Source organism: Dipodomys merriami, unplaced genomic scaffold (assembly GCF_024711535.1).
Source record: "Dipodomys merriami isolate MVZ:Mamm:240054 unplaced genomic scaffold, mDipMer1.0.p SCAF_1195, whole genome shotgun sequence".
Classification (NCBI taxonomy): Eukaryota; Metazoa; Chordata; class Mammalia; order Rodentia; family Heteromyidae; genus Dipodomys; species Dipodomys merriami.
The window spans coordinates 61,175-133,263 of NW_027202488.1; the positions used below are offsets into that span (position 1 = coordinate 61,175).

Consider the following 72,089-nt stretch of genomic DNA (forward strand, 5'->3'; position numbering starts at 1 on the left):
CATGTGAGTCACAGCCACAATTCTAGTTTATTTTGTATATAATTGGAGATAAAAGTCCTGACTGGATTAGCTGCAAACTGTAATCCTCAGGTCACAGCCTCCTGAGTAGCTAGGATTACAAGCATGAGCCACTCATGTTGAGCTGTCATTTTGGTTTTTATCAGCCCATGAAACACATCTTTAATACTAATTTTCATGTTTTGACATTTTAAACTGTGGTGAATTATAAATAACCAAATTTCCAATATATAAGTGTTTAAGTTACATTGCTCATATTCATAGTGTTGTGCAACCATCACCAGTATTTAAATTTTTTATTGCTTCAAACAGAAACTGTAGAGCACATGGGCAGCAAAGATGGCGCTGGGAGGGAGTAGAGTGGGCAGAGCCCAATTGACCTTCTGATCAGTTCCTAACCAGTCCGTGAAGGCTTAGGTGCATGATAGGGTATGACCTTGACAGTGATTGGTTCCTCTTCCTCCCTTGCCTTTTTGTCTTTAAAAAGGGCTGTTCTCTTTTAATAAATGAGTTTTCTACCTGCTGGATTTGGCTCCCTCCTGTGTCTGATTGTCTCCCGGGCTGAGGGAGGCTGGGGAACGGGCGAGCGCCGCACTTACCTTTCCTCAGACCCCGTCCGTCTTTCGTGGGACGGACAAAGACCCGACAGAAACTGTATCATCATTAATCAATAAATTGTCACTCATCTCTTCCTCCATCTAACTGTGGACAATCTCTAATCTGCTATCAGTTTCTGTTGTCTATTCTAGATATTTCTTATAAGTACAATCATACATGAGCTATGCTTTTGTGTCTGGTTTGAAATACTTAGTTTTATAATGTTTTTCAAGGTTGGTGCAGTCCATGTTACAGCATGGACAGAGTGTCATTTATTTCTTGTGGCACATTAATTTCCATACTATGAGATGCCATATTTTGTTTATTCATTCATCTATAAATGAACATTCGGAAGGTTTCTCTCCAGTATTTATAAATAAGGCTACAATGAACACTGGCATCCATGTAAGTTCTATTGTCCATTGTTTGTTTGTATCTTTACAAATAGAATTGTTGAGTCATATTGTAATTCTATGTTAGACTCTTTGAAGATTCACCAACTTTTTTTCTATGTGGTTGTAACATTATACATTCTCATTACCTTAGCTGTGCCAAAAGAGTTCAACTCCTCCTCTTTTTTTCCTAGTCCTGGGGCTTGAACTCAGGGTCTGGGCACTCTTCCTGAGCTTCTTTTTCTCTACCACTTGAGCAACACCATCAGTTCCAGCTCTCTCAGTTTATGTGGTACTGAGGAATTGAACCCAGGGCTTCATGCATGCTAGGCAAGCACTCTACAACTAAGCCACATTCCCAGACCATTTTCTGTATTTTTTTTAAGTCACAGTCATTGTAGAAGGCATGAAGCAGTATCTTCCTGTGATTTGATGGCATTTTCCTAGCAACTTTGGGGTTGCTTAGTGGTGCTTTATCTCTCTGCTTTGAAGAAATGTTTGTTGAAGTTCCACAACTATTTTAAAGTGAATTTCCTTTTGTGTTACTTGATTGAGGAGTTCTTCATATATTCTCTGAGGTTAAAATCTATAATATATAGTTATTTTCTCACATTATTTAGGTTTTTTTTAACTTTCTTGGTAATGAAACTTGGTCTGTTTAAGAATAGTATCTAATTTTTTTCTTTGAATAAAAAGGGATACAAAAGTTCTTAAAATAATAATAACAGCCATAATTAAAAATGCCATGGGTTTTTCTCTCAGAGGTTCATTGTTCTTAGTGTATAATAGATTAATTAACCTCTTTTCTTGTGTGTGTAAATGAAAGCTGCTTTTAGTTAGGACCTCTATAATTTTTCAGAGGTTAAAAATGATAAAATTTGATAAAACTAAGTATTTATTTCACTTATAGAACAACTTTCTCTCCTCAACCTGAGTAATTATTTATACTATACTATTGGAGTTAGATAATATTAATTAGAGGAAGGACTTTTTATCAAAGGAAGGGATTGCATAAGTTGTGGGAATACATGATGTATTGAGGAATACTTACAGGCTTCTGATATATTTTAGAAAAAAATTAAATTTAAGAGAATCTTCATCAGGCTGGGAAGTTGGCTCAGGGGTAGAGTGCTTGCCTGGCATGCCTGAGGCCCTAGGTTCAATTCCTCAGCATCACATAAGCAAAAAGAAAAAAGCCAGAAGTGGCATTGTGGCTCAAGTAGTAGAACGCTAGCCTTGAGCTGAAGAGCTGAGGGACAGTGCCCAGGCCGAGTTCAGGCCCCACAACCAGACCCCCCCACACACAAAAAAAGAGTATCTTCATCATAGAATCTACAGAAGTTAAATGAGTCGTGAACAAAGTTGAAGTTTGCCCAAACGCACAGAGTACAGAGATGAGACCAAAGTGGGTAAGTACTACCTGGATCTCCTTACTGTGAAATATCCTCCACATATTAATGGGATAAATGGAATTTTTCCCAAGCACACACAATTCATACCCTCAAGATAGAAGCGATTCCATTCAAGTATAGGCTTTGGAGGAATTTAACATTCAACAATAATTTTAAGAGATTCTTGATTATAGTAGACAAAAAGGATTATATTGACCTTTCAGTCTCAAAGCTTTATCCATATTAGAAAATCTTCAAAAAATGATTTTGTGACTTTGGAGAAAATAATTAACTATATATTAGGAAAATAAGTTCATAAAATGAAGAGTTGATGCGGAGTTATGAAAGACTTCATACTATTTTTCAAAGTCTCTTGGAATCAAAATCTCTTCTCAGTGTATTGAGAAAGTAGAAATGTATCTAGTGTTAGAATCATGGATACCTAAAACATTGAGTCATCCCAAAATTCATTGTATCCCTGAAAAGTACATAGAGTTCTAGTATCTTAATGGCACTCTCATGTGGAACCCAACTATTTGTCTTGGCATTTAAAACTGGGGAAGTGTTTTCCAGGGAATGAACCTTTAAAATATTCTTTTCTAAATAAAACAAAGGAAAAATCTTTCTTAAATAATTCTTTAAAAGGATTATCAGCTGCAGAGATCTGACCTTATGGGTATCCGGGATGTGCAGGTACAGCAATGCCTTTGTGGAAGGGCTCTGGGAATATGGAGCCACACTGAGCTCCTGGCTAGAATATGCTACCAACTACAGGCAGAGCCCTGTGCAGTTAGGTGACCTATTGAAGTCCTCATTTATTTCTTTGTCATTGAAGGCAACTTTTTTTTGGGGGGGGCGTCCGGTCGTGGGGCCCTTCTGGGCCTGGGCACTGTCCCTCAGCTCTTCAGCTCAAGGCTAGCGCTCTACCACTTGAGCCACAGCGCCACTTTCGGCTTTTTTCCTTTTGCTTATGTGGTGCTGAGGAATCGAACTCAGGGCCTCAGGCATGCAAGGCAAGCGCTCTACCACCGAGCCACCTTCCCAGCCCATTGAAGGCAACTTTGAGATAGTGGTGCAGGCCCTGGAATCAGCAGGTATGGCTGCTCTGCAAATGCACTGCCCCTCATTCAGGGAAGACAGCTTGAGCCCTGGGTAGCTTCTGCAGGTGTTAGGCCTAGCCAGGACAGGTTAGCTGTGCAAGCTGGAAGTTGCCCACAATGTGCGGCTACATGCTGGCATGTGCAGCAGTTGTTAGCCCAGGTGGGATTCCCTCGTCTGACTTCACTCATCCTCCCCATTAAGGCCTTTGACACACCCTTCACTTCTGTCCCAACTTCTAAGCATGAAGACTGCCTCCTTGGCTCCATCTCCTGAGAGCTCAGTCACATGACTTACCTGATAGAGCTGAGTGTGGCCCTCTCCATGCTGACAGGGAAGATCCAGATTCTCCTAGGGTGAATCTCAGATACTGAAAGGAGGAGGGATGGGTCAAGCACTCTGGTCATTGGCTTCACAGGCTGTAGGGGCACTGAGTGATAGGTAGAAGAACAGCTTATTCACAAAGCCCCAAGCTCAATGCTCTCTGGAGCTGCACATAAGAGAGCACAAAAGAGAAATAAAGAAGTTGGAGGACCAGGAGTGATCCAGAATAGTGAGGGACCTCAGGGGACTGCTTCTAGTTAGAAAGAGACAATGTGTAAGGTAGGCATCAAAACCAGGCTTGCAATCCCAACACTCAGAAGCCTGAGGAAGAAGGAAAGTGAGTTCAAGTCCAGCATGGATAACATGGGGAGACTGCCTCAAAAAACAAGGTCTGGAGGTGTAGCTCAAATATTAGAGTACCAGCCAGTGAGCAAAAGCATCAGATACTGAGTTTGAATGGTGTCTTGGTCTTCAAAATAAGAAAAGAAAGAGAGAAAGAGACAGACAAAGAGAGAGAGAGAGAGAGAGAGAGAGAGAGAGAGAGAGAGAGAGAGAGAGAGAGAGAGAGAGAGAGAGAGAGAGAGAGGAAGAAAGAAAGAAAGAAAGAAAGAAAGAAAGAAAGAAAGAAAGAAAGAAAGAAAGAAAGAAAGAAAGAAAGAAAGAAAGATAGAAAAAAAAAGAAAGAAAAAAAAGAAAGAAAAAAGAAAGAAAGAAAAATGAGGGCTAAAATGTGCCTTGATGCTACAGTGTTTGACCAGCACATGAAAAACCCTGGCTGTAATCCCTAGCATAGATAGGAGGAAGAGTGGGGGAAAGCAAGAAGAGCAGGACAGAGAGGGAAAGGGGGAGGGGGAAGGGAGAGGGAGAGGTCTCTGTGAAAAGAACATGCTAACTAATGGGTCTAGAATGTTGCTTTATAAGGCAAAGCTAACTATAGTGACTCCTGTAGCTGTCTATTGTGGTGCAAAAAAGTTCCCAACACTGTGTGACTGGCATTATCTCAGGTCAGGTATAGAAATCTGGCTCAGCTGGGTGACATGAGGTTGTTGTCAGCTGACTGTGGGACTGCAGTGTCACCCTGGCCTTTCTGAGCAGATATTAACCCAAGATCATTCATGAGAATTGGGGGAATGCCTGGCCTCCTCCATAAGCAGGATTATCATAAGGTCTTAGCTAATAGTTTCACCCATTTGCAGTTATGATATCAAGAGGGGCATGCACAGACAGTGAGGGACTCAGTCAGAGACAGGGCCCAGCTGCCCCTTTGCTGATGCTTGCTGCCAACACTATCTAAATCAGAATTATTGGATTGTGGATATGGTGCCTCAGTTGGGGATGTCTGGCTTTCCCTTCCTGGCTCTATAGTAATGGATTCTTCTATTGTTAGAGTAATGGCTCTTTTTTCTTACTAATGCCTCATTTCCTCTGTAGCAAGCTCTCAGAGTGGATGTTCTCTCCAGGATCATGTACATAACTCCTTTCATATGAAAATGGTTGTTGATAAAATCTGCCATTTAGGTGAGATGAAGACAAAGGTTTCGTTGGTTCAGGTTAATTCTGAACCACACAGCAAGCCCAGCAGCTGTAGACTGTCTGAAAGCAAGGGAGCCAGCCTGCATCCCAGTGAACCATATTTATGGACACAGACATTTGCATTTCATGTAGCATCATGTGTCACAAACTATTTTCATAGACTGCATGCAGTCAGGTAAGAACAAGACTTGCCCTGCAAGGTGTAGTCTTTGTTCTCTGTGACAGACAAGCAGATGGATTGCTCACATCCATTGTTGCTCACATGGAACTCCCCTGATTAGTGCTGATTATTCCATGTTCTACAGCCCGTTCAGGACATGATTGAGAATGCTGGACCTGGCCAATTGTGCTCTGAACCATGTGGACATGAACTTCTTGGCAGACTGTATCCATGCTGCCCAGCTGGATGTGTTGCACCTCAGTAGACACAATCTGCTTCATTTATATCCCTCTACTTTCCTCAAGCTCCGGCAACAGGTTGCCCAGATAGTGCGGGTGTGGACCCCAGTGGAGTGTGCTATTACCCATAGCTATGTGGTCATGATGATCCTGGGCCTGTGTTCCTGCCTCTATCTCTAGGAGCTCAAGTTCCTTGCTAACCTGCTGTGAGCCTGCACCCTCAAGCGCCTCTTCTCTGCACTGTGTAAACTCCCTGAACTTCATTACATGGAGTTCCTGGTGCCTAAGAAATACTACCTGGAGAGTACCAGGATGAGCTGGCCATGTCCACATATGATCAGTAGAAATATGCTTGATTGCAGAAGAGCTGCATGCCATGCTACTATGGGCCAAGCAGGAAGACATCCCCACCTCCCACCACTTTTCTGGAGTTTTCACCCAATAGTTAATGAGACCAGCCATGAGCTTGGTGCTTTCTTGTTTCAAACTTTCAAAACTGCTTTACAAAACTTTCCCAGGGGCTGGGAAGGTGGCTCAGTGGTAGAGCGCTTGCCTTGCATGCTCGAGGGCCTGGGTTTGATTCCTCAGCACCACATAAACAAAAAGAAAACCCCGGAAGGGGCGCTGTGGCTTAAGTGGTAGAGTGCTAGCCTTGAGCTGAAGAGCTGAGGGACAGTGCCCAGGCCCAGAGTTCAGGCCCCACGACTGGACCCAAAAAAAAAAAAAAAAAAAAAAAGAAAACTTTCCCAGAACATTAAAACAAGTAGAGTAGGCCCTTGAATTGTGCTAAGGAAATGTCTTGCATTTCAACCAGCCCTGTTGCCCAGAGATCAATCCCTATATCAGATCCTAAGGCTAAGATGTAAGCAACTGTAGTTTCAATGAAAAACCTTTGTTAGAGAAAGCTGTAGATACACATGACAGACAATGTAGGAAGAAAACATGCCTTGTAAATGTGACATCGGAAGCCCTGGGGTTCAATTCTTTTTCCTTTTTTGTGCCAGTCCTGGGGCTTGAACTCAGGGCCTTTGCACTGCCCCTGAACTTCTTTTACTCAAGGCTAGCACTGTACCACTTGAGCCACAGCACCACTTCTGGTGTTTTCTGCTTATGTGTTGCTGAGGAATCAAACCCATGAATTCATGCATGCTAGGGAAGCATTCTATCACTGAGCCATATTCCCAGCCTCCTGGGATTCAATTATAGGACTAGGTGAAGCTGTTACAGCAGAGGTCCAGGCATTGTGGTAGAGTGTTCAATTGGACCTAGGGCAGCATGTGCTGGAAGCAGTAACAGGGAAAATTCAGATCACTTGTCACAGAATACAAATAAAAGGTAATGGGTACATTTCTTATCAAGCATTGTTGCCTCCCACTTTGTTTCCTCTTACCATCCCTAATAAGAAATGTACTCATTACCTTGCTCATGTACTCATGTAATTGTAACTTCTCTGTAAGGTATTTTCACAAATGCGTGTGTGTGTGTGTGTGTGTGTGTGTGTGTGTGTGTATAAATACAAATAAAAGAAGATCTCATAGAAAAACAAGCAAGAGAAAAAGACTGAAAATGAAAAGTAAAATGGAAAGGGAACCCGACTTTTGGGCCTAGCAGAAACTCAGCAGATCTGGTAGGAATTGTTCTGCATGGTGTGGCAATATTTCCTGGAGAATGTTTGCAGGGAATAGAAGCAGGGCTGGTTTTTGGTTGTTACCAGTGGCTTTGTGCTTGTTTTGCTCTGCATCCAGCTCAGTGAAAGCCTGATTTGAGGGTATCTCATGAGTAAGAGATGCTCCAGTATTTCTTAGTAAAATTCATATTCCATTTTCTGCTGAGCAGCTAGATTCATTTGACCACCAGCCTCTACCACTCCCAAGCCTCGTCCTTTGGTTCTACTAATCAGAGCCAGCCCTAGCTCTGGGAACAGGCATTAGAACTCTATTCTGTTACAGTAACATTCTTACCTGCCAGTAGCAGTCAACAGAGAGACCCAGTTCTCCTTTAGAGATGCCAGAGACCTTCTGCAGCTAGCTGAATCACAACTAGCTACCAACACTTTTCTGTTCAAGAGTTCCGATGACTCTAACAGAAGTCACATACTGGGGACTCTTTTCATTGCTCTCACTAAAACGCCACAGCACTGTATAACCTGATGTCCCCACATTCTGCTGCAGGAAAGGTAACAGGCTGGAATCTGTGCAATTTGGCTTGAAAAATTTGTTACAGTGAGTGAAAGATTGATTCCTGCCTAATTCCTCCAGCTCAAGCAAGACACCAGGTACAAGAAAACAAGCGTGGCCACATGCCTGTCAGCAGGCAGGTTCCAATCAGTGCCTGGCCAAGGATATAACACTTGGTCCCCAGGGGACAATAGCCCTTCATCCAGTGTAGAACATTCAACTTGTGGGCCTGGTCAAGGAAGTCTCCTTGTGGCCTAAGAGAGCATAAGCCACTTTTTATTTTCTGCTTCTTTGTGAAAACAAGCCCTATATAAGTCCATCCAAAATATAGTCCCTCAAACAACCTCCAAACCTGAAAGGTCTATGCACCTTGCTGGCAATAAACAGTCCCCACCTGTTGATCATTGAGTCTGGCCTATTCCTTTTCTGTTTTCCTCCATTTTCTTAACAGTGAGAATGCTGAAACAGGAATGTGGGTTCAGGAGACAATCATTCCCAGGTTGCCAATGGATGTTCATGGCTACTTCTAGATTTTAGGTCTGATCCTACTCTATTCTTACTTTGAGGTTACCTGAGATATCCTTAAAACAAATTCCCCTCATTAGTGTCTAAGACAACTTAATCACTGTTATTTCAATTCTTACAGGGTCTGAGAATGAGTCCATCAAAGCGGGCTTAGAGATTAAAGAAGTTTGTTAGGTGTTACAGAAGTTGTCCTGCCAGGGACACAGTGTAGACTTGGGAGCTAACACTATGACCCTAAACATGAACACAGCCTAGGCTAATGAAGGCAAAAAACACAAGCAGGTACAAGCTGCAAAGTTCTATTAGTATGATAACATCAACTTTTTTTTCCAAACAAGGGACTTTTACAATGGCAATTTCCTGTTATTTCATTCCTCAGTTTCAAGCAAGAGATTATTGCATTCCTCAGTTCCCCATAAGAGGTTAATATTCTGACTCAGTGTCATTGCTTGGTCTTGGGGTCTTTAATCCTAAGAGATCCTTACATTCCCCTTTCTTTTTGTAACTGAGTCAAATTCTTGACTCTTTTTCCTGACTCAGGAGGCTGTACTGGGCCTGAAGGGCCATCAGCTTGACAGTCCCAATTATTTTTTCTATAAGTGATATCAAAGACTTAACCACACAGGAACCAGTAATAACAAGTAGAAGAAATAGTATAATTGCTGGTGGCTAGGGATACTAGCCACCAGGCCAAAAGGCTTTGAACCCATACTAGATCTAGTTTAGCAGATGGATGCTGGTGGAGTCCTTCACACAGTTTACCTACAACCTTTATGTTTTCTTCTCCAGCCGTGATTCATTTACACAGTATCAGCACTCTTCCCTTAGAAAAACATAGGTTCCCTCTTTGGAAGCTGTGAGAAGGTCTAGTGCCGTATGATTCTGCAAGGCCACCCCCGCTAGAGAGTTCAGTTGTCTTTGTATGCATGCCAGAGACACTGAAGAGGCATGAGTATCCTCATCTACCCTCTCCTCAAATTCTTGAGCAAGTTTTAAACTATGTCTTACAGCACCTCCAGCAAAAGCTGCTCCTCCAACAGAGGTAACCAGACTCACCCCTAACATTATAGGAATAAAATCTGTCCTCTTGGTTAAGAGGTGGCATAACAATCTCTGAAAATTTTCACTTTTGGTATAAAGATTTAATTGGGGAACTGCTGTTATCAAAATCCAAGAGGCCAAGGTTGGATTAATGTATGACCATAGGCTTCCATTGCACCAGAACATAGTAGGAGAAGGGGTGTGACATCAAGATACCTGAAGCAGTTTGTCATATTCCACAAGTTGAGTTGGTTGGTAAAATTAAATTGCTACAATCAGGGACATTACAATAGCAGAAGTAAGAAAACTGTCCCCTTGTCTCTGATTTTAAACTGCCAGTGGTAGTTAACATCATTTAGAGCACAGAAGCATAAATGAAAAATTATGATGAGATAAGTCTTAGCTTGAGAGGCTTTTCAGGGTCCATCCATTTGTCTCTTCTGGTAGCAGGGCCACATTAAGTGGTGAAGCGTGGATCCAGGACCAGATCCCATTCACCTTGACAGTGGTTGGAGCTGTTAGGATAGCAGTATAAGGTCCTTTCCACTGAGGATAGTTAGTTTTTTTTATGTCATATGACCCACACAGTGTCTCATGATCAGTAATTAGGTCCAACTACAGGGGCTGCCTGCAGGAGTGCCTGAAATTGGGAATGGAGTTCCTGTTGAACAGTCTGCAGTGCCTGTAAAGACTGGAGCAGTCATCTATGTCAACATTGCAGTTTTTAAGCGAGGATACAAGAAGGATGGTCTGCCAAACATCATTTCACAGGGCATAAACCCTTTGGAATAGACAATGCAATGGGAGCGCAAAAGGGCAAAGGGAAGGAGTCATTCAGTCATGGTAAATTTAAGAGAATCCCCTCTCACAACGAGTCTACCTGGCTGCTCTAATTAGCTAAACCAGCATCTAGATTGAAGTGGGTATATCCTTCCTCCCTACCATACAGATAAACATAAAGAATAGTTCCACATCAATTCACCCATCATGACTCTATGTATATGAAAGCTAGTTTAATTTCATACCAACTTACTCATAAGCTTCATTTTTAAGACATACTCCTACCATTTGTTACATACTTAAACTTTCTGGGGTTTGTCTTCTTCCCCTTTTCACTGTGACAAACATTTTAAGACAATCCTTATTTTTATATCTTTTTTTTTTAATCCAGATGAGATTTTTTTTCAATTCCTTTCTAAGGCTTTCTTTACTACACTCTTTCTTTCCCTGAGTTTCTTTGTGGCTTTTGGGCCCATTTTGCTTCTTTGGCTTGAGGAACCAGGTTATCAGAAATGCCTCAAGGCATCCCTTGGGTGGAGAATTTTGTTAAATTTTTAATTCTAATAGCAGGGGTGAGTTTCATTCCTCCTACTACCTCCATTGATAAAGATCTCTCCTTTATAGCTATTTTTGGAAGCGGCCTTTTACCACACCCAAACCAAGCAAGGATTTGATTGTAGAGTGGATTTCTAGTTTCCTAATCCTTGAAGTGCCTGAGGCAAGCCAGTGATATCATCCTTGCCCTCAATATCTACTGTGGGAATAGAGAGAGTTACTGGATATCACTGAAATAATATACCACAGACTCAGTTTCAGCAGATCCAAAGCAGCTTTCCACTGGGAAGCAGTCAGAGGTGATGGAGTCAGGCAGGAGTCCAGTCCACTGTCACTATGGTCAACATGGTCAGGATGACAACATAGATTTCCTTCCAGATGACTATAAGGCCGTCCTTGAACTTTATCCAGAAGGGTGGGTAGAAGCAGCAGCAGGGTCCCACACCGACTCAAAAGGGTTATCACACATTTTTCTGGGCTGCAAATTTCTACTAAGACTGGTTAAGGATATGTGGCATAGGCTTGATAGGCGGGTGTCCAGCTGGTTTTTAAGGCAACATTTGAGGCAGTGGCCCAGGACAATTGACCAGGGTGACAACTTTTATTAACTAGATAGTTCTTTTAATAAGGCTTGTAACCATTTCCAAAATGTGCAGTCTCCACACTTACACACTGTTAGAACTATGTCCCATGCCTCTTCCTTTTCAGGTAAGGAAAAAATGATTTCTGACCCCTTTTTGTGGCCATCAGTACTTTAATACAAGAACACATACACAAAGACATTAGAGAGGGATATGATACAATTCAAATAACATCTGGAGCTTGAAAATATTGTGCAAATGTGAATGTCTTAGAATCAGTAAATGAGAGTGGTTATATAAGATGTTAATAGTATGTTCATAATAAAAAAGCAGTGAAGAAGTATGTGGGAACTCTCACTACTCTTTGCAACTCTTCTTTGAGTTTAAAATAATTTCAAAACAAGAAGGCTTTCAAGACAAGATATGGCTTAAGTATATCCATCCCATATTTTTTGGTTTTGTTTTTGAGAAAAGTGTTAAATCTTTGAAGAGGAAGCATTCACCCAAAGGGAGACAAAACATTCAAATCCAACTTTGACTCCCTAACCTGTGGCATATATCTCTGAATTTTTTATTTCCCTATAACTTCTCAAAGAACAAGATAGTTCTCAATTTGACACTTCGAGATTTGACTCATGGAGGTCGTTGGCACCAAAGGTGAGCAAGTAAGAAGCAACATTAGCCAGGCACCAGTGGTTCACACCTGTAAACCTAGCTACTGAGGAGGCTGATCTGAGGATCACGATTCAAAACCAACATGGGCAGGAAACTCCCTGCAATTCTTTTTTATTTTGGCGTGGGGGTCGGGTGGTGGGGCCTGAACTCTGGGCCTGGGTGCTGTCCCTCAGCTCTTCAGCTCAAGGCTAGCACTCTACCACTTGAGCCACAGCGCCACTTCTGGCTTTTTTTTCTGCTTATGTGGTGCTGAAGAATCGAACCCAGGGCCTCAAGCATGCAAGGAGAGCTCTCTACCACTGAGCCACCTTCCCAGCCCTCCCTGTGATTCTTATCTCCAAATAATCACCAGAAAACCAAATAGAGTTCTCGACCTCAGCTGAAGAGCACAAGGACAACGCCCAATCCCAAAGTTCAAGCCCTACTACCACCAAAAAAAAAAAAAAAAAGAGAAACAACATTAAAGCTGTTTGTTTTTTGGGCTTTGTGTATAAGCTACACATCCCTCAATTGTGAAATCATACAGTTTGGCTTTCCTTACCATGCCTTTTTCTCATAATATTCTGCATAATCTCCACTTATTTATGATGCATTAGGCTGTGCAGCAATAAATAAGCCCCATGATGAAAGTACCTCATTCTGTTCACAGCTTTGTACCCAGTATTCAGGACAACACTTGATATTCACTGAAAAGAAAAGAGACCATTATAATAAGAGATAATGCCTCGATAAAAGACATAAGGTCTGGGGATATCAACTTCCCACCCCCGCCTCTACCTCGAGAGCCCTCAAACAAGCCCAGATGAGCTGGTTTCTAAGATGATGTCCAGGTCCAATAGGCACTTTGGGCAGGTGACGTCTCTCCTGGGGACAGAGCAGCCAAAGCTTTTGCAAAACTATTGCTGGAAACTTATTTTGGAACTCTTGTGACAAAAGAACACTGAGAATTGCTTTGATGTGCTGATGTTTTCATCAATTTCTTGGTATTTCAAAGACAAAATAGTCGAGAAGCCAGCAGCAACAGCTAGCTCTGCTCAAAGCTTCAGGGTAATCCGTTTGTATGACTCTTCTAGCTCCACTAGGATTAAGGTGCACTCCCATCCATAGATGGTGAATTTGCCAACACAATGCTACAAATGACCAGACTTCATTTCTTTAGACAGCCTAAGTAGTTTGTGTGTAAGTAATAGGTAGCTACCTCTTGCTGTCCCCTCCAATGTCCCTGGGAACATCAGCTTTTGATGTTACATTGGCAATATAGGAATTGTATACATGACCAAGGGTGGAGCCACAAAGAGGCACTCCAGCCCAGGAATGCTAGCTAGTAAATGGAGAGGCCTCATGGAGGGAAGACCATATTCCAAGCAATTTCCAATCTATGACTCTTTCTCTAAGCTCTTTTGGGAGGTCTTCTTTTTCACTGTTGTCTTTTTCATTCATTCCATATTAGCTGCAGCTCTGAGTGCCCAGTCAAAATCCTGGCAGATGGGATTGGGCAGAAACCTGAGTTACTGCCCAAAGAGGTATTATGTCTCATTCTCCCTAGAGACAGAATGCATCTTCCAAGAAAGCTTGCTCAGCCTTTTGGAGAGGAGCACACATGAGCTGAATCCTGACAACAGGAGGAAGAAAACTTCAGAGGAGGTTTCAGGAGCCAGGGGGCAGAAAAGTCTTTTTTGTTTGTTTGATTTATTATTAGTAAGTTTTATTGTGAAAACATTGTACAGAGGGGTTACAATTACATGAACAAGGTAATGAGTACATTTCTTATTAAGCATTGTTGCCTCCTTTTTTTCCCCTTACCATCCCTACCAGCCCAACACCCTCCCCCCCCCCCCGCTGAAAAGTCTTTACATTACAAGGGACAGTCACTTCCATAGGAAGTGTCTAAAGACTAGAAGTACCCTGTGGACAGTGTCAGCTGGCAAAGGCAGACTCAACCATCAGTTGATTTCATTCAGGCATAACATCCCAGTACTTGTAATATTCAGTTGTTGAAACTCAGGGGTTTGAGGACAACACAGGACTTACATCCAAGTTCACTGTAGAAAAAGCAACTGAAATGTGCTCTTTCCTAAGGTTGTAAACAAGTAGCCTTATTCAAACACCAAACAATAAAACCAGATTACATTATGTGTTTTCATGCGTATTTGTGTACATGCACAACAGACCTGGGCCTGTACATGGTCCCTGAACTTTATTACTTAATGCTAGCGTGTTCTGTCACTTGAACCACAGCTCAACTTCTAGTAGTTAAGTGAAGGTAAGGTTCTCGTGGGCTTCACTCTTACTAAGCTGACTTTGACCCACAATCCTCAGATCTCAGACTCCTGAGTTGCTAGGAATACAGGCTTGAGCTACTGGAATCCAGGGGTTCTTCAAATGCCAGGAATGGGATGGATAGATGACTAGTTCCAAGGTAATGATGAGATTATGCATGTCTGGGTAGAAGGTGAGAAAAGGGAGAAAGGATATAAAAAGATTGGAGCTAGAACATGGCAGGGAGATGCCTCATGTGGTGAAGGCTTCGGTAGGGTCTAGTGGGATGAAATCACAGGCTTTGAGACTGTCAGTTTTGGCTGCCTCCATCTTGAAACCATGGACAGAATGGGTAAGCTTTCTATGGCTAGAAGCCCTTTGGGTGATGACACAAACCATAGGAGGTGTATGAAGATAAGAAGTCACCCAGGGGTGGCTCACATTTGTAATCCTAGCTACTTGGAAGGATGAGATCTGAGGATTGTGTTTCAAAGCCACCCTGGGCAGGAAAGTCCATAGCCTCTTATATTTAATTAACCAGCAAAAAATTGGAAGCAGAAGTGTGGCTAAAATGGGAGGCTGACAACCTTGAACAAAAACAGCTAAGGAAGAGCATGAGGCTTTCTGTTCAAACTCCAGTACTGGCACACAAAATAGAGCATAGATAGACAGACAGACAGACAGAAAGATAGATAGATAGATAGATAGATAGATAGATAGATAGATAGATAGATAGATAGATAGATAGATAGATAGATAGATAGATAGATAGATAGATAGATAGATAGATAGATAGATAGATAGATAGATAGATGGACAGATAGACAGATAGACAGATAGACAGATAGACAGATAGACAGATAGACAGATAGACAGACAGATAGATAGATAGATAGATAGATAGATAGATAGATAGATAGATAGATAGATAGATAGATAGATAGATAGATAGATAGATAGATAGATAGATAGATAGATAGATAGATAGATAGATGGACAGATAGACAGATAGACAGATAGACAGATAGACAGATAGACAGATAGACAGATAGACAGACAGATAGATAGATAGATAGATAGATAGATAGATAGATAGATAGATAGATAGATAGATAGATAGATAGATAGATAGATAGATAGATAGATAGATAGATAGATAATGGACTAATGGACTAATGGACTTCAGGTACTGTAAGGAATATCCTATCTCAAGTTGGGAGACATGGACTGGAGATTGGGGTGGTCAGTCTTCAGTGTGCAACCATAAAGCTTCCCTATCTGATAGAAACCTGGTGGGAAGAAAAAGCCATGCCAGTGTGTCAGGGTGATGTCAGGGCCAGCTCTAAAGCAAGAAGGCTATCAGAATCTGTGTTCTGCCTATGAAGAAGAGAACTCATTGCTCTAGAAAGTGAGGGAATTGATACCTAAATTACCCATCTTGAATAGAAATGGAAGTGGAGTTGTTTTTACGATAACTTAATATTATGTCTAAGAGCTATTTCTGTACATACTACCTCCTAAATAAAAGCAGGTTTATTGACAAAAATACCAGTTACGTATGATTATACATTTCAATAAAACAATTGTAGTACTTAATACTTTAGGGAATATACTACAGTATTTGTTCTGAAAATGTTTATTCCCTATTTTTACCTGATACATAATGTACTATGTGCTACCACATGTTGTTCAGATGCATGTATAACATGGCATATTTTTTTAAATCAGAGTAATTCTAGTGTGAGTTAGTGCAAAGTAGTCAATCAGAACATGTGGTCTATAGAACTGGCAGATGGCATGATCAGCTGCTAAACCAAAGCTAGCTGACATGGATATGGGCGAAGAGGGCTACAGAAGAATAAAGAGTATGCTCAAAATGTTGAGTACATAAGGATGGGGCAATAAATCTTTGAAGTCATAACATTACAAGAAACAGAAAGGATAGCCACCAATCAGAAAGCCATCTTCAAGGTCTACAATTCTCCCTATTTAACCCAAGACCAATCTCTGTAATGAGGAAAATGGCCAAGATGGCTGACCTGGGCCGAATTGCCCTTTTCTCTGTGGTGTGTCTATAATATGTGCTCTTTGTTATTTTTCTCTTCTACTAAACCCTTCGATCATCTTTACATATGTTTTCTTCTTACCTGAATTCTCCTTATGCTGGATGCAAGGACCCAGGTTGGATAGCTGCCTTATAATTTGTGGTAACATGTAATGGATTCGATTAAGTATGTTTTATTCTGATTTAGGCTCAATGAATGGACACAATTCTATCTGTCTGTCTGATCTGTTCAAATACAACATTTATAGTGAACACAATAAAAATTCTGTCTTCAAGCCTTAAATATTTGTCATTACCTATCTGTCACCCTTGTATGTGAAGGTACACCTGAACCTCTTCTTCCTAAGTGTACTTTATACAAACATTTGGGACTACATAATTTCTTGAGCATGGTCTGGTTAGATGAAGACAGCTATTTGTGTTTAGACAGTATCTCAATATGTTGCTTAGGTGAGCCCTGAACTAGAGTTCAAGTGAGCTTCTGGCTTTAGGTTCCAGAATAGCTAGAACTATAGACATATGAGACAAGCAGAGATGGTCAGAAAAGATGATGCTAGGCGAAATGAACCCCAAGATAACTCTATTATTTTTAACACTTTGTTTTTGTTTTGCTTCCTGTGTCAAGAATACCTTTTCCTTTCAATAGGCATGTAGTATTTTAAGAATTGCTTTCCAGTTAGTTGAATACATGCAGTAATAATTTTATCACCTAGGTTATTTTTCCAGACCTTGCCTAGGACGGACATATGGTGCTGAGGCATGCTTGCCCAGAATATCTTCCTCTCTCTGTGACTTATTTTGAGGAATATTCAGATGTATTTAGCTGGGTCAAAGATGAGGCATATTTCATTACTTAATGTACTTTGTCAAGCTGTCCACAAAACATTTAATTAATTTGCTCTCCCAACAATAGATTCTAATTTCTTGCTTTCTCTGCAAATCTCACAGTATTTAAAAAAAGAAAAAAGAAAAAATTTCTGCCAGGTGCTGGTGGCCCACGACTGTAATACTTGTTACTCAGGAGGCTGAAATCTGAGAACTGTGGTTCAAATCCAGCCCTGGCAGGAAAGTCTGTGAGACTCTTATCTCCAATTAACCACCAGAAAACTGGAAGTGGAAATTTGGCTCAATGTGGTAGGGCTCTAGTCTTGAGCAAAAAAGCCCAGGGACAGTGCCTGGACCCTAAGTTCAAACTCTATGATCAACAAAAACAACAATTCTAATAGACACAGAGAACTCTTCTGATATTTGCTAAAAGCATATTTCTTTGTCCCCTTGCTTATATGTTATACCTCAGAAAGTAAGACAACTGAGAATTAAGGAATTTAAAATTAAAAGAGAACTCCACCTTCTAGGATTTCTATCTTGCCCCATTAGCAACACTGCTCCACCAGAGCCTTGCGTTACAAGAGAGATAGTATATACAAAGAAACTTGCATGAAATAAGGAAGGCAGAAGGAGGCTGTCCTCTGCTGCCATACCAGCACCCCAGGCATTGATTCCTGGTAAGCAGAGACACATCAGTGTGGAAGATAGTTGACTTTGAGTATTTTATTCTCTAGATAGAACTGGAGTATAGGGAAGTGGGCACTGAGCATGGAGCTAGTTAGCTGGCAGGCAGGAAAAGAGAATTTTATTTCAAGGTCAGAAAAGACAAATGAAGTGTAGGTTCACAGCTGGAGTCATAGATCCAAGTGCCAGCATTGCTGCTTACCAAGGAACTCAGGCTCATATCCCTGAGCCTCAGTTTATTTAAAGAGTGTTGAGTACAGTGTACTGTATCATCCTTGGCATTTGGGTGAATTGTAAAGGGAAACATGCAGGTAGGCAGAATTCAGGAGGCACATCAACTCAGTGAATGATTTTATTTCACAAATCAAGTGAGGCTTAAATTGAGGGCTTCCACATGTGTGCACCTCCTCTTCTAAGATCCCTAACAAGGGGCTAGGACAACTCTGTGTCTCTGTGGCCCTTTCGATCCCCTATGTTTTTCCTTTCAGTGTCTTTTCCAAGACAAGCTCTAGTGCATTAAGCAGCCTTTAATGTAGGCAAAAGAAACACTGAGAGCTATTCCCAATGCTTAGACAAGAATCTCCCACTGGCATTACTGATGATCTTGTCTAATGTAAAATCTCACCTATCCCCTAGGGTCATTAAGGCCAGCGATGGACACAGCTAAGTCCATCACTTTGTTGCCTGTATTTTCCATGCCACATATTAGTGAGATACCCCTTCTATTGTTCAGCTATCTTGGGGAGGGCAGAGATAGCTATGTCAGCAACAAAGAAAGGTACTTTCTGCTTTATTAAGCTGGCACAGGGAGGAGCTTCTCTGTGGAACAAGTGGCCAAGGATGCTGCTTGCTTCTATGGCAACCCAACATGCAGCCAGCATTCAGGGTTAGCTCTGTCCACCACATTTAACAGAACTGAAAAACGTGGCAGAATTTCTGTTATTTCTGAAAGACCAGGTTACACTTTAATCACTGGTTGTAATAGCTAATCTGAGAGGGTGATCTATCCCACTGCCCAGGGGCCTTGAAAAATTAGCTCAACTTCAAGGGTTACCCACAATGATTTCCATGGTGTCAAGTGAGTACAACATCAGCAGAGTGGGAAACAAATAAAAATAGATGCATTTGGGGCTATTCCAGTTTCCCATCCAGGAAACACGAATTCAAACAATCTTGAAAATACATTCTTAAAATATGGCTGCAGAATTTTAGCTCAAAAACACGAAGGAGAGATGGGAATTCCATTGCTTATTTGTCAGGACTTTTGATTGGGGCTGGCAAAAGGTGAACTGTTTTGTAAGACGTTGGTTGGGGTGAAGCCCCTGTCTCTGAGCAGGTTAGGAGAATGGCTTTACAGCCCAGAAGGATAGCAGAGGTTGGCAAAAATTTTTTCAGGGGACTGTAGTAAGGGCAGGGCTGGTCTACATCCCAGTTCAGCTGCAAATATGTCTGAAATCTGACCTGCTGCTTCCATTTTTAGTGTCTCAAAGCAATGCTTGACATTCTTCCTCGATAAATTGCCAATTTCTTCTGAAGCTCTCATATTCATTCTAATTGCCTATTATTCCCACCATAATATAAATAAGATAAATAAGCCATGTTTGCTGCAATTGCAATTTGTTGAAATTCTTATCTCTTTCTAAAAATTCCTGTATAGTTTTGATGGCTAAATGGTTATCTAGAAATATCTGCACAGTATCAACTTTGATAATTCAGGATTTTTTCTCTTCCTTTTCACTTTTGTTTCCCCTGAAGATTGAATCAAAGCCTGTGCATGCTACGTAGGTGCTATAGTATTTGAGTTATGTCCACAACCCCTTTTGTTTATACTTGGGGGTTATATAGTTCTGCTAATCTACTAGGGCTGGACTTGAACAAGAAATCTTCCTACTTTGGCCTCCAAAGAAGACAGTATTATACCTATATACCAGAACACATAGCAATTTTTTATTATTGTTTTTTATTGTGAAAATACCACACAGAGGGATTACAATTACATGGGCAAGGAAATGAGTACATTTCTTATCAAGCATTGTTGCTCCTCCTTTGTTTCCCCTTCCCATACCTTCCCATTTCCTCCTCCCTCCCCCCCTCCCCGCTAAAGTGGCAAAGTTTCTTTTTTTTTGCCCCATGACCGACAAAAAATAAAATAATGAAACACATAGAAAATTTTTCTAGCTAAAATCTCCACAGGATCTATTTGTATATGAAAGAATTTTCCACAATTATTTGAAACTCATTAAAAAAAAGAGAATGTACCAAAAAAACGAAAAAATCACATAGTACATTAAAAGTGCAACAACAGGATGGGATGGTGGCTCAGTAGTAGAGTACTTGCCTCTATTTATTGCAATCATGTGGCCCTGGGTTCAATTCTTCAGCAACATCTAAACAGAAAAAGCCAGATGTGATGCTATGATTCAAGTAGTAGAACATTAGCCTTGAGCTGAAGAGCTGAGGGACAGGCCCCAGCCCAGAGTTCAGGCCTCATGACCACCCGCCCCCTGCCAAAAATAAAAAATAAAAACAAGTAAATTTTTTGTATTTTCTTCCCACTATGATATATCCCCTGTTGTCACTGTATTTGATTTTGGTACTCTGGTATTTTATATACATTTATCTGAATAAGGAAAAGGAAGGGGAACAACAGAAAGGTGAGAAAAGATGACAGAGCAGCAATATACACAGAATAATATGTCGGAAATGATTGTACAACTTGGGGGGAAGGTGTAAGAGGGGAGGGAAATTATGAGAAAAATGAGGGAAGTGGTAACATGTTTGAGAAGAAATGCACATTCTACTTTACTTAGGTAAATGTAACCCCTCTGTACATCATCTTGAAAATAAAAAAAAATATGAGTAAACATATGAATGATTAAGTGCTTGCAGCTGCACTAGTTCAAAAGACAGTTACCTTGATGGAATGCCATATGCATTAAATAATTGATGGTGATGTAATTAGCAAAGCAGATCTGTAGAAGGTGCATTTCTCCAATGTTTCAATTAGAGAAGATGGAAAAAGTTTCAAAGTAGATCACTGGACAACATCATTAATGTACTAAATTGCATGTAAATGCACATTTAAAAATATCTAAGTTGGCAATAGTAGATCTACTATGTGATCTTGTCCATATTTATTGCAATCATTAAGAAAGCTGTAGGTCCACCAATGATGAATGGGTAAAAGAATAACACAATCCCTACGTATGTGTGTGTGTGTGTGTGTGTGTGAGTATACACATTTTTGGTTATGGGGCTTGTACTCTGGGCCTGGGCGCTGTCAGTTAGCTCTTCAGCTCAAGGCTAACACTGTACTTGAATCACAGTGCCAGTTCTGGTTTATCTTGTGGTTTATTCGAGATAAGAGTCTCATGGAGATGGAATTCCGGGAAGATGGAGGAGCAGAAGCTGGAGTCTAAACAAGCTCTTGCATAGAAAGCAGTTTTAGAGTTCCAGTGAACAGTCCTAAGCCAGAGAATCACACCAAGTGTGCCATCACAGAAAAGAGAGTCAGGCCAGAGAGAGAAAATCCAGGCTAGGAGACAGATCTGAGCTCTTGCTAGCAGCTGCGGCGGCGGCGGCAGCGGCGGCAGCGGTGGTGGCAGCGACTGCAGGGGCCATACCTGAACCACAGAGAGTCTGGGATGAAGGAGCCAGATGCAGCGGGCAAGTGGATTCTACTCAACACCAGCAAGAACCGACAAGGAGCGGACATCTTCATCCTGCAGTTCAGAGAACCAGAGATGACCCAGGAACCAAGACTCGGCGGGAGTAGAAGCCTGACATCCTCACTCCTTCCCAGGGAGCAGAGGAAGGAAGGCCACCCCTCCCACCCCCCCATTACCGGAGATCTCCATCTTGGATACCGACAAAGCTCGTTGGAGCTGCTAGCCCCAACTCAAGCCTTGGAATAAAACAAGTCATTTAGCAGGTCAAAAGAACTTAACGACGGCATGACCTGCCAGACTCAGCTCCACCCAGGGAAAAGTCACCCAGCTCAGGCGCCAGCCCTAGCAGTGGCTTTCTTCACTGGGTAATCAGAGCCAGAAGCTGCCCCTCCCTTCAGCAGCCTCGACAATCAATTGAAATTCAGTAAACAGAAACCCTGAGAATGGCTCCAGAGTGGGTGCTGTGAATTTCTCACAAACTAGCCAGCGTGAAAAGCTACTGTTTGTTGAAAGGCCTCAACTCTACCCAGAACCTAGCTTCATCACTGCAACTCCCTCTTTTGTGATTCTCAAAGTAGATCTGCCTCCCATTGAACTAGCCTTGGAGGAGGATCGCAAAATCCTGGGTAAAGCAGAGCATGTTTCTGCCTGTTAGAAAAAACTGACTTAAGAAACCAACCAAGACACAGGACCACAAGCAGACCAGAGACTCCAACAAGAGGCTGGTTACATACACAAGGGAGATACTGGATTTTTCCCACCCCTCCCCAAAAAATCAAAGAACTTTCTTCCTCCTCCTCCTCCTCCTCCTCTTCTTCTTCTTCTTCTTCTTCTTCTTCTTCTTCTTCTTCTTCTTCTTCTTCTTCTTCTTCTTCTTCTTCTTCTTCTTCTTCTTCTTCTTCTTCTTCTTCTTCTCCTCCTCCTTCTCCTTCTTCTTCTTCTACTTCTTCTTCTTTTGGTACCTTATATAATTTTTTTTTTCTTTTCTAAAACTTTTTTTAATCTTTAATTTTTGCGTTTTTTAAAAAAAATTGTTTTCCAGTAACTTTTTATTCCTCTTATAATTTTTATTTTAGGGATACATGAGTGTGCGTTTTTCTTTCTTTTTTTGTTTTCTTTCTCTTTTTTTCTTTTTTAATTATCTTTTTGTTTTTTGTTTAGCTCTACTGGAATGCTGATCTTTTTTTCTTCCTTTCTTGTCCTTTTCACCATTTCCTCTCTTTTCTTCTTCTTTATGTGACTTAATTGTTGTCCTGCACATCCTCAGATAAACTCTTAGTTGACTATTAGACAATATCCCCCATTGTGTACACACTTAATCCACAAATTTATTACTCAATTCAAAACCTCTGAGGCTTAAATTCCTTAATAGCAGTACTACCTCTTTATACCTATATAATATTTTAAGCATTTTTATTTTTATTTTTATTTTTTTGGTCGGTTGTGGGCCTGAACTCTGGGCTTGGGCGCTGTCCCTTAACTCTTCAGCTCAAAGCAAGTGCTCTACCACTTGAGTCACAGCACCATTTCCGGCTTTTTATTTATATGTGGTGCTGAGGAATCGAAACCAGAGCCTCATGCATGCAAGGCAAGCACTCTACCACTGAGCCACCATCCCAGCCCCTTAAGCATTTTTATTTTTAAGTTTTTCACATCTCCTTTATATCCGTCCCCTTCTCTCAATATATTCACGTTCTTCTCTAAATAGATTGTTTTTGTTCTGCATAATATTATTAATTTTTACTTTTATATTTTTTCTATTCTCTTTCTTTTCCCTTTCCATTTCTTCTTTTTTATCTCTCTACTTTCATCCTACACAACCTATTTCCTGCTTTGAGATTAGGACTTAGTTAACTCTCACTGTGCCTTCCCACATCAATCTATTACTTTTTTAAACCACATCTCTCCCTAACCCTAATAATTTCTGGTTGTGAAAATTCTTCTTCCCGGTACGTAGCCCATTAACATATAGTTGTTTGATGTGGAATAGATGTATCTGTTGAACTAGATTGTATCTGTAGACTATTGTGTGTGCAAATTCAGACTTTGGTTGATGCTTGCCTTAAGATAGTGTACTAGCACAACACTGGAGCTCTTTTCATCTCAAACGGGCAGAGTAAGCTGGAAAAACACAAGAAAAATGGCAAACCCGGGTATCTCAATTCCCACTCTTGATAACCAGGGGTAGGAACAAATAATGAATAATCCAGAGGAGAGTTCCCAAATAGCTCTACAAACACTGCTGGCAAAAATGATAAATGAAAAGATTGAAAACATAAAAAGGACTCTGTATGAGCGTGATAGGGAGAGAGAGGAGGCAATCCAAAAGTTTATACAGGAATATCATAAGCGCGAGGAAGCTACTCAAAAATTGATACAGGATTTGAGTGAGCAGCATGAGAATACACAAAGAGAAAGGCAGGAATGGCATGAGCAGGCTGAGAATACTCAAAGAGAACTACAGGAATCCCACAAAAGGGAGGAAGCTAGCAAAGAGTAATACAGGAATTGAGAGAGCAGGATGAGAATACACAAAGATCACTAAAGGAATTCATGGAATACATTAACAAAGAGCTGAAGGAAGTCAGGAAGACCAAAAAGGCAATGATGAATGGAACCTAACAGAAGGAATGGGAGTCCAAGGAAACCATAACTAATCAACTAAGTGATTTGAGAATAAACACTGAACATCAAATTAAGGAAGTAAAGAAGTTCATACAAGATCTAAAACAAAGCTTCAACAAAGAATTTGAAGCCATCAAAGCGACCAATTAGAAGGAAAAGAGATAAAAAACAAAGTAGAAAGTCTGGACAGCAGGTTAGACCATGAAGAAGATCGAATCTCAGGGTTTGAAGACAGCCTAGATATTATAGAGAAAGAACATACTACCATCCAAGACAAGTCCAACAAATATGATAGATCTGTCCAACACTTGGAAGACACCATCAGAAGACCTAATCTAAGGATAATGGGCGTAGAGGAGCACCTAGAAACAGAAGTTAATGTTCTAGGAAATTTGCTTAACAGGATTCTAGCAGAGAACTTCCCAAACATTCAAAAAGATAGACCTATTCAGATACAAGAAACTTTTAGAACCCCAAATACACAAGAAGAATATAGAACATCCCACTATCACATTATAATCCAAACAGGATCAACTCAGACCAAGGAAAAGGTCCTTAAAGCTGTCAAGGAGAAAAGAATAATCACCTATAAAGGGCAACCAATTAGAATCAGCTCAGATTTCTCAGCAGAGACAAGCACAGCAAGAAGAGCCTGGAATGATGTATGCCATGCCCTAAAAACAAACAACTATCAACCAAGAATACTGTACCCAGCTTAACTCTCCTTCATAACTGAAGGCCAAATAAAAACCTTCCATAACAAAGAAAAATTGAAACAATACATCTCCACCAAACCAGCCCTACAAAAGATTCTTAAAGAGGTCCTACACATAGAAAACCAACAAGACCACAACAAAGGCCAAGAAACTGCACCCAAACTGAGAATCCAAGAACCTTAGGAAGAAACTAGTTTTCGCAGCCCCCAAGAAGGTGGATAACATGGCAGGAAATACCAAATACCCCTCAGTTCTATCTACTAATGTTAACAGACTTAAATCTCCAAGTAAGCGACATAGACTGTCTAGTTGGATTAAAAAACAAGATCCTTCTATCTGCTGCCTGCAGGAGTCACATCTTGCCCGTAAAAACGAACACATTTTCAATGTTAAAGACTGGAACAAAATCTACCATGAAAACAGACCCCATAAATAGGCGGGAGTTGCAATCCTAATATCAGATAAAATAGACTTCAAATTAAAATTCATGAGAAAAGATAAAGAAGGTCGCTACATACTAATTAAGGGATCCCTCCTTCAGGAGGATATTACAATTCTAAATATCTATTTACCAAACAATGGAGCACCCAAATGTATCAAAGAAACACTATTCTCCCACAAAACCCACATAGATCCAAAGACATTAATGGTTGGGGATTTTAACACACCACTTTCCCCACTAGTTAGATCAACTCGGCAAACACTCAACAGAGAAACCGCAGATCTAAACAGTTGCGTAGGTCAATTAGATTTAATAGACATCAACCGCACATTTCACCCAGCACCATCAGAATACACGTTTTTCTCAGCAGCCCATGGAACATTTTCTAAAATAGACCACATTTTAGGCCACAAAGCAAACTCAGAAACATTGAAGTTATACCATGCATTCTCTCTGACCACAAGGGAATAAAATTAGAACTCAACACCAAAAGCCACCAAAGAAATTCTGGTAACACATGAGGCTGAAAAACACACTGCTGAATCACGAGTGGAATATGGAAGACATTAGAAAGGAAATTCAAATGTTTATGCTATTCAACAAAAATGAACACACAAATTAACAGCTCCTCTGGGATAAACCAAAGGCAGTACTCAGAGGCAAGTGTACAGTTCTGACCTCCTACATAAACAAATTTGAGAGATCTGAAACCAATAATTTAATGACACATCTAAACCTCCTTGAAAAAGAGCAGCAAGATAAACCCCAATGCAGTAGTGGGAAAGAAATAATTAAAATTATATCAGAATTAAATTAATTAGAATCCAAAAAGTATAGAAAGAATCAACAAAACAAAGAGTTGGTTCTTCGAAACAATTAGCAAAATTGACAGACCCTTAGCAAATCTTATCAGAAAAAGAAGAGAATACACCCAAATTAATAAACTCAGAGATGAGAATGGAAACATCACCATAGAAACAACCAAGATTCAGAACATTATAAGGGAATACTTCTCAAAACTTTATGCTAATAAGTTTGAGAACTTGACAGAAATGGACCTTTTCCTAGCAAATACTGACATGCCAAAACTAAACCAAGATGAGTTAAACCATCTTAACAGGTCCATATCAAGCATGGAAATAGAAACAGCAATAAGAGTCTTCCTGCTAAGAAAAGTCCAGGACCAGATGGTTTTACAGTGGAATTTTACAAGGCCTTCAAAACACACCTCACACCAATACTCTTCCAACTCTTCAATGAAATTGAAATAGGAAAGTTCACTACCGAACACATTCTATGAAGCCATCATAACCCTCATCCCAAAACCAGGCAGGGACTCATCAAAGAAAGAGAACTATAGACCCATTACTTTGATGAACATTGATGCAAAATTTTTCAACAAAATTTTGGACAATCGACCTCAACAATTCATCCAAAAATCATACACCGCGATCAAACAGGATTCATTTCAGGGATGCAAAGCTGGTTCAATATACGCAAATCAATTAATATTATTTATCACATAAATAGGAGCAAGTATAAGAACCACATGGTTATCTCAATAGATGTAGAAAAAGCATTCGACAAGATCCATCACCACTTTATGATGAACGTTCTGGAAAAATTAGGAATCCATGGAACATTCTTCAATACAACAAAGGCTGAATATGACAAACTTACAGCCAGCATTATATTTAATGGTGAAAAACTAAAGCCATTTCCTCTTAACTCAGGAACAAGACAAGGATGTCCACTCTCTCCACTTCTCTTCGATCTAGTATTGGAATGCCTAGCTACAGCAATGACACAAAATGCAAACATAAAAGGGATCCAAATAGTGAAAGAAGAAATAAAACTCTCCCTCTTTGCAGATGACATGATCTTGTATTTAAAGAATCCCATAGACTCCACTCCCAAATTACTCAAGCTGATTCAAAACTTTCGCAAGGTAGAAGGGTATAAAATTAACCCCCCAAAATCAGTGGCTTTTCTGTATGCCAACAATGAGAAAACTGTGGCTGAAATTAGGAAAGTAACTCCATTTGTAATAGCCCCACAAAAAATAAAATACCTAGGAATTAACTTAACCAAAGAGGTGAAGGACCTCTATGATGAAAACTTTAAAATCTTGAAAAAGGAAATCAAACAGAACTTCAAAAATAGCAAAACCTCCCATGCTCCTGGATTGGGAAGATTAAGATCGTGAAAATGGCAATACTTCCCAAGGCTATCTATAAATTCAACGTGATACCTATCAAAATTCAAAACTCATTCTTCAAGGAAATAGAAGAGGCAATCCAAAAATTCATGTGAAACAATAAAAGACCCCGAATACCAAAAACGCTCCTCAACGGAAAGAACACTGCTGGAGGAATATCAATACCAAATATCAAACTACTATAAAGCCATAGTAATCAAAACAGCTTGATATTGGCATAAGAACAGACCTCAGGACTAATGGAATAGAATTGAAAACCCAGAAATGATCCCAGAGACCTATAGCTATCTAATCTTCGATAAGGGAGCTAAAACAATAGAATGGAAGAAAGACAGCCTCTTCAGTAAATGGTGCTGGCAAAATTGGTTAACTACTTGTAGAAAACTAAAGCTAGATCCTTATCTATCACCCTCCACCGGAATAAATTCCAAATGGATCAAAGACCTCGAAGTCAAAGCAGACACTCTGAAGACATTAAAGGATGGAATAGGAGAAACCCTAGGTCTCCTTGGCTCAGGCTGAAATTCTCTTAATAGAGACCCGGAAACACAACAAATCAAAGAAAGGTTGGACAAATGGGTTTGCATGACTTGCTGAGCTTCTGCATGGCAAAGGTCATAGCTAGCAAGATCACTACAAAGCCCACGGATTGGGAGAAGATCTTCACTAGCCATACAACAGGTAAGGGTCTCATATCTAAAATATACTTGGAACTCAAAAAATTAAATCTCCCAACAACAAATCCTCAAAGAAACAACTGCTCAATAAATAAGTGGGCTAAAGACTTGAAGAGAAACTTCTCTGAAGAAGAAAGGAGTATGGCCAATAGACACATGAAGAAATGTTCAACCTCCCTAGCCATAAAAGAAATGCAAATCCAAACAACATTGAGATACCACCTCACTCCAGTTAGATTGGCAAAAATCAAGAACTCTAACAACAACAGATGCTGGAGGGGATGTGGACAGAAGGGAACCTTACTTCATTGTTGGTGGGAATGTAAACTTGTTCAACTACTTTGGAAAGCAGTATGGAGGTTCCTCAAAAGACTCCACATAGAGCTCCCCTATGACCCAGCAATCCCACTTTTGGGTATTTACCCAAATGTTTACAAACAAGACCACACTAACACTACCAGCACAACTATGTTTATTTCAGCATTATTTACCACAGCTAAGATATGGCACCAACCCAGATGTCCCTCAGTAGATGAATGGATCAAGAAAATGTGGTATATATACACAATGGAATTCTATGCCTCCATCAGAAAGAATGACATTTCCCCATTTGTTAGGAAATGGAAAGGCTTGGAAAAAATTATATTAAGTGAAGTAAGCCAGGCCCAAAGAAACATAGGTCCCATGGTTTCCCTTATTTGCAATATCTAGTATAGGTATGAGTCAAGCGGAAAAGGTCAGATAATGTGATGTTAGGAAAATGAACCCTTAGATATGTATTTTAATGTTTTTTTCTTCCATGCATTTGTTTCTAATGCATTTATAAGATTATTTCCTTGTTGATTTGTATTTCCCTCCCCCACAGTATAATCCCTGCTTCCACTATATTTGATGTCGGTATAACTTGTGGAGGAATTGGGGAAAATCAAGTCGTTTAAGGATTCAGGTGGACCTGTTGCAACAATGAGAAGTACAAATTGTCATGTAGCAAAGGAGCTTTACAACGTTGGTGCGAGGGGGGGGGCGGGAGAGGGGGAGGATTGGGTCGGGTGGCGGGGGGGGGGGGGAGGAGGCTGGGAAGGGATGTGAAGGGTAAACAAAGGAGGAGGCTGCAATGCTTGATTAGAAATGTACGCATTATCCCGCCACTGTAATTGTAACCCCTCTGTACAGTATGTTCACAAAAGAAATGAAAGAAAAATTAAAAAAAAAAAAGTCTCATTGACTTTCCTGCCTGGATTGGCTTTGATCCTCAGATATCAGCCTCCTTAGTAGCTAGAATTACAGGCATGAGCCACCAATGCCTAGCATACAAAAATATATTTGTTAATATCTAAAAATTATAGTTCAAATATTTTATCATAAGTATGAACTTAACCATGGTTATTTTTTGATAATGAGGTTCCATTTCGTATTGTCACTACATGTGCAACATGGACTGGTCAGGCAGAGGAGTCTGTGATATTCTTATCTCCAATTAAACACAGAGAAGTTGAAGTGGAACAGTGGTTCAAGGAGCAGAGTACTAGCCTTGTGCAATAAAAACCTCAGGGACAGCACCCAGGCCCTGTCTAAACCACAGAATTGGCACACACAGCAAACTCTCTCCCAATTTTTGTTTCAGCTGAGTTGAATAACTCGTATTGTAATAGCCAAAATTCATCTTTGCCCTTTTAATTTTGTCAGGTGAACTTTTCCATTGACCCTCTAATAAACTGAGTCATCTAAGGAGACCCACAAACACTCACTTGTTGCCTGCTAATTCATTTAAGTACCACCGTTGTGAGTTATCAAATCTCTACAACTTTATACAACTTTGTATTAAAACTTAAAAACACAAACCTTTAGTGTTTCTCAGGCCTTTTGCCTCTGTGCAGCTCCCTTGTCTCCTTTTATGTCTGCTAGTCCTGAGGCTTGAATTCTGAGTCCCTAAACTGCTTTGATAAAAGCCTAATGCCCTACAACTTGAGCCACAGCCCCACTTCTGCCATTTTTCGGCTCTTAATTGCAGATAAAAGTCTCATAGGCTGTCCTGATAGGGCTAGTTTTATCTATGATTCTCAGATTTCACTCTTCTGAGTAGCAAAGATTACAGGTGCGAACCACCAGTACCAAGCTTATATGTCACTTTGATATACAAAATTTAAGTCAATTAAATCCCCGAAGTTGTAGGGATTTTTAATGACAGCAACAAAATTAATGCACATGCTATAATTAGAATATGCAATCAAAGCTTTTAAGGAGAATAATGATTTGTTCTAATTCTGCATACAAATGAACATGTTAAGATCTCTATAATAAAAGCTTTCAGGATACTGATGATATATTCATAAATCCCAGCTACTCAGGAGACTAAGATCTGAGAATCATATGTATAGCCAGTCTGGGTAGGAAAGTCTGTAATACTCTTAACTCGAATGAACCATCAACAAACCAGAGGTGGAGCCATGTCTGAAGCAGTAGGGCACAAATCTTGAGCAAAAATGCATGAGGACATTGTCTAGGCCCTGAATTCAAGCCCAGGAAAGGCACAAAAATTAAAGTTAATTAATTACAACTTGAACCCAGATATTTTGTAGACTTTTTTATTGTGAAAATACTATACAGAGGGGGTACAATTAGATGGGCAAGATAATGAGTACAGTTCTTATCAAGCATTGTAGTCTCCCCCTTTGTTTCCCCTTCCCATTCCTTCCCATCCTCTCCACACCCCGCCACCTAATCCTCCTCCCCCATCACAGTTGTAAAGTTCGTTTTCGACATAACGAGTTGTACATCTCATTGTTGCAATGAGTCCAACTGTATCCTTATTTAAATGATTTAAGACACACAAATGCTTGAACTATATGGGCCTACATTGCTGACTGTCTTTCTAATAAAGACTGAAATAATAGTTTATTATTCTACTATTATTCAATTATGCATGTTAACTTAATAATGGATATCTGCTGCCTGCTGGCTGTGTGTGGACAGGATGTTAGCTATGTTTGACAATATGGACATAGTTTTGCCAGCTTTGGATGTCACAAGTTTGTGAAGGGACAGATAACAAATTAAAGAGTGATAAACATGTTTTTCCATCACTCATATCTCTTCAAAAATCAGCCTTTATCATCCTTAGAATATTTTTTTAAATTTCTACTAAAGCAGTCCTCAACACAGTTCCTGCAAATCCAATCTACATTTAATCTACATTTCCCCAAAATCATTTGGATAGGCTCACTCTTACCCTTCTTCTCTAATTAGCTTATCTGGGGCAAAGGAAAAGGACAGCCAACAATTTGGGTTTGCATTAGCCAATAATCTCAGCTACTTAGGAAGCAAGGCCAACTCATAAAAAATATTATCAAGATCCTATCTCAGGATCAAACCCACCTGTAAATCCAATAACTCAGAAAGCTAGATGACACGATAATGGTTTGAGGCTTGCCTTGGGGTTGTAAACATAGAACCTTATAGGAAAAATAACTAAAGTTTAAAAGGCATGGCTCAAATTGCTAGAGTGACTACCTACAATGTGTAAAACCCTTCATTCAAACCTCAGAACTACCAAAAAATATTAAAAGACAAAAAACCGGACAGTTCTGACAATTCCTCAGTGCTGATGATGTAGGTTTGAGCCATACTCTGAGAATCACTGTTCTAATTAAAAGCAATTAACCTCCAAAAATGACAGATTTACCTATTTTTATCATTGTGGTAAACACACTCAAGGGCAGCTATGTCCTTTGATGAATCTGGGAAGATTCCAGAGAGTCTGCCACATTGTGGTGGAAGCATGTGTTAAGAAAAAGCTACTCAGCTCATGGACCAAATAGGAAGCAAACAGAGCACGAGGATAAATGAGAGGAACAGGCCAGGAAAGGATATCACTTTTAAAACCCCAGGTCTTTCAACTAGGTCTTTTAACCTTCAAAGATTCCATCGCTTCCAAAAGTCTATCAAATTAGGAACTTAACAATGGATTTACTTACTGATGAGGACAGAGCACTCAAATGCAATTACTTCACTGAAGCTGCATCTCTGAACATTAATCGCTACAATGGATGACTATCCTTTTTGGAGACATTCCAGGTCCGAACCATAATGAATATGATTTTAATGAGTAGCATTAAAAATTGGAAAAATTATGTAAGTATATCCTAATTTCTATTTAAACAATATTAACTAATACACCTTAGAATCCTAACGACCACCTCTCTACTCCTATCCTCACCAAGTTTTTAATCTCCTGTTACCTGGGGAAAAATTTCAAGCCCCAACTTTTTCCTTGTATGTCTATCAAACAATGAGATTTGTCCCACCATCAGAGATCTGGTTACTGATATCACTGAATGCCAAAGGAAATGAGTCAGAAAACCACAGATACTGCCATTGAAAAGAAGAGGGGGGACCATGAATGCACAAAAAAGAAATTTAAGGCTTAAAAATAGTTTAGAGGTCATGCACTCATTTCTCCCGCCTGTAACCCTAGGTACTAAGTCTGAGATCTAAAGATAAGAGATTGAAAGCCAGTGTTAGGAAGAAAGTTTATGAGACTCTTATTTCCAAGTAAGCACTGAAAAGGTGAATAAGCTACATCACAGTAAAAGGTCCTGAGTTCAAGACCACATAACAGCAAACACAAAACAAAGTGATTTAATTGGAGGACAGAGGGCTGTGCATATGTGGGACTTGCCAGGGGAAGAGAGGATCTTCTCAGAGAGCCTGTCCTTTGCTCAGGGTTGGGAGAGATCTCCTGAGAAGTAGTTTCTAGCATACCTACAAGTTAATCTCTGGCATACAGTGCTAGCATCCTGCTTACCTGTGTGTGTGTGTGTGTGTGTGTGTGTGTGTGTGTGTGTGTGTGTGTGTGTGTGTGCGTGTGTCCCACTATTAGGTCTTGAAAAATGGATCTCTCATTCTTACTGGGGTTCTTTGTTTTATTTTGTTTTGGCTTGTGGCTGGTGCTATGCCATATAGTTATGCCTCTAGTATCATTATTTTTGCTAATTAATTGGAGATAACAGTCTTGAAAACTTGTCAGCCTATGCTGACTTTGAACGTTGGTCCTCAGATGTCAGCTTCCTGAGTAGCTAGAATTGTATCCATGAGACAATAGTGCCTCGCATAAAATGTATGTTTAAATATGTGCTCATTGTCTTCTGAGGCTGAGTAATATAAAAATGAATATGACATCATCTTTTCCTTCACTAACCTAAGAAACTATTCTTGTTTGACTGTGCTTTCATAAACGTGACTTTTCACTCCCAGTCTGCTATGCTGAAATTTTCCTTTTATTTATACATTTTTATTTATTTATTTTTATTGTCAAGATGATGTACAGTTTAGTGTTACATAAGGTAATAAATACATTTCTTGACAAACTTGTTACCCCATCCCTCAATTTTCTCCTGCTTTCTCTACCCCCATCACCCAGCCCCAAGTTGTACAGATCATTTCCAACATATTGTTTTGTTTATATTGTTGTTGTATTGGTTCCCCCCTTGACCTTTGTCTCTTCATTGTGTTACCAAACGTTTCTTTTAAAAATGCTATTTAGAGTAAAAGATCACTAAGCATGGAATTTTCTGCACTTCATCTGGTCATGTGATTGTTCATTACTAATTCCTGTTGGCAGCGAGGGCTGGTGGTGAGGGTGCCTGGGTACACAGGGTCAGAGAAGCTTCAGAAATTCCTGCCTGGATTTGACCAGAGCTAGCGCTACCGGTGGCCACTGTCCAAAGGCAGAAGCCACATTCTCAAGCAGAACTCATGAGGGAAGGAGATCATTAAAAACACTGGCATAGCTGGGTGCCAGTCGTTCATGGCTGCAATCTTAACTACTCAAGAGGCTGAATCTGAGGATCATGGTTCAAAACCAGCCTAGGCAGAAAAGTCCATGAGACTCTTTTTTGTTGTTGTTGTTCCGTCATGGGACTTGAACTCTGGGCCTGGGCGCTATCCCTCAGCTCTTCAGCTCAAGGTGAGCACTCTACTGCTTAAGCCACAACACCACTTCTGGTTTTCTAGTGGTTTATTGGAGATAAGAGTCTCACGGACTTTCCTGCCTGGGCTGGCTTTGAACCGCGTTCCACAGATCTCAGCATCCTGAGTAGCTAGGATTACAAGCATGAGCCACTGGTGCCCGGTCCGTGAGACTCTTTTTTTTTATTTTATTTGTGAACATACTGTACAGAGGGGTTACAATTACATGGGCAGGATAATGCATACATTTCTTACCAAGCATTGCAGCCTACTCCTTTGTTTACCTTTCACATCCCTTCCCAGCCTCCCCCCTCTCCCCCCACTCAATCCTTCCCCCCCCCCACGACGTTGTAAAGCTCGTTTTTGACATGACAACTTGCACTTCTCATTGTTGCAACAGGTCCACCTGAATCCTTAAACGACTTTTTTCCCCCATCTCCTCCACAAGTTATACTGACATCAAATATAGTGATAGCGGGGGTTATATTGTGGGGGAGGGACATAGAAAGCAACAAAGAAATAATCTTATAAATGCGTTAGAAACACATGCATGAAAGAAAAAACATTAAAATACATATCTAAGGGTTCATTTTTCTAACATCACATTATCTGACCTTTTCAGCTTGACTCATACATATACTAGATATTGCAAATAAGGGAAACCATGGGTTTACAGGCATGAGCCACTGGTGCCCGGTCCGTGAGAATCTTTTCTCCAATAAACCACCAGAAAACCAGAAGTGGCGCTATGGCTCAAGTGGTAGAGCATTTGCCTTGAGCTGAAGACCTGAGGGACAGTGCCTAGCGTCAGACTTCAAGCCCCATGACCAACAAAAGCAAACAAACAAAACAAAAAACCACTGGCAGAGTCCCAATTGTTCATTTAGTCCACGTAGCTTCTCCCACTCTGTGAGTGTGTGAGTGTGTGTGTGTGCGTGTATATGTGTGTGATGGCCCTAGGGCTTGAATTTTTGGCCTTATACTCTCTCTTCACTTTTGTGCTGAAGGCTAGGGCTCTGTCACATGAGATACACTTGAGGTTTTTTGTTGATTAACTGGAGACAAAAGTGTCAGTTTTTGGCTATGGCTGGCTTCAAACCTCAAACCTCAGATCTTGTCCTCCTGAATAGCTCAGATTTCAGACGAGCCACCCTTTCAAACATCTTTTTATTTTATTTTTTACTTTTTTTACTATGAGAATTCCATACAGAGGAGTTACAATTACATGGGCAAGATAACGAGTACATTCCTTATCAAGCATTGTTGACTCCTCCTTTCCCCTTCCCATCCCTTCCCATACTCCTCCCCTCCCCCCAACCGATCCTCCCCCAAGTTGTTAAGTTCGTTTTTCGACATAACAACTTGTACATCTCATTGGTGCAATGGGTCCACCTGTATCCCTAGTTAAACGATTTGTTTTTTCACTTCTCCTCCACAAATTATCCCAACATCAAAAACAGTGAAAGTATGGGTTATACTGTGGTGGAGGGACATACAAAGCAACATAGAAATAATCTTGTAAATATGATAGAAACAATTGCATGAAAGGAAAAAAAACCAAAAAAAACATCTGAATACGTACCTTGGGGTTCATTCCCCTAACATCAACTTATCTGAACTTTTCTGGTTGACTCAGACATATACTAGTTATTGCAAATAAGGGAAACCATGGGACCTATGATTCTTTGGGCCTGGCTTACTTCACTTAATATATTTTTTTCCATGTCTTTCCAATTCCTAACAAATGGGGCAATTCCATTCTTTCTGATGGAGGCATAGAATTCTATTGTGTATATATACCACATTTTCTTGATCCATTCATCTACCAAGGGGCATCTGGGTTGGTTCCGTATCTTAGCAATGGTAAATAATGCTGCGGTAAACATAGTTGTGCTGGGAGCTTTAGGGTGTTGTTGATTGTGAACATTTGGGTAAATGCCCAAAAGTGGGATTGCAGCTCTATGTGGAGTATTTTGAGCAACCTCCAGACTGCTTTCCAAAGTTGTTGAACAAGTTTACACTCCCACCAACAATGTAGTAAGGTTCCCTTCTGTCCACATCCCCTCCAGCATCTGTTGTAATTAGACTTCTTGATTATAGACATTCTAACTGGTGTGAGGTGGTATATCAATATTTTTTTGGTTTGCATTACTTTTATGGCTAGAGAGGTTGAGCATGTGTCTATTGGCCATTCTTCTTTCCTATTCAGAGAATTTTCCCTTTACGTCTTTAGCCCACTTATTAATTGGGGAGTTGTTTCTTTGAAGATTTGTTGTTGGGGGATTTAATTTATTGAGTTCCAGGTATATTTCAGATATAAGACCCTTGTCTGTTGTAAGGATAGTGAAGATCTTCTCCCAATCCGTGGGCTTTCTATTAATCTTGCGAACTATGTCCTTTGCCATACAGAAGCTTATGCACTTTCCTTCAATCCTATTTGTCCAACTTTACTTTGATTTCTTGTGTTTCTGGGTATCAATTAAGAAAATTTTGGCCTGTGCCAAGGAGACCTACGGTTTCTCCTACTCCATCCTGTAAAGTTTTCAGAGTGTCTGTCTTTGACTCTGAGATATTTGATCCATTTGGAGTTGATTCTGGTGCAGGGAGATAGATAACAATCTAGCTTAATTTTCTACAACTAGTTAACCATTTTTGCCAGCACCATTTACTGAAGAGGCTGTCTTTCTTTCATTCTATTTTTTTTAGCTCCCTTATCAAAGATTAGATGGCTATAGGTCTGTAGGTTCATTTCTGGGTTTTCAATTCTATTCCATTGGTCCTGAGGTCTGTTCTTGTGCCAATACCAAGCTGTTTTGATTACTATGGCTTTATAGTAGAGTTTGAAATTTGGTATTGATATTCCTCCAGCAGTGTTCTTTCTGTTAAGGATCGTTTTTGCTATTCTGGGTCTTTTATTGTTCCATATGAATTTTTAGATTGCCTCTTCTATTTCCTTGAATTATGAGGTTGGAATGTTGATAGATATCGCATTGAATTTGTAGATAGCCTTGGGAAGTATTGCCATTTTCACCATGTTGATCTTTCCAATCCAGGAGCATGGGAGTTTTTTGTCACTTTCTAAGTTCTGTTTCGATTTCCATTTTCAGGTTTTTAAAGTTTTCATCATAGAGGTCCTTCACTTGTTTGGTTAAGTTAATTCCTAGTTATTTTATTTTTTGTAGGGCTATTCTGAATGGAGTTGTTTTCCTGATTTTAGCCTCACTTTTCCCCTTGTTGGCATATAGAAAAGCCATTGATATTGGGGGATTAATTTTATACCTTGCTACTTTGCCAAAGTTTTTAATCACCATGAGTAATTTGGGAGCAGAGTCCATGGAATTCTTAAAATACAAGATCACCTCATCTTCAAAGAGGGAGAGTTTTACTTCATTTTCCCTATTTGGATCCACTTTATGTTTGGGTCTTGTCTTATTGCTGTAACTAACATTCTAATACTAGATTGAAGAGTAGAGGAGAGAGTGAGCATCCTTGTTTCTTTCCTGAGTTTAGAGTAAATGGCTTTAGTTTTTCACAATTGAGTATAATACTGGCTGTAGGTTTGTCATATACAGCCTTTATTGTATTGAGGAATGTTTCATGGATTCCTAATTTTTCCAGAACCTTCAAAAGGGGTGGTGGATCTTGTCAAATGTTTTTTCTGCATCTATTGAGATAATCATGTGGTTCTTGTCCTTACCCTTGTTGATGTGATGAATTATGTTTATTGATTTGCGTATATTGATCCAGCACTGCATCCCTGAAATGAATCCTGTTTGATTGTGCTGTATGATGTTTTTGGATGAATTGTTGAAGCTGATTTGCCAAAATTTTGTTGAGAAGTTTGGCATCAGTGTTCATCAGAGATATGGGTCTATAGTTCTTTCTTTGATGAGTTCCTGCCTGGATTTGGGAAGATGGTTATTATAGCTTCATAGAATGAATTCGGTAGTAAACTTTCTCTTTAATTTCATTGAAGTGTTGAATGAGTACTCGTGTGATTTCTGCTTTGAAGGCCTTGTAGAATTCCGCTGTAAAACAGCAGAAAGGAGGTCTCTGATTGCTATTACTATTTCAATTCTTGATATGGGCCTGTTAAGATGGTTTAACTCATCTTGGTTTAGTCTCTGCATGTCGATATTTGCTAGGAAAAGGTCCATTTTTGGCAAGTTCTCAAACTTATAAGCATAAAATTTTGAGAAATATTCCCTTATAATATTCTGAATCTTGATTGTTTCGGTGGTGATGTTACCATTCTCATCTCTGAGTTTATTTATTTAGGTGTGTTCTCTTCTTTTTCTGATAAGATTTGCTAAGGGTCTCTCAATTTTGTTAATGTTTTTGAAGAACGAACTCTTTCTTTTGTTGATTCTTTCTATGATTTTTTTGGATTCTAATTCATTTATTTCTGATTTAACTTTCTTTATCTCTTTCCATCTACTGGATTGGGTTTTTCTTGCTGCTCTTTTTCAAGGAGGCTCAGCTGTCTCATTAAATTGTTGGTTTCAGGTCTCTCCAATTTGTTGATGTAGGAACTCAGATCTATAAACTTGCCTCTGAGTACTGTCTTTGCTGTGTCCCAGAGAAGCTGGTAGTTTGTGTGCTCATTTTTTTTGAATATCATGAACAATTGAATTTTGTTTCTAATCTCTTCCATGACCCACTGGTGGTTCAACAGTGTGTTGTTCAGCCTCCATATGTTACAGGACTTTCTTTGGTGGCTTTTGGTGTTGAGTTCTAATTTTATTCCTTTGTGGTCTCAGAGAATGCAAGGTATAACTTCAATGTTTCTGAATTTGGACAAATTTGCTTTGTGACCTAAAATGTGGTTTATTTTGGAAAATGTTCCATGTGCTGCTGAGAAAAACGTGTATTCTGATGCTGCTAGGTGAAATATTCAGTAGATGTCTGTTAAATCTAGTTGATCTATGCAGCTGTTTAGGACTGTGGTTTCTATGTTGAGTTTTTGCTGAGTTGATCTATCTAGTGGCGATAGTGGTGTGTTAAAGTCCCCAACAATTAATGTTTTTAGATCTATATGAGATTTGAGAGAAAGGAGTGTTTCTCAGATAAATTTGGGTGTTCCGTTGTTTGGCGAATAACTATTTACAATTGTACTATCCTCCTGAAGGAGAGATCCCTTCATTAGTATGTAGCGACCTTCTTTATCTCTTCTAACTAATTTTAATTTGAAGTCTATTTTATCTGATATTAGTATTGCTACTCCTGCCTGTTTATGGGGACCGTTGCTTTGTAGATTTTGTTCCAGCCTTTCAAAGTCAAAATGTGTTTGTTTTTATGGTCCTTGCCCAATTTCTATACAAGACTGCCCAACATCTTGCTACCTTGTTATCATCTCCACTGGGTGAGAAGCACATGTGAAGGCTGTTCTGATCTAATTCACTTAGTAAAGAAAGGCATATGCAACGTGAGTAATTTTCTACATTCTGGAGTTGGAAAGCTAAGGTATAAATGATTCTTGATTTCTAGATCCGTTCCTGTTGGTGAGAAGACAAACATACTCATGAAATATTTTATTTATTATTAGTATGATCAATGAATTAATTCAGATCAGGCATGAAGAAGCACCAAGCTCTTCTCCATAGCTGGTACAGGGCTGACGCTGGATGTGATGGAAAAAGATGGGGTCAGCTGAAACAAAGAGGCTACCCCTCTTGATCTTTGTCACTGTGTAGTTGGTATGTCTGAAAGAAGACCCCTCTCTCTGCCAGGTGATTGTGACTCATGCTTATAATCCACGTTATTCATGAGGCAAACATCTGAGGAATGAGGTTCAAAGCCAGCCTGTGTAGGGAAGTTCATGAGACTCATCACTAATTAGGAGCCCAAATATCTGGAAGTGAAACTGTTGCCTAAGTTCTACCCTTGACTAAAAATCAAACAAGCAAGAAAAAATACACAAACAGAAAAACTGACTGAGCCAGTCCCTGAGATCAAGCCCAAGACCAGCACAAAAGATGGAGGGGGAAGAGAAGCCCTCTCCCATACTGGAATCCCCACTCCGCACCCCCATAGAGAGTTCTCAGAGGGCTGGAGCTGACTCCTCTAGCTAAGTGTCAAGGAGCAGAAATGGAGAAAATGAGCATTTCTGGTGAAAGGAGCACTGGTGCAACAGCAAGCTGGGGCAAAAGGAAAAGGCTTCAGCCTGGCCTTTCCAATTGCACAGCAGTTATCCCAAGCCTTTTTATGTCTGAGGCCTCTGGACATATCCAAGGCAGAATATTTCTATTTTAGATTATAAAAAATACTGTGCTACTTCATCAGCTGAAAGCTTTAAAATGGAGATATTTGATAACTATTTTCCTATACACAAAGATGAAATCTACTGCTCATTTAAAAACAAATCCAAGGAAAGAAATATAAGTGCAATGGGAAAGTGCTTGCCTTACATGCATGATGTCCTGGTTTCCATCTAAAGCATTGGAGAAAAAAATGAGAAAACATGGAAAAACCGCCCAGAGTTATCAGAGCATAAAAAGAGCATGTCTGTGCAATGGAGGCAAAGTCTCTCTCCCACAGAAGTTCTCTTTTACTTTGGCCTTGAGCAGTCATGTGTGCAGGCTCCTTGACATCATATCATGGCCCATCGCCCCTGGAACAATGAACACTGTGATGAGGTGACTATACCCCAGAGGTAGGTACCAAAATTATAACTTACTCAGAAGGACTAAAGAATGCATAAAGATCTTGGGTTGGCTTTGTGGAGCTTCTGACTAGGCCTGGGGAGTGATATGACCTGCAGACTGTCCAATGGTCATGAGAGACATATAGTTCATTCCTAAAGACACCTCATTAATACCTACATAACCCACACCAACTAGTGCCTTCCCTCCCATGGGCCTCTCCTGTCTAGCAAGGGTTCTGATGGTCTTTTCCTTCAATAAAGTTATGCTGTCTTACCTCTTCCTTTTTGTCTGTAGACTCTTTCCTCAAACAAAGGAGACAAAGGACCTGATCCAGGTGTTACATTTTATTTTTCTTGTCAGTCGAAAGGCTTGAACTCAGGACCTAGACACTGTCCCTCAAGGCTAGTGCTTTTGCACTTTGAGCCACAGGACCACTTCTGGTTTTCTGGTGGTTAATTGGAGATAAGTCTCAAACTTTTCTGCCTAGGCTGGATTGAAACTCTGAAGTTCAGACCTCAGCGTCCTAAATAGCTAGGATTACAGGTGTGTGAGCCACCAGTGCTGGACAAATGGTTGTGTGTGTGTGTGTGTGTGTGTGTGTGTGTGTGTGTGTGTGTGTGTGTGTGTGTGTGTTGGTCCTAAGGCTTAAATTAATGCATAAACATTGATTTGGATTTTTTTTTGCTGAAGATTAGTGCTCTACCACTTCAGTCATAGTTGTACTTTGGGATTTTTGGTGGTTAATTAGGGATAAGAATCTCAATGAATTTTCTTGCCTGGACTGGCCTTGAACTTAGATCCTCAGATCTTAGTCTGCTGAGTATCAAGAAATACCAGCTAAAGCCACCACCACTACAGCTGAGTATTCTATTTTATTCCATTCTCTGCTAACTCATGATAAAGAGGCTCTCTCCTAAATTCCCATAGATTTTAGAGTGCTGTGTGGAATACCAGCTATACACAAGTAATGAAAGCTGAAAATCTCAATGGGAAAATGGTGCCCTTCTATGGATATTCTGCATCATTCACTATAGTACTGAGCAGTCCCATATGCAGACACTATACATCCCATCACCATGGCACTGAGCAGTCTTGTGAACAGAGCCATAGACATTGGATCAATATTGCCCTGAGCAGTCCTGTGTGTAGACCCCAAAGATATCAAATAACCATGACCTTGATAGTTAAGCATGTGACCTCTACATTAGGATAAAAACCCAACAGTGAAGACTTTCATAGGGGAGGCTGGACGTGAGGGAAGTGTTTATTAGAGGAAAGTGGCTGCTAAAAGATCTGAAGTGGGTGGGTGACATGATGGAGTAGGGTCTTGGAAAGCCTCTACTGAGAGGTATGTGGCCATGGTGTCTTCAAGGAGCAGATGTGTCAGTGTTAGGGAAGAAATGACTAAAAGAAGGATTCAGCTTGTTTCCCCTGGGGTCTATGGAATTCATTTGCTAGGAACAACCAGGATATAATCTGTGTATGAGAAACAAAGGTTTCACCTATCATCCACCCAATGCATGGGGATGAGACTCTGGTCCAGGGAAACCTTGTGCTGAGTGGCTGACATCACTAAGTCACACATCTGTGAGTACCCATCATGTTTGCAGACTCAACACCTAGGTATACCATGTGTGATTGGAACAAACGCATTCCCGGTGTGTCCCTTGGGCACTGATGATACTCTAGCACAGGTTTGGTGGCAACACAAAAAGGGCTCAAGATAAAAGCATTCAGGATCCACCAGCTTTGGTGCCCAGGAAGCAGATAAAAGTTCTGTTTTGAAGATGGCGGAGGAGAAGCTGGAATCTGAACAAGCTCTCGCATAGAAAGTAGTTTTAGAATTCCAGTGAACAGTCCTAAGCCAGAGAATCACACCAAGTGTGCCATCACAGGACAAAGAGTTAGACAAGAGAGGGGAAGCCAAGGAAACGCATCAGCTGCCGCTCCGGCGGCGGAGTCGCGGCGGCGACCACCGCCGTGGAGTCATAGCTGAGACACAGAGAGTCGGGGACGAAGGAGCCAGACGCAGCGGATGAGCGGATTCTACTCAACACAAACAAGAACCGACAAGGAGCGAACATCTTCATCCTGCTGTTTGCAGACCAGAGATGACCCAGGATCCAAGACTCGGCGTGAGTACAAGCCCTTGGTCCTCACTCCTCAGGGAGCAGAGGAGGGAAGGCCACCCCTCTCCCCCAGCACCGGTGATCTCCATCTTGGATACCGACAAAGCTCGGAGGAGCTGCTAGCTCCAGCTCAGGCCTTGGAATAAAATGAGTCATTTAGCAGGTCACAAGAACTTAACGGCGAAGTGACCTGCCAGACTCAGCTCCATCCAGGGAAAAGTCACCCAGCTCAGGCGCCAGCCATCGGAGTGCCTTGCCTCACTGGGTAACCAGAGCCAGAGGCTGTCCCTCCCTCTAGCAGCCACCACAATCAATTGAAAAACAGAAACCCTGAGAATGGCTCCAGGCTGGGCGCTGTGAGCTTTATCACAAAATAGCCCCAGGGAAAAGCTACTGTTTGTTGAAAGGCCTCAACTCTACCCAGAACCTAGCCTCATCACCACATCCCCCTCTTTTGTGACTCTCAAAGCAGACCACCCTCCCAGAAAACTAACTTGGGAGGGGGATCTCAAAATCTTGGGTAAAGCAGAGCATTTTTCTGCCTCTTCCAAACAACCGACTTAAGAAACCAATCAAGCCACAGGACCTCAAGCTGACCAGAGACTCCAACAAGAGACTGGTTGCAGACAAAAGGGAGATACAGGATTCTTCCCACTCCTCCCCCCCAAAAAAAAAAAATCAAAAGACTTTTTTTTTCTTTCTTTTCTTTTTTTCTTCTTCTTCTTTTCTTTTTTTTGCTTGTTTTTTGTTTTTTGTTACCATATATATATATATATATATATATATATATATATATATATATGTAATTTTTTTCCCTTCTAAAACTTTTATTAATCTTTAATTTTTGCCTCTTCTGAAAAAATAATTGTTTTCCAGTAACTTTTTTTTTCTCATCTTATAATTTTTATTTTAGGAATACGTGAATGAGAGTTTTCCTTTCTTTTCTTGTCTTCTTTCTCTTTTTCTTTCTTTCTTAATTATCTTTTTGTTTTTTATCTAGCTCTACTGAACTTCTGATCTTTTCTTCTCCCTTTCCCATCCTTAAAGATTTTCACATCTCCTCTATGTCCCTCCCCTTCTCTGAACATATTCACGTTCCTCTCTAAATAGACAGTCTTTTAGCCTCTATAATAACATTAATTTTTACGTTTGTATTCTTTTTCTGGTCTCTCTTTATTCCCCTTTCGGTCTCTTCTTTTTCTCTCTCTCTCTACTTGCATCCTACACAACCCATTTCCTGCACTGTGATTAGGACATTTTTAACTCTCCCTGTGCCTCCCCACACCAATCTATTCCCATTTTTTACCCACATCTCTCCCTAATCATAATAATTTGTGGTTTTCCTAAATCTTTTCTGCGGTTCCAAGTCCTTTAACATATAGTCGTTTGATGTTGAATAGATCTATCTGTTGAACTAGATTGTATCTGTAGACCATTGACGGTACAAATGCAAACTTTGGTTGATGGTTGCCTTAAGATAGTGTTCTAGCACAAAACTGTGGTGCAATCTTCATCTCAAATGGGCCGAGTAAGCCGGAAAAACACAAGAAAAATGGCAAATTCGGGTATCTCAATTCCCAACCTTGATAATCAGGGATTAGAACAGATAAAGAATAATCCAGATGAGAGTTCCCAAACAGCTCTACAAACACTAATAGCAAACATGATAAATGAGAAGTTTGACAATGTACAAAGGACTCTGTATGAGCGTGATAGGGAGAGAGAGGAGGCATCCCAGAAGTTTATACAGGAATATCATAAGCGTGAGGAAGCTTCTCAAAAACTGATACAGGATTTGCGTGAACAACTTGAGAATACTCAAAGAGAAAGGGAGGAATGGCGTGAGCAGGCAGAGAACACTCAAAGAGAACTGCAGGAATCCCACAGAAGGGAGGAAACTAATCAAAGAGTAATTCACGAATTAAGAGACCAGGTAGAGAATACACAAAGATCACTAAAGGCATTCATGGAATCCATTAACAAAGAGCTGAAGGAAGTCAGGGAGACCACAAAGGGAATGCTGAATGGAACCCAACAGAAGGAATGGGAGTCCAAAGAAACCATAACCAATCAACTAAGTGATTTGAGAACAAACACTGAACACCAAATTAAGGAAGTAAAGAAATTCATACAAGACCTAAAACAGAGCTTCAACAAAGAACTTGAAGCCATCAAAGCTGACCAATTAGAAGGAAAAGAGATAAAAAACAAAGTAGAGAGTCTTGACAGCAGGTTAGACCATGCAGAAGATCGAATCTCAGGGATGGAAGACAGCCTAGATATTATAGAGAAAGAACATACAACCATCCAAGACAAGTCCAAGAAATATGATAGATCTATCCAACACCTGGAAGACACCATCAGAAGGCCCAATCTAAGGATAATGGGTGTAGAGGAGCACCTAGAAACAGAAGTTAATGGTCTAGGAAATTTGTTTAACAGGATCCTAGCAGAGAACTTCCCAAACATACAAAAAGATAGGCCTATTCAGATACAAGAAGCTTTTAGAACCCCAAATAGACGAGACCAGAATAGGACATCCCACCGTCACATTATCATCCAAACAGGATCAACCCAGACCAAGGAAAAGATCCTTACAGCTGTCAAGGAGAAAAGGTTAATCACCTATAAAGGGAAACCAATTAGAATAACCTCAGATTTCTCAGCAGAGACAATCAAAGCAAGAAGAGCCTGGAATGACATATGCCATGCCCTAAAAACAAACAACTATCAACCAAGAATATTGTACCCAGCTAAACTCTCCTTCATAACTGAAGGCCAAATAAAAACCTTCCATAGCAAAGAAAAATTGAAACAATACATCTCCACCAAACCAGCCCTACAAAAGATTCTTAAAGATGTCCTACACATAGAAAACCAACAAGAACGCAACAAAGGGCAAAAAACTGCACCTAAACTGAGAATCCAAGAACCTTAGGAAGAACCCAGCTTTCACAGCCCCCAAGAAGGTGGATAACATGGCAGGAACTCCCAAATACCTCTCAGTCCTATCTCTTAACGTTAACGGACTGAACTCTCCAATTAAGCGACATAGTCTGTCTAATTGGATTAAAAAACAAGACCCTTCTATCTGCTGCCTGCAGGAGTCACATCTTGCCCATAAAAACAAACATATTTTCAAGGTTAAAGGCTGGAACAAAATCTACCAAGCAAACCGCCCTCATAAACAGGCGGGAGTTGCAATCCTAATATCAGATAAAATAGACTTCAAATTAAAATTCGTGAGAAGAGATAAAGAAGGTCGCTACATACTAATTAAAGGATCTCTCCTTCAGGAGGATATTACAATTCTAAATATCTATTCGCCAAACAATGGAGCACCCAAATTTATCCAAGAAACACTACTTTCCCTCAAATCCCATATAGATCCAAAGACATTAATTGTTGGGGATTTTAACACACCACTCTCCCCACTAGATAGATCAACTCGGCAAAAACTCAACAGAGACACCGCAGATCTAAACAGCTGCATAGATCAACTAGACTTAACAGACATTTACCGAACATTTCACCCAGCAGCATCAGAATACACGTTCTTCTCAGCAGCACATGGAACGTTTTCTAAAATAGATCACATTTTAGGCCACAAAGCAAACTTGTCTAAATTCAGAAACATTGAAATTATACCTTGCATTCTCTCTGACCACAAGGGAATAAAATTAGAACTCAACACCAAAAGCCACCAAAGAAAGTCCGGTATCACATGGAGGCTGAACAACACACTGCTGAATCATGAGTGGGTCATGGAAGAGATTAGAAAGGAAATTCAAATGTTCATGCTATTCAACAAAAATGAACACACAAATTACCTGCTCCTCTGGGACACAGCAAAGGCAGTACTCAGAGGTAAGTTTATAGCTCTGAGCTCCTACATCAACAAATTGGAGACATCGGAAACTAGCAATTTAATGACATATCTAAACCTACTTGAAAAAGAGCAGCAAGATAAACCCCAATCCAGTAGACGGAAAGAAATATTCAAAATTAAATCAGAATTAAATGAATTAGAATCCAAAAAAACTATAGAAAGAATCAACAAAACAAAGAGTTGGTTCTTCGAAAAACTTAACAAAATTGACAGACCCTTAGCAAACCTTATCAGAAAAAGGAGAGAACACACCCAAATTAATAAACTCAGAGATGAGAATGGAAACATCACCACGGAAACAACCAAGATTCAGAATATTATAAGGGAATACTTCTCAAAACTTTATGCTAATAAGTTTGAGAACTTGACAGAAATGGACCTTTTCCTAGCAAATATTGACATGCCAAAACTAAACCAAGATGAGTTAAACCAGCTTAACAGGCCCATATCAAGCATTGAAATAGAAACAGCAATAAGAGACCTCCCAGCTAAGAAAAGTCCAGGACCAGATGGTTTTACAGCGGAATTTTACAAGGCCTTCAAAGCAGAGCTCACACCAATACTCCTCCAACTCTTCAATGAAATTGAAAGAGAAAGCTCACTACCGAACACATTCTATGAAGCCATCATAACCCTCATCCCAAAACCAGCAGGGACTCATCAAAGAAAGAGAACTATAGACCCATTTCTTTGATGAACATTGATGCAAAACTTCTCAACAAAATTTTGGCCAATCGACTTCAACAATTCATCCAAAAAATCATACACCATGATCAAACAGGATTCATTTCAGGGATGCAAAGCTGGTTTAATATACGCAAATCAATTAATATTATTCATCACATCAATAGGAGCAAGTATAAGAACCACATGGTTATCTCAATAGATGCAGAAAAAGCATTTGACAAGATCCAACACCCCTTTATGATGAAGGTTCTGGAAAAGTTAGGAATCCATGGAACATTCCTCAATACAATAAAGGCTGTTTATGACAAACCTACAGCCAGCATTATACTCAATGGTGAAAAACTAAAGCCATTTCCTCTTAACTCAGGAACAAGACAAGGATGTCCACTCTCTCCACTTCTCTTCAATCTAGTATTAGAATGCCTAGCTACAGCAATAAGACAAGATGCAGACATAAAGGGGATCCAAATAGGGAAAGAAGAAATAAAACTCTCCCTCTTTGCAGATGACATGATCTTGTATTTAAAGAATCCCATAGACTCCACTCCCAAATTACTCAAGCTGATTCAAAACTTTGGCAAAGTAGCAGGTTATAAAATTAACCCCCAAATTCAAAGGCTTTTCTATATGCCAACAATGAGAAAAGTGTGGCTGAAATTAGGAAAGCAACTCCATTTGTAATAGCCCCACAAAAAATAAAATACCTAGGAATTAACTTAACCAAAGAAGTGAAGGACCTCTATGATGAAAACTTTAAAATCTTGAAAAAGGAAATCAACACAGAACTTAAAAAATGGCAAAACCTCCCATGCTCCTGGATTGGCAAGATCAACATCGTGAAAATGGCAATACTTCCCAAGGCTATCTACAAATTCAACGCGATACCTATCAAAATTCCACCCTCATTCTTCAAGGAAATAGAGGAGGCAATCCAAAAATTCATATGGAACAATAAAAGACCCCGAATAGCAAAAACGCTCCTCAATGGAAAGAACACTGCTGGAGGAATATCAATACCAAATTTCAAACTCTACTATAAAGCCATAGTAATCAAAACAGCTTGGTATTGGCATAAGAACAGACCTCAGGACCAATGGAATGGAATTGAAAACCCAGAAATGAACCTACAGACCTATAGCCATCTAATCTTCGATAAGGAAGCTAAAACAATGGAATGGAAGAAAGACATCCTCTTCAGTAAATGGTGCTGGCAAAATTGGTTAACTACATGTAGAAAACTAAAGCTAGATCCTTATATATCACCCTGCACCAGAATCAACTCCAAATGGATCAAAGACCTTGAAGTCAAAGCAGACATTCTGAAAACATTACAGGATGGAATAAGAGAAACCCTAGGTCTCCTTGGCTCAGGTCGAAATTTTCTGAATAGAGACCCGGAAGCACAACAAATCAAAGAAAGGTTGGACAAATGGGATTGCATAAGGTTGCAGAGCTTCTGCAGGGCAAATGACATAGCTGGCAAGATCAATAGAAAGCCTACGGATTGGGAGAAGATCTTTACTAGCCATACAACGGACAAGGGTCTCATATCTAAAATATACTTGGAACTCAAAAAATTAAACCACCCAACAACAAATCCTCAAAGAAACAACTGCCCAATAAATAAGTGGGCGAAAGACTTTAAGAGAAGCTTCTCTGAAGAAGAAAGAAGGATGGCCAATAGACACATGAAGAAATGTTCAACATCCCTAGCCATAAAAGAAATGCAAATCAAAACAACATTGAGATATCACCTCACTCCAGTTAGAACAGCAAAAATCAAGAACTCTAACAACAACAGATGCTGGAGGGGATGTGGACAGAAAGGAACCTTACTTCATTGTTGGTGGGAATGTAAACTTGTTCAACCACTTTGGAAAGCAGTATGGATGTTCCTCAAAAGACTTCACATAGATCTCCCCTATGATCCAGCAATCCCACTTTTGGGCATTTACCCAAATGTTTACAAACAAGACTACACTAAAGCTACCAGCACAACTATGTTTATTGCAGCATTATTTACCATAGCTAAGACATGGAACCAACCCAGATGCCCCTCAGTAGATGAATGGATCAAGAAAATGTGGTATATATACACAATGGAATTCTATGCCTCCATCAGAAAGAATGACATTTCCCCATTTGTTAGGAAATGGAAAGGTTTGGAAAAAATTATATTAAGTGAAGTAAGCCAGGCCCAAAGAAGCATAGGTCCCATGGTTTCCCTTCTTTGCAATATCTAGTATAGGTATGAGTCAAGCGGAAAAGGTCAGATAATGTGATGTTAAGAAAATGAACCCTTAAATATGTATTTTAATGTTTCGTTTCTTTCATGCATGTGTTTCTAAAGCTTTTATAAGATTATTTCTTTGTTGCTTTGTATGTCCCTCCCCCACAGTGTAACCCCCGCTTTCACTATATTTGATGTCAGTATAACATGTGGAGGAGATGGGGACAAACAAGTCGTTTAAGGATTCAGGTGGACCTGTTGCAACAATGAGAAGCACAAAATGTCATGTCAAAACCAGCTTTACAATGTCGGTGTGGGGCGGGAGGGGGATATAATTGGGTGGGGGGAGGGGGGTAAAATTGGGTGGAGGGAGGGGGGAGGCGGGGAAGGGAAGTGAAGGGTAAACAAAGGAGGAGGCTGCAATGCTTGGTAAGAAATGTATGCATTATCCTGCCCATGTAATTTTAGCCCCTCTGTACAGTATGTTCTCAAATAAAATAAAATACAATTAATTAAAAAAAAAAGTTCTGTTTTGAAGCAGGCCATCATGTTGATACTGAAAACCTAATAACTGAATCACATCTTTTGTCTCTATGATCTCAAAAAATGAGTTCATGGATGCAGAGGGAAGAATAAAACAGCAATGATTTATTGAAGAAGAGAATATCAAATGTCTTGCTAGACAGGAGGGGTCCTAAGGGAAGGTACTTACTGGGTTCCTTTGTACAGGGTTTAATTGTCTGTAGGAGAGAGCTATATGACTCTCAAGGTCATAGGACAGTCTGTGGCCATATCCATCCCAGACCCAATCAGAGATGTCACACAGCTTGTATGAGATATCTGCATCCTTTAGCCATTTTAATGGATGTCTGGTGCAGCAGACACCTGTGAGGCTCCATCAGGTCACTGTTCACATGGAAGTCTACTAGTGGCTCAATTGATAGAGCTTCTCTTCTAGCTTTGTGTTGTGTTGTGGTGCGTGTGTGTGTGTGTGTGTGTGTGTGTGTGTGTGTGTGTGTGTGTGTGTGTGTGTGTGTGCGTGTGTGTGGTTAATTGGAAATAAGAGTTCCAAGTACATTCCTTCCCTTCTGAGACAACACTGAACCATGATCCTCAGATCTCAGCCTCCTGATTAGCTAGGATTATAGATTTGATCCGTAAACAAAGGGCTGAAAAAATAGTCTTTTAATAAGTTCATAAGTTCATTTAAAGAAGTATGAAAACAGCACCATTAGTTAAAATTCAATCACCCCTCAGTATCCTCGTGGAATGGGCTCGAGGGCCCCCACCAATAACAACATCTTCACACACTCAAGTTCTTTATATAAAATAGTATTTGTATAGAACCTACAAATAATCTGCCACACACATTCAAGTGTCTCTACATGACATCATACTTAATAACAGGTACATGCTATGTAGCCAGTGGATTTACTATAGAGTACAGTACAAGTATATGAGAAGAAAATAGTGTATAATTATTTCCCTTGACAAGCCACATTTGGTGGAATCTACAGTGTTGGAATGTGCAGAGACAATAGCAGGTGAATTAAAGGTGAACCTGAAGATGAAAACTGGCAGGAATGGAGACGAGAAAAATGTGAGGAGGTGGAGAAGGAATGGGTTAAGGCCTGAGGCATTTGGAACTGGAGAAGAGGAGCCAGTGGCCCAATTAACAGTACTAGGGAAGGAAAAGGGATGAAGAGGAAGGATTAGTTCACATATATTTGTTCTTATCCTATCAAGATTTATTTAGCTTCCTTCAGAATTGAAGTTCTAAGAGAATTATCAGAATTCTCAAGTCCATTCCTTACTAAGTCAGAAATGGATTTCATCTCACAAGATGGTAATCACAAAAATATTCAACATCTCCATGGAAGTTTTAAAGGCTAATATCAATCAATGACTTGAATTACCTTGGCAAGGAAGACACCTGTAAGGATTTATGGGTGAGTAACTTTAAAAAACTCCAACAATGACAACTGGCTCTTAACAGCCCAACACTCATCATGAAGCAATGAGCTTTTCCTTCAATGTTGTCTTTTCCATTTTTTTTTTTGTGAAGCAAGATTACCATATTGTTCCTCTGTAATTTGAGAGACAGTGTCAAGAAAGAGAATGGATAAGTTTGAATCACCTCTTGATGACAAGAAAGCTGAAGCAATTTGATTGTCTCATGACTGTCTCATTGGCCAAGGGGCAAAAAGGGTAGTCACAGTTGAGAGGCATTTTCCATCCACCTTCCAAATGCATTTCTACTTTCTTCTGTCTGTTCTGAATCCACATAAGCTAGCTTATATTGACTGCATCAGTAAAGACTGACTATCCCTGGAGGATTGGCAGGGATGGGATGGTGTGCAAAAGGCGGAAGTGACCAGGAGGCCTGAAAAGAAGGGAGGGCTGAAGTGAGAGAACCACTGCTAATCTCCTCTTCAAAAAATCCCTCAATGGCTGAACCAATCTTTTCTGTTTCCATGTCTCAAATGCTGTAATTTCTGTAATGAATGCTGAGAGTCACTCAGAATCATAAGCTCTGCCCCTAAGTTTCTTGTCAATTATAGGCCTACGTCAACTCTTGTCTCCACAGGCAAAAAATATGTTCCTCGGGCCATCATGGTGGACCTAGAGCCTGGAACCTTAGACTCAGTGAGATCAGGACCATTTGGCCAGAGCTTCAGGCCAGACAACTTCATATTTGGTATGTCATCATGGTCTATGGGTCCTAAAATCCAGGCACTCCAGTGCTGGGCTGAGCCTTTATACACCTAGATATTGTCCTCACCTAACCCACCTATTCCAGTCCACTGGAGTCATGCCCCTGGCCACTCAGACAGCTCAGATCAGTGCAACTCTGCAAGCCCCCCATGACAAAGAAGCCTCTGAAGGGAAAGATCAGCAATCAGGGAAAGCCTCCAACAAGGTTTCAGCACTGCTGGTCATTTCAAAGGCCCGGCAATAACAGAGAACTACTTCAGGACACCAGAAATCAAAGCATAGCTATGTGTGAGCAAGGTGCAGACAAGTGCTTGCAGCTTAGCTTTCCTATGATCACAATGTGCTCCTGTCCCTCCTGTGAAACTAATTACATTTCCAGTATTGAGGCAGGCTCTGTTCTTCATTTCTACAAGTAGTTGATTTGGGTTAAAATGTATCTTCCTCCACATTGTCTTTATTTCTTTAGAACCTGGGTGATTTGTAGGGTCCCAGATACAATGAAAACATTTCCTTTATTTCACCAAAGTTATCTAAATTAAAAGCAAAGGTTGGCTCAGAAGAGTCCTGTTGTCTTCAAAATGCAAATGGCACAGTAAATATTCTTGGAGTGTGTGTCCCATCATGGCTTGTGTCTGATAGGCCAGAGTGGGGCAACCAATAACTGGACCAAGGGCTACTACACAGAGGAAGCTGAGCTGGTGGAGCCGGTACTGGATGTGGTGAGGCGGAAGTCAGAAAGGTGTGACTGTCTACAGGGTTTCTAGCTGGCCCACTCTTTGGGAGGTGGCACCGGGTCAAGCATGGGCACCCTGATTCTCAACAATATTCAAGAGGGGTACCCAAACCACACCATGAACACCTTCAGTGTCATGCCCTCCCCGAAGGTGTCAAACACAGTGCTGGAACCCTACAACGCGATCTTCTCTGTCCACCAGCTGGTGGAAAAATGCAGATAAAACTTTCTGCATCGACAACAAGGCCCTGTACAACATCTGCTTCTGTAACTTGAAGCTGCCCACGCCCAACTATGGCGACCTGAACCACCTGGTGTCAGGCACCAACAGCGGGGTTACCATCTGCCTGTGCTACCCTGGCCAGCTGAATGCAGACCTGCACAAGCTGGCCTTGAATATGGTGCTCTTTCCCGCCTGCACTTCTTCATGCCTGGCTTTGTGCCCCTGGCCAGCCGTGCCAGCCAGCAGTACCATGCTCTCTCGGTGCGCGAGCTTCACCCAGCAGATATTTGACCCTAAGAACTTGATGGTCACCTGTGATCTCCGCCATGGCTGCTACCTGACAGCGGCTGCCATCTTCCGAGGCTGAATGTCCATGAAGAGGTGGATGAACAGATGCTCAACGTGCAGAACAAGAACAGCAGCTACGTTGGAGACTGGATCCCCAACAATGTGAAGACGGCTGTGTGTGACATCCCCCCTTCCCTTCCCCCCCACCCCACCCCCACATGGACTCACGATGTCGGCCACCTTCATCGGCAAAAACATAGCCATCTAGGATCCCTTCAAGTGCATCTCAGAGCAGTTAAGTGGCATGTTCCAGTGCAATGCATTCTTGCACTGGTACATAGGTGAGGGCATAGATGAGATGGAGTTCACTGAAGCTGAGAGCAATATCAATGACCTGGTGTCCGAGTACCAGCAGTGCCAAGATGACACTGCTGATGAACAGGGGGAATTTGAAGAAGACTTGGTGGAGGAACTAGTTTAAGACTTCCCATTGCTAGCAGTGCAACAGGAGTGTCAGAGCCTGCCTACTTCTCAAATTAATGGTGCTTTCCTGAGCTCCTGTTGTCCTGGAGTGGGATCCTTGCTGTGTATCATTATGCACAGCCTTTCCTGTCAGAAACTCACTGGTGGTGAATGTAAAAATACAGATTTCTTTTAAATATAATTATATGAAAGCCTTATTTATATAAATAAAGAAGTATACATTTTATACTCTTAGTCCTTATTCTTCTTAAGAATCCCTTTTATTCTTTCAATGTATTTGAAATATAAAGGTGGCCAGCAGGATTTAATCTTAGCAATATAGGACTGGTGCTCAAGAGGAGTTTCAAATTCATGGTATTTCTTCTATTTTGAAGAGGAGTATGACAAATGCCAATATTTTTTATTTTCCCTGGCCCAGTTTTAAAGTTAGCAATCTCTCAATAGCATGCCAGTAGCAAAAAAGCAGTTTGAAGAGAAAGAAAACTGAAACTAGATATTACAATTTTCCTAGTACCAATTTGATGTTTGGAGTACTGACAGGATTGACGTTCAAGGCTTGTCTGGGCACTGAGGTAGCAGGGCCTCTTCCTCCTTCATTCTGACACAGGACTGGCTATACCTGCCACCCATTACACATTCCTCTTTGGGAATGGAACCACAAAAGGCAGTTATGAATACTGGCCATTACACATCTACTTCTCCTTCACACAATGATAGGTTCTTGTCTCATGCCCCATCAGAGGGATTGCAGTCACATTCTCCAGAAACTGTAGCAGGAACCCCGATCCCTGTGCTTACAGTGAAGCAGAACTCACAGGATGAGTGCAAGATCTTGGTTGCCAGGGTAGTTTCTCAAGGCATCTGGCAACATTAAGGACAGAAGTGAGTCTAGCTCTTTGAGGGAGTGAAAAGCTGACCAGCCCCATAGTGTATCAAGAACTGCTTGATTCTGTCCTTCCAAGTGAAGGAGAGAAGGGGAGACATGGCCCAATGACCCATTCTCATACTCACTTTTCCAGCATTCAAAGCTATCTGAGGCCCAGGGGGAGTTGTAAGGACAAAAGGGATGCATGGAGCTAGCCTATTGGGTATGGTTACTTTACATGAGTAAGATGGAAATCTCAATTGCTTAGAACCTACAATGGCCAGGAAGAGGTCGAACACTTCTGTTTTCACAGGAGGCCACATCAGTCAAGGGTTCTTTTTGCCAGAATCTTTCACTCTTCTTGCAGTGAGGCTTCAGGTAGGTTGTCTGTGCCAGGCATTCCTGCATGGCCACCAATAACCTGTAAGCCCCTTTTTATTCAGAAACAGGACCTATGGGAATTTAGCAACTATTAGAAAGCTCTAAGGAAAAGATACTACTGGGTGAGTTGCAAGTTCCTTGCTGCTAGTAAAGTTGGGAAATAGTAATTTCCCTAAGCTTTCCTCTACCAGGCCTGAGGTTGGTAGGGTGGAGATGAGTGGGGTACAGATCTTTAAGCCAAGCTGATCTCACTCATTAGAAAGTAAACTTCCCCAGGGGGTGATCTGTGACTAGAAGCAAGATGTTTTCTGTCCTTGCCCCAAGGCATATCAAAGTGCAATGAGCTTCTAATGTGGAAGTCCTAGGGAGTAGGTGTTGGCCAGCAAATTGACATTCCTGGGTCTCTAGTACTGGAACTGATCAGGTTGGATGATCCCCAAACCCAATAAGGCTGCTGGGTCAGAACTGAAGGCAGGTCTGGCCAAAGCACTCTCACTCCTCAGTGGGTTAAGGATTGAGGCCAAGCTGTGATGGAGGTCCCACCTAGCATATCTACCAGTATTTGACTAAGAATATTTTTTTTCTTTTTTTTTTTTTTTGCTGGACGTGGGACCTGAACTCTGGGCCTGGGTGCTGTTCCTCAGCTCTTCAACTCAAGGCTAGCGCTCTACCACTTGAGCCACAGCACCACTTCCGGCTTTTTCTGCTTATGTGGGGTTGAGGAATCGAACCCAGGACCTCATGCGTGCAAGGAAAGCACTCTGCCACTGAGCCACTTTCCCAGCCCGTGACTAAGAATATTTTTTAAATTTTATTTTATTTGTGAACATACTGTACAGAGGGGTTACAATTACATGGGCAAGATAATGAATATATTTCTTACCAAGCATTGCAGCCTCCTCCTTTGTTTACCCTTCACCTCCCTTACCAGCCTCCCCCCTCCCCTCCCACACAATCCTTCCCCATCTCCCCCGCACCGACATTGTAAAGCTCGTTTTTGACATGACAATTTGTACTTTTCATTGTTGCAACAGGTCCACCTGAATACTTAAAGGACTTGTTTTTCCCCATCTCTTCCACAAGTTATACTGACATCAAATATATTGAAAGCGGGGGTTATACTGTGGGGGAGGGACATACAAAGCAACAAAGAAATAATCTTATAAATGCATTAGAAACACATGCATGAAAGAAAAAAAACATTAAGATACCTATCTAAGGATTCATTTTCCAAACATCACATTATCTTACTTTTTCCACTTGACTCATACATATACTAGATATTACAAATAAGGGAAACCATGGGACCTGTGTTTCTTTGTGCCTGGCTTAGTTCACTTAATATATTTTTTTCCAAGTTATTCCATTTCCTAACAAAGGGGGCAATGTCATTCTTTTTGATGGAGGCATAGAATTCCATTGTGTATATATACCACATTTTCTTGATCCATTCATCTACTGAAGGGCATCTGGGTTGGTTCCATATCTTAGCTATGGTAAATAATGCTGCAATAAAGATAGTTGTGCTGGAAGCTTTAGTGTGGTCTTGTTTGTAAACATTTGGGTAAATTCCCAAAAGTGGGATTGCTGGGTCATAGGGGAGGTCTATGTGAAGTCTTTTGAGGAACCTCCATACTTCTTTCCAAAGTGGTTGAACATGTTTACATTCCCACCAACAATGAAGTAAGGTTCACTTCTGTCGACATCCCCTCCAGCATCTGTTGTTAGAGTTCTTGATTTTTGCCATTCTAACTGTTGTGAGGTGGTATCTCAATGTTGTTTTGATTTGCATTTCTTTTATGGCTAGGGATGTTGAGCATTTCTTCATGTGTCTATTGGCCATCCTTCTTTCTATTTCAGAGAAGTTTGTCTTTAAGTCTTTAGCCCACTTATTTATTGGGCAGTTGTTTCTTTGAGGATTTGATACAATAGAATGGAAGAAAGACAGCCTCTTCAGTAAATGGTGCTGGCAAAATTGGTTAACTACATGTAGAAAACTAAAGCTATATCCTTATATATCACCCTGCACCAGAATCAACTCCAAATGGATCAAAGACCTCGAAGTCAAAGCACACACTCTGAAAACATTACAGGATGGAATACGAGAAACCCTAGGTCTCCTTGGCGCTGCCCGGAATTTTCTGAGTAGAGACCAGGAAACACAACCAATCAAAGAAAGATTGGACAAATGGGATTGCATAAAGTTGCAGAGCTTCTGCATGGCAAACGGCATAGCTAGCAAGATCAATAGAAAGCCCACAGATTGGGAGAAGATCTTTACTAGCCATAAAACGGACAAGGGTCTCATATCTAAAATATACTTGGAAGTCAAAAAATTTAATTCCCCCAACAACAAATAACTAAGAATATTTTTTTGTTTTCTCTTAAATACTCATTTATGAGCCTTTTCTGGTGGCTTTGGATTATTAGTTTACACTCTTGACGAAGTAGTTCTTGTTTCACAATTAATAACTCTTGCCTCACCCCTCAGAAAACTCTTCTTGATAATTATATAAGTAGATCACCATATATTTCTCAGGCATGGCTTTTGTTTCCTCCCAGCCAGAGGTCTGCACTCATTGCCACACAAGCCAACATTGAGGTGACTCCTATAGACAGGGTGATTATTTTGTCCAAATGCTAAGTGCAGCATCTCCCTTATTCTCATGTACCTTGGTAATTGTATCAAATACTTAATAGAGTCCTTGACTAGTATGATACACAAAGCTCTGGGTGAAGATGCAACTCAAAGGTAGAGTACATCCCTGGCATGCACAAGACTCTCTGTTCAGTCCCCAGCACCAAAAGGAGGAAAAGGTAACAAATGTTAGAAAAGTGTGGCTGAAATTAAGAAAGCAACTCCATTTGTAGTAGCCCCACAAAAAATAAAATACCTAGGAATTAACTTAACCAAAGAAGTGAAGGACCTCTATGATGAAAACTTCAAAAACGAAAAATGAAATAAAAACGGAACTTAGAAAATGGGAAAAACTCCCATGCTCCTGGATTGGAAAGATTAACATCGTGAAAATGGCAATACTTCCCAAGGCTATCTACAAATTCAATGTGATACTTATCAACATTCCAACCTAATTCTTCAAGGAAATAGAAGAGGCAATCCAAAAATTCATATGAAACAATAAAAGACCCCGAATAGGAAAAACACTCCTCAACGGAAAGAACACTGCTGGAGGAATATCAATACCAAATTTCAAACTCTACTATAAAGCCATAGTAATCAAAACAGCTTGTTACTAGCACAAGAACAGACCTCAGGACCAAAGGAATTGAATTGAAATCCCAGAAATGAACCTACAGACCTATAGACATCTAATCTTCGATAAGGGAGATAAAAAAATAGAATGGAACAAAGACAGCCTCTTCAGTAAATGGTGCTGGAAAAACTGGTTAACTACTTGTAGAAAACTAAAGCTAGATACTTATATATCACCATGTAACAGAATCAATTCCAAATGGATCAAAGACCTCGGAGTCAAAGCAGACACTGAAAACATTACAGGATGGAATAGGAGAAACCCTAGGTCTCCTTGGCGCTGCCCGAAATTTTCTTAATAGAGACCCAGAAACAGAACAAATCAAAGAAATGTTGGACAAATGGGATTCCATATAGTTGCAGAGCTTCTGCATGACAAAGGACATAGCTAGCAAGATCAATAGAAAGCCCACGGATTGGGAGAAGATCTTCACTAGTCATACAACGGACAAGGGTCTCAAATCTAAAATATACTTCGAACACAAAAAATTAAATCCCCCAACAACAAATCCTTAAAGAAACAACTTCCCAATAAATAAGTGGACTAAAGACTTAAAGAAAAACTTCTTTGAAGAAGAAAGAAGGATGGCCAATAGACACAGGAAGAAATGCTCAACCTCCCTAGCCATAAAAAGAAATGCACATCAAAACAACATTGAGATACCAACTCACACCAGTTAGAATGGCAAAAATCAAGAACTCTAATAACAATAGTTGCTAGAGGGGATGTGGACAGAAGGGAACCTTACTTCATTGTTTGTGGGAGTGTAAAGTTGTTCAACCACTTTGGAAAGTAGTATGGAGGTTCCTCAAAAGACACCACATAGAAGTCCCCTATGACCCAGCAATCCCACTTTTGGGCATTTACCCAAATGTTTACAAACAAGACCACACTATAGCTACCAGCATAACTATGTTTATTTCAGCATTATTTACCATAGCTAAGATCTAGAACCAACCCAGATGCCCCTCAGTAGATGAATGTATCAAGAAAATGTGGTATATATACTCAATGGAATTCTATGCCTCCATCAGAAAGAATGACATTGCCTCATCTGTTAGGAAATGGAAAGACTCAAAAAAATTATATTAAGTGAAGTAAGCCAAGCCCAAAGAAACATAGGTCCCATGATTTCCCTTATTTGCAATATCTAGTATATATATGCGTCAAGCAGAAAAGGTCAGATAAGGAGATGTTTGGAAAATGAACCCTAAGATATGTATTTTATATGTTTTTTTTTTCTTTCATGCATTTGTTTCTTACCCAATTATAAGATTATTTCTTTGTTGCTTTGTATGTCCCTCCCCCACAGTATAACCCCTGCTTTCACTATATTTGATGTCGGTATAATTTGTGGAGGGGCAGGGGAAAAAGAAGTTATTCAAATAAGGATACAGGTTGACCTATTGTAACAATGAGAAGTACAATTTGTCATGTCAAAAACGAACTTTACAACTTGTGGGAGGGGGATTGGGTGGGGGGCACGGAGGATGGGAATGGATGGGAAGGGTAAACAAAGGAGGAGGCTACAATGCTTGATAAGTAATGTACTCACTATCTTGCCTATGTAATTGTAACAACTCTGTATAGTATTTGCACATTAAATAAAATTAATTTTTGCAGCAAGAAAAAACATAAAATAAAAATAAAATGTAAAAAAATAAAATATCAACAAAAAACAAAAACAAAAAACAAATGTTAGGCTCAGAAGACAAAATATTAGGACTCATGGAAAAAAACCCAGATTAGCACTGAAGAGTTGTGTCATGAGGGAACACTGGTAGAATGTTTGTAGCGGGAAAGAAGAGAGCCCCTTGATGTATGTACCCTTTTAGAAAGCAGAGGTAGGAACAGGGAATGAACTTCTCGTAGTCATCCTAGGCCCTGGAATGAAGAAGCCCTGACATGTATGTTGCTCTAATGGGACCAGAGTCTATAGTGGCACCACCATACCAGGCCATGGCCCAACAAGAACAGGTTTGTCAGAAGGACCTTCTTGCATTGGAGAGATTTCTTTTGACCACTTCGGCCTTGTTAATCATATTTCCTTACGCTGTTTCCTTTTTCCTTCCACCTTGTCATACCTATAGCAGATCCTGTCCAGAAGACCCATTCTCTCTAATCTCATTCTCTAAAAGTCTCCCAGTTTAGAGCTGTACATATCCTAGACCAAAAAAGTAGGGGGTGGTTATTCTGTCAGACATAGAATTAAACTAAAAGGTATCTTTAAGTAGACTTTGACAAGGTTCTCATATGGACAGTGTTTTGTTGATAAGTCCTGGAATTGCAACCCGCTTTGGGTCTAATTCTGAGATGATAGTGGAAGACAACTGGTGATAGGACTTCACAGACCACTGTGATTTCAAAACCTTGGCAGGTACATCTCTATTCAAGGATGTGCTATCAGCCAACATACATATGTCTGTTACAGGAGTGATGACTGGGAAAAGGAATTTATTGGCAACAGAGGAGACCAGCCTTTAGACAAGTTGTTGCCTTTCAGTGTGAGGCAGACAAAGAGTGCCTATGGATACAGAGTAATTTCAGGAAGCTTCCCCCAAGTCTTGTTATCCACAAATCATCTGAGAATAACTGTAAACCCAGAGGTGAGAGACATGTGCTTTGTGCTTTTGCACCACTGCTTTGCTGCATGGCTCTTTATGCTCTTCTGAAACCTCCTTCTGAGCTGGTCCACAATGTTCCCAGGAGGTGGTAAGCAGAGGGGACTTGGCAGCTAGGCTGCTAATGACTCTGGCCACACGGACTTGGGGCAGTAGGCAAGTGCTGGGCATCTGCTGCATTGTAGTGGTATGTGCTCAGTGGAAAATTTTTCTCTTACTAAGAGCAATTCCTCTGTCCTTGAGCCATCTCCCAGGTCAGGATGTCTTTATCTGCAGAGGCTGAAGCTTTGCCATAGCTCTCATCTTGACAGGTGTCTTTCTGTTTTTCAATTTTCCCTTCCTTCCTTCCTTCCTTCCTTCCTTCCTTCCTTCCTTCCTTCCTTCCTTCCTTCCTTCCTTCCTTCCTTCCTTCCTTCCTTCCTTTCTTTCTTTCTTTCTTTCTTTCTTTCTTTCTTTCTTTCTTTCCTTCTTTCTTTCTTTCTTTCTTTCTCTCTCTTTTCTTTCTTTCCTCTCTCTTTCTCTTTCTTTCTTTATTCTTTGTTCCTTTCTTTCTTTTTTTTTTGTTGTTTTGTTGGTCATTGGTCTTGAACTCTAGGCCTAGGAACTGTCTCTTAGCTCTTCGGCTCAAGGCTAGTTCTCTATCGCTTGAGCCATAGTGCCACTGCTAGTTTTCTGGTGGTTTATTAGAGATAAGTATCTCAAGGGCTTTCCTGTCCAGCCTGGTTTTTAACTGCCATACTTAGATCTCTGCCTCCTGAGTAGCTAGGTTCACAGTCATGGGCCACTGGTGCCCAGCTTGACAGCTTTCTTATTCGTGCAAGATAACAATGGCTATGTTGTGTTCTGTGAGGAGTTTCCCTATCATCCTACAACACTAATGGTCTTAGTGTTGTGGCAGAGCACACAGCAATGAAGCTTTCTATGCATGCACATTGAGTAGTATCTGAAAAGCCAGCATGCAAAGGCCAGGAAAGCTCTACAACTGCACACATCTCAATTTGCACTGGGAATAACCAAATATTAAGTTCTAGTGTTGGTGGTTTTCCTTTGTATACAGTTTAAGCAGGTTGTTTCCAGATGTCTATCATTTAACTCAATTGACTCAATCAACTTATCTGCTCTTTCTATGGGTCTGACATAAATGTCTGCTTACCAGAGGCCAATAACTGATTTTAAGTCTAAGTGAAATCCAGCAAGTCTCAGGCATGGTGATTAAGAGTGCTGTATAGATAATGTACAGCTGCATAGAACTTGTGCTGCACACTTCTCATAACTTCACCAAATTCAAAATATTTCTTATAGAGTGGAAAGAAGCCGTACTTTTATGGCTTCTTGCATAGGTATTAGAATCCATCTAATGAACACATCTTACATTTGTTTGCTTTTTTATAGTATTGTTGTTTGATTGGACTCAAAGCCTTATACATGCTAGGCATGCACTCTACCAAACCACCAGCCCCCTTCTTGTTTTCAGTATTTAAAGTAATTTTGGGGCATTGAGTCCATACACCTCCCTCAGAGCTGGGATTGCAGGCATGAACCACCTAGCCAGAAGTATTTCTTGAGATAAGGTCTTCTTGTTAACACTTTGCCTAGACTAGCCTGGGACCTCAGTCTTCCTCATCTCTATTATTCCCCAGAATAACATGCCTGTGGTTTGAAATGCTATAATCCCATTATTATTCTGGGTTCTTTAATTGGAGTTTTGTGATGTAGTACTAGAAGGCACTGCCTTATTACTTGACTTGAAATTATAAACCTTAATCAGTGGATATAATTCTGCTCTAGACTTTCAAAACCTCATATCAATGTGTGGACACTGCTTATTGTTAAACCATAGTTTAGGATATGTTGCATGACTTTAAGCCTCACTTTTTACACACACACACGCACGCACACACACACACACACACACACACACACACACACACACACACACACACACACACACACACACACACACACACACCATTGTCTTCTGTGGTGACTTTGTACATCTGACCTTGACAGTGGCTGAGGCTTGTAGAACTGGGATTAGAAAAAGAAAAATGATAGATACATATAGTTAAGCAGAAACCGCATCTCTTGCACTTTTAGGTGAGTTTCGATGCATGTTTTCATCAGATCCTCACTCCTACTTTTTCTACCAGCGTCCCACTGCCATGTTCTTCTCCTGGCTCCCATAGAAGGTTCAGCTGATATTATAGGAAACAGAAACATTGTGCTTCTGCAAAACCTGCGTTATTGCTGCTTTGAGTGAATCTATTTTTGTCACGAGAATTTTTCTTAATGGAATATGGGAGAATCAGAAAAAATACTTATTTAAATCAATTTCACTTAACCTTTTTCTTTCTTACTCATTTTATTTAAAAAAACTTTATTTGCCTAAGAGGACATTACACAAAACAATCTTTCTGTATATTTTTTTTTGCTTATTTCTCTGGGGTCATGTCTCAATTTCTTAAACTTTTTGATGCTAAGATCCACATTGTGGCAAATATCCAAAATGGAAAGGAAGGGAAGTGAGAATGCAGATCAAATAACATCTTACATCATCCACTGTCTAGGGCTGCTATTTCAACTATTGGATTGATGATGGTCAGTTTGCAGATTCATTTAAAATGGCCCTTACATCATTTATAAAACTGAGTAGCTTGGGTTCCATTTGTAGCATTGGTCTTTTGATGTCTGCAGACTATGTGTCTGAAGGATGCAAAAGCAAGCTCCTCTCCACAGAAGTGAGATCTCCTCTCATGATAGAGTGAGATAACGTGGGGAGTTTTCAAAGGAAGAGGCTATTACTCAGCAGTCCGGTACTAGAGGATTTGGAGAGAGAGCAAAATAAACCCCAAAACTGCCCCTAGAACTTGACCTCTTCCCACTCAATCCTTCCTTCTTCAGATAATAAAGCTGAGTAAGCTGAGGAAGGCAGCACACTACTTCCTAATTCAGATCTTGTTGCCTGGTTTTCCGAGACAATTCCTACTCCCTTCTATGAGGGTCTGACTTATTATCTAACCATGTCAAGGGTCTTTGCAGAAGGAATTCTGTCTTCATAAACTAATTTTGCGGCAAATCTTTAACTCAGTTAACCGATGAACCAGTGGGAAAAAATAAAAATTGAGTATACTGCATTGTGCACCTTTTAATCTTTGTGGGCTTTAATTGTAAGTTCTTAAAGATATATATAGATATAGATATAGATATAGATATAGATATAGATATAGATATAGATATAGATATAGATATAGATATAGATATAGATATAGATATAGATATATAAACCAGGAGCCTGTTAGTTCATGCCTGTAATCATAGCTACTCAGGGGGCTGAAATCTGAGGATTGCAGTTTGAAGCCAGCCCAGAAAAAAAAAGTCTATAAGACTCTTATCTCCAATAAACTACTCAGAAAAACTGGAAGTGTTGTTGGAACTCGGTAGAAGACTAGCCTTGGAATTCTATTTCTCCATCAGAAAGAATGACATTGTCCCATGTGTTAGGAAATGGAAAGACTTGGAAAAAATTATATTAAGTGAAGTAAGGCAAGCCCAAAGAAATATAGGTCCCATAGTTTCCCTTATTTGCAATAACTAGTATATGTCTAAGACAAACAGAAACTGTCAGACAAGTTGATGTTAGTTCAAATGAACTCCAAGATAAGGATTCAAATGTCTTTTTTTCTTTCTTGTGATTGTTTCCAACATACTTAAAAGATGATTTCTTTATTGCTTTGTATGTACCTCCACCATGGTATAAGCCCTGCTTTCACTGTATTTGATGTTTATATAATTTGTGGAGGGGAAGGGAAAAAAACAAATCGTTTAAATTGGGTTAGAGTTGGACTCATTACAACAATGAGATGTACAAGACGTTATGTTGAAAAACAAACTTTACAAATTTGGTCGGGTGAGGGACTGGGGTGGGTGGGGTGGTGGTGGTAGGAGGGTGTGTGGGGTAGAGAAGGGAAGGGATAGTATGGGGAAACAAAGGAGGAGGCAACAATGCTTGATAAGAAATGTACTCATTATCTTGCCCATGTAATTGTAACCCCTCTGTATGGTATTTTCACAATAAAAAAGAAGCTCAGAGACAGTCGCCAGGCCCTATGTTCAAGACCCATGGATAGCAAACAAAACCCTATATATACTTAACAAAGTTGTACACATTTTCCTCTTTAGGTCCATCATGATCTCTTACCGCTAGATATACTGCAGCTGGATTTTTGTAATTCATGAAACTACAGCTTTGTGGCCTGGAGAGGTCTCTCCTGACAGGTCATTTCTACAGAGCTTTGATGGGTCGCTGTGTTTTAACAAATTGAGTTTCTGTTCAACTCATATTTACAAATGAATTCACACATCATCATGGCACTCTTCCTCTGAGGAGGGCTGATGGTAAATTTAGCATGGATCTCTAAAACAGAGACATAACTTCATTTGACATTATTATCACACCAGGCAAAAATAGAAATTGCAGTTATAAAACAATGTATCAACCCTGTATCAATCCTGGTATTGATTTTCATCATAGACTTTGAGACCAGAATTTTTTATATATGTACAAATATATCATGGGAAAAGCATGGAATAGTGGACAGTTTTTGATTCTTATGTCTTTATGCACCACAGATTTATCATTAAACCGCAGTGTGAACTTTCTAACAAGGCCTGTGCCATCTCATTTGGAATACTCAGATATTAGTGTAGCTTGCTAATTTAAAATAATTAATTCTTGCACTGTAAAAACAGTACTAACCTTGGGGGAAAATGGCAAAGTTGAGATGAGGTCGGCCTCACCTAATGGACTACACCTCACACCAGTTGCTGGAATCTTCTTCTGCAAGCCCTGTACTCCTGTGTTCTTTATAAACCTCCCAACCTCCCTCCTTACAATATAATCTAGAGGGATACAGGTGGTTCACATCTGTAATCCTAGCTACTCAAATGTCTAAAATCCATCCAGACAATCTTGGAAAGCTCAATTTGAAAAGTCTGTTAAAGGCTGGGATGGTGGCTCTGTGGTAGAGCACTTGCCTGGCATGCCTGAGGCCCTCGGTTTGATGCCTTAGAACCACATACGCAAAAAGAAAAAAAGCCAGAAATGGCGCTGTGGCCTAAGTGGTAGAACGCTAGCCTTGCGCTGAAGAGCTAGGGACAGTGCCCAGGCCCAGAGTTCAAGTCCTACGACCAGACCCTCTCCCCCAAAAAAGAAATCTCTGTAAAAATTGAGCCTCCATGTGCTTAGTGAAGATAGGACTCGAAGTGTGATTCAAATAGTCAAATGCCAGCCAACTAAACAGATCTTGAGTTCAACCCTCAGGACTTGTGGTGGGGAGGTACATGGGGGCAAGGGGAGATGCAGGACTATATTCCATCTTGATAGTGTTCAGAGGATGGGGAATTAGTAGGAAGTGTCTCAATGGCTGTTTTCAGTAAAGCCCTGACTTAGAACTCTGTATATGAAAACTTGTAGTTGTTCTTCAATGGTCAGAATCAAACTACATAAAAAGAATCACTTTGTATATATGTAGGTATAAGTTCATGCTTTCCTCTACTGTGTGAAATCAGAACAAGAAACCACCTCTGAAAACAGAATCAGCTATATGGCAGGGGAGGAAGAAGCAGATTCCCTATATAGTAAAGCATCAACCTCCCTGGAACTACAAAGCTTGTAAAAACAAACTCCAACAAAGCATTGGCTGTGCTTTGTGTCAATTTCTTGTCCCCTGCAAAGGCCACCTTCCCCCAAGCCTGCTTTGCTCTCCAATCTCCTGTGCCAGTAGCATCCACCAACACATAATGGGATACAGGCATTGGGATGTTTGATGATGTTTCTTTCCAACCTCATGTCTTAAATTAGCCTAGCTCCATATCCCTAAGTTAATTTAGTTCAGTTTATAAGACCTTAGAAAATACCCGTTGTTTCCAGATTCAATGTGTAAAGTCTCCTAGCAGGGGCAGGTTATTACCCTTAGTCAATACCATTTAGTCACTACCAGACAATCTTGGTGCCAAGTTCACTCTGAATTTTCTTTCTTCAACACAAGAACGCCCTAAAGTCAGTATGATCCTTGGGTATTCAAAGAGAAAGTTGGAAATGCTACATATAATGGTCAGAGTGGCCAAGAGCCACTGTAAATACCCAAAGCACTTCTGGCTATGTCATCTACAACCGGTGGGAGCAGCCACCTTTGCGTGATATCCAGGCATGCAACCAGTAGATCCACAGTCTACCTTTTCTGGGAGAAGGCTTTTTAACAAATCTTAGCTTTTATGATTTGCACGTTTTCTGTTTGGCAACTTGCAATCTAGAATAGATTTTTGTCATCTGCTCACACATGCAATGTTATTACTTGTTCCCCATTTATATTTTTTAATTTAGAAATTTAGTGAATACTTTCATTCAGTTTAAGAAGCCTAATATTGTAGCAGTAAAGGGCCCAGCCATTGGAGTAGGAGCATCCATATTGCCTCTTTGTGATGTGGATTGGGCCAAGGAAATCGCTTGGTTCCAAACACCCTATAACCACTTTGGACAGGATCCAGATGGCTGCTCTACTGTTATCTTTCCCAAGATTATGGGAGGGGCATCTGTGAGTACCTTGGTTAAAAAATTATTTTAGACAATTTCTTTAAAATCTGTGGTTTGTGTGTTGTTCTACTCAGAGTATCCAGTGTGTTCTCTGGGGACATTTCATCAAATCTATTTGGTTCAGGTAGTGCTGTGATCCTTCCCAGGAGGCCATTCCTCCCATGAGGAGCCTCGAGATTTGTACATAAATAAAAGAAGTGGGGAGAGGGGTTCAGTATAAATTTGTGGGTTTTTTCACTATTTAAATTAGCCCATTCATGATGAGAGATTGTGTTTGCTTTTTCTCAATTACATATACCTGTTCCTTACTTCTAGAGAGAGACTGAGAGAGTTTGTAGAGAGGAGCATCCACAGAGATTGAACCCTGTTGAAGGGAGGGACTGGATGTCAGGTTGGATAGGGGGACAAGTGCAACTCCTCCAGCTCCATCACTGGGTGCCCGGAGTTTGACCTGGCCAATTGGCATGATGCTGTCTTCATACCCATCAGTGTGGTGAGTGCATGGAGGATGACTGTAGCTGAGGGAGTAGCTGAGGGAGTTGCAGAAGGAACTGACAGCCCACAGATGGAGTAGCAGGACTTCCCTTTGGGGTTCATAACTAAGTTTACCTCTGTGTCACTGGGACCTACCTCCTCATGCATAAACATCCAGGATCTGGGGGTATCATTTCCTTATGGAGCCTACAATGAGGGGAGATAGACAGTACAATTTCAGGCAATCTTGGGAGCAATTAGAGTACAATGAAGAAGAAAATGTGTGTCTCTTCTCTGAAATTCCAGAGGGTAAGAGTAACAGGAGAGAAAACTGTCAGTCATTGCTGAGTGGGTAGTGTTGAGAAGGAAGGCACATTGGAGCTGTGAGTCGCCTGTGTAATCCTAACTATTTAGGATGCTGAGATGTGGATGATCATTATTCAGGGCCAACCCAAGCCAAAAAGTGGGTGACATCTCCTCTTAAGCTAGGGATGCATATCAACTTCATTAAAATAGGAAGCTTAAAATAGGTGAGTCCAGGCCCTGGCATCTACCTGGATAGGAAGCAAGATCACAACTTAAAAATGACCAGCACAAAATTGGAGTATAGGTCACCTACCTATTAAGTACAAGACTCTGACTTCTAACACGAGTACCATGAACAAGTGTAAGCTTGGTGAACTCGTGTCCCAGTGAGATTCGCTGAGATGACTGTAGCATATGTTGCTCTGTGGACTGCTGGCAAAGAGGAAGAGTCTGTTGACATTCGACAATGTATGCCTACAAAGACAGCAAATGCTGAGTGGAACCCTTCACGATGTCTAACCATGGAGGTATGGTGGGCACTTTTGTTCCTCAAAGGGAAAGAGAGCAGGAATCTGCAGGGCCAGATAGACTCCTGAGTGAGAGAAGGGTGGGCAGAAGTAGGCAATGGTGAGGTTGGCATAGGGTTTGTGTTTAGTGACTAATCTGACTTCAGTCGAAATGTTCTGGCTTTGATTCATATGTTTTATGACATGTGCATTGAGGGAGAGCTGGGACAGTCCAGAGAAACACTAATGTAAATTGTCCATAGGTTGAAACTTACTCTAAAGTCTAAGATGTTTTTGAAAAGTGAAATGTGGAGAAGTTGATAAAAGAGCACAGCCCCCAGTACTGGCACTGTTCTTTGTAGATGTACCTGCCCTAGCCACCCTTCTACTGGTGGGTGCTTGTCCCCAAGGTGTCTCATGCCTCATTCCTTTGTACTGCTCAAGCCAGAACAGCTGCTGTTGGGCAGGGAGGATCAGGAAACCCTGTTGCATTCATGTACCAACAGTCAGTGCCTCCTTCCCTTGGAAGTACAACACATTACAGAGCTCTGCAGCACCCTGTCACTGCTATGAATTGGAACTTCCAACACTTGGGCTTTGCCTGCATTAGGATCCCACACTTTTAGACCAGCCTTTGGGGGACTTTTGAGACCTGGAGCGCAAAACAGGGAGGCCTGCAGGCAGCACCTGTTCCCATCGGAGAAGTGAGTTTGCCACAAGGAGCTAACAGGCTGAGAACCTTGGGAATGAGCAGTGCAGGGTGGCCAAGACTTGGTTCTCTCCACTACCATGCCAGGTATTCACTGATATTTATATGCTAGCCCTCTGTGTCCACCAAACCATTGCCACATGGCATGCTGTTTGATAAGCCAGGAAGTGATTGGCCAGCAACCAAGAATGAGCAGTGCTAATGGGTTCATATGGTTGAGTGCACTGTCCCTTTATGACTGATCCCCGGTAGATGTGAGTGTACTGTTGCTTTTGACAATTATTTTCATCAACCCATCCCTCCATTTATAACTCAATTCACATCCTATGTCCTATGCCCAGCAGTCCAGGTTCACACTCAGTACTGGTCAGACACAATACTTTGATATCAGGTAGATGATTAGTGAAGCCCCATTTGGGGTTATTCTCTTTTTGTCACTATTGTATGACACTGTATTGAAATTGCCAGTCCCCTCATTGGCTTGCATACCCACACTGTCTGACCACAACCAATCCTGAGCCATTTATAAAAGCCCTAAGTTCTTAGTAAGTATAAAGGTGTCTTCTCAGAAATCCCATGCCAAATTTTTAGCTCCTGTCTTTTCTTCACCTGTACCTTGGCATACCTTCCTTGAGCAGATTATTGAGTTTTTCTGAAACTTGGCCAGCAATCTGAGAAGTGTAAGGGTTGGGCTCAGTCTCAGCGTCCTGCTTCCCTGAAATTCAGGAGTCCCACAAGGACAAAAAGGTATTCTGCCCTCACCTGTGAGGGCCATGTTTAGCACAAATTGGTATGAGGTCAGGTCCCATAGTGCTCTACCTGACATTGAAATGATGTTTTGTCCATTTTATTATGCTGTGTCCACCTAGCCCGACCAAATTAAGGGTAGAACTTTAAGCTCGTTGTGAGTTATTACTGAAGAAGGTGACTTGCTAACAATTAAATGCTAATTCTTTCACTAAAGAATCCTTATTTCAGGAACATGGTATGATCATTATAAGCAATAATCTGGGGAGTGTATGGATGTACAATGGTATGGAAGGATGAGGGTCAACTAGAGGAAAGACTAAGTAAATTTGGATAGATAAACACCATCTAGCGAAATGGCATTTTGGAAATGGAAACTTTGTACTGAATAATGACAGTGGTAGAATTCTTGATGGTTCATTGTATTTGGAAAGATTCAAATTTGTTTGAAGTCTCTGCAACATAAGCACCTGCACCTTAATTAATACTCAATGTACACAAAAAGTGCATGAGTGTGTAAAGTTGTACACATACACTCACATACGCAAAGTTGGAATTAAAGAGTTGCTATTAGTACAAACCTGGGACTAAAGACCCTGTGGTACAAGAAGCACAAAGTGACCTATACTATGACAGCTATTGCTCAGATTGTAGAGTCACTTTAAGCTATACATACAGCCCTTCTTTTGTGATTATTTTGAAGGTGGGATCTCAAGACTTTTCTGCTTAGGTTGGACTTGGAACCACCATCCTCCAGATTTAAGTATCGAAGATTACAGATGTGAGCCACCAATCCTGGCCTACTACTTGTGTGTTTAAGTGGGAAACTGTTAACAGCCTTGAATTAGTCATTTACACTCTTGAGAAAATTCAGGAATTCCTTTCAATGTCCTGCACAATCAGGCATTTTGAAAAGAGAAAAGCACAAGTCAGGAAAGACTCCCTAGTAACAATCAGATGTGTATGGAGCTAGCTTGAAAGAAGCAAGATGGGCCACCATAACAGTATGATGGCTAGAGACAGATGGCTCCAGTTAGACCAGACGAAGAGAACCATGTAAGGGCATGAATAGAAGACAAATGGGAGAGAGCCATGTTAGAGCTATTGACTGACCTTGAAAAGGCAGAAAACATAAAAAGTAGTAACGAAGCTAGGCATGCTGGTATATGCCTCTGATCCGCATACACATGTAGCTTAGCCCAAAGGCCTACTTAGACCCGATCTCACAAAAGAGAAAAGTTACTGTGGAGAATATAATGGAACCACTATCACTGGGTTCTCTGAACCTGAACATGTTGGCATATACTGTGTTGAAAATATAGTTCCTGCTTGACTGGGGGATTAAGCTGTGGTTTCT

General features: G+C 40.6%; 1 pseudogene; it reads left to right on the forward strand.

Moving 5' to 3' along the window:
• Nucleotides 1-2,401: 2,401 nt before the first annotated feature.
• LOC138822958 (leucine-rich repeat-containing protein 14B-like) lies at nt 2,402-53,852 on the forward strand (annotated as a pseudogene).
• The last annotated feature ends 18,237 nt before the right edge of the window (nt 53,853-72,089 follow it).